The sequence below is a fragment of the Coffea arabica genome, chromosome 3e, assembly GCF_036785885.1.
Source record: "Coffea arabica cultivar ET-39 chromosome 3e, Coffea Arabica ET-39 HiFi, whole genome shotgun sequence".
Classification (NCBI taxonomy): domain Eukaryota; kingdom Viridiplantae; phylum Streptophyta; class Magnoliopsida; order Gentianales; family Rubiaceae; genus Coffea; species Coffea arabica.
The window spans coordinates 20,568,643-20,640,731 of record NC_092315.1 but is presented as its reverse complement, the minus strand read 5'-3'; the positions used below and the strand labels follow the sequence as shown (position 1 = coordinate 20,640,731).

The following is a 72,089-nucleotide window of genomic DNA, read 5'->3' as shown; positions in this document are numbered from 1 at the left end:
AATTGATATATGTATGTGCAAAATATTGCAATATTACGATTTGTTTCTCTTATCTCATATTTTCTATATGGCAATCAAGTATTTGAGATATTTTACCAATTTTCCATAGATAAATGAGACCTATGAACACCTTGAAGATTTACTCATATTATATTATTGCAGCCCAAGTAAACAAGTGGTTGACATTTCAAGAGAGCATCGACTCGTTAGGGGCCTTCCCAAATTATGCTCCAATGGAGCTGTCAGCTGTTACCTCTGCAATAAGTGGTTAAGAAAGGGATATTAAATTCAGGTTTGTTTGGATAGTGAAATTATCCCAAATTATATTTTGCTTGCATCATAAACACATTTTTCAACCCACCATTTTATATTTCCAACCACCTTTTTATCTCACATATATCACATCACAAAAAGTACTACAGTAATTATTCCAAATAATAACATATCCAAACTCGTTAGGGGCCTTCCCAAATTATAGTTTGGATATTAATATTATTTCAAATATTATTTTACTTGCTTTATAATACATTACAAAAAAAAATGTTAGGGTTAATTACATTTAATTACATTGACGTTTGGCCAAACTACCGATCAATCCCTGAGGTTTTGCCAAATAACAAAATGAACCTTCAAACTCAAAAAATTATAACACCCCCTCATCGTTAGTCAACAAAGTTTTCACTGCTAGTCTTGATGATGTCAACCAAAAATATGTCATAAAAGCCCCAGAATACCCACTCTTAAAAACCAGTACTTCATCTTCCATTTCCCAACTTTTTTTAGAAAAATTTAATTTCCTATTCCATTTTCCTTTTATTTTCTGCCTTCTTCACGAGCTTTTAAGGGCACCAGTCATGACAGCCGGCAGGTTAAAGACGGTCACCCACGGTACCAATGTCCACCTCCTTTACAATCAAGTAGCGAAAATTTACAAAATTACACTCCTAAACTCGTCTTCTTGCATAGAACACTGTTTAGGCATCAGATGCAACTAGAAACTATTGGAGAACACTAATATAAATTGAAAACAGTGGTTGCTCCTCCTTGTATCACTCAAATAGCAACCAATCTTTTGAAATTTATACCGAATTTGATCCTTAGGATGAGAAGAAGATAGATATAGCAAAAAATCAGCCCAAACTACTGAAACATTACAAGATAAAATCACAATTCAAAGCCACATAAAACCCAGCTTTTCAATATGAACAAGTGGGGTTCAAAAATAGGCTAACCGCTGCAGGAATCAATCCTTGGTCAAACAGACTTCGATTATTTTCTTCTTTGGCTCCATTCTTCTATTTTTTCGTCCAGTTTCCTGTCCTTATCATAATTCTTTTTTTATAGATAAGAATATTCTCCCTTCTTTATCTTTTATCTTGTTTTCATTTATATCTTTTATTATTTTTCTTTTGCAATCCATAACAGTAGGATATCAATATGGTTACTGACAAGAGATTTAGATATAATTTGGCTAAATGTCAAGGATTGATTGATAGTTTGGCCAAACCTGAATGGAGGTAAATGTAATTAACCCAAAATGTAATTTTGTAAGGACCAAAATAGAGAATTTGATTTGCAGCTAGGAAGTAAAGGGGCAGAAAAGAGAATTTATTTTGCAAGGAACAAAATAGAGAATTTGATACTCTGTATCAAGCATTGGATCTTATGTATGTTTGGCACTACTTTTATTATTGTCATTAGAGGGAAAATTATACCCAATCAACTACTCAAACTTATTAGGTGGTTGTTATAAAACTAATAAAATGAACTACTATAATAGGAATTGAAATAATAGAGAAAAAAGTAGAGCAATGGAGACTGATTTTTTTTATTATTCCAACTAATCAAAAAGTATATCCAAAAGGTGCCAAGGTACCTCTATATATAGGTACTACAAAATTAAAGGGACATCAATTCTATTAAACATTCATGACTACAAGAACATGAATAGCTATATGAAACGGTTTATCCAATACATGAATAGCTCTTATAAATTGAAACCGTTCATCCAATGTAATTCTTTTATATAATGTAACAATGAATTATGAATTAATCCTCTTGGGAGCAGTGAATTATGAATTGATTCTCTTGAAAATACAAATGGACATCCACACTTTTAGTTGTTTCATAACACTCCCCTTAGATGTCTATTACACAAAGAATATGCCTCATTAAAACCTTACTAGGGAAAAATCCATCGGGACAAAAACCCTAGTAAAGGAAAAAGAGTACACTATTCCTGTGTATTAATTTCTCCTTCTAATGCAAACATTATTTGAGATCTTTTAATTTTCGCATTCCAATATTCTTCACCAATTTTTCAAATGTTGCAGTCGACAATGCCTTGGTAAATAAATGTGCTAAATTATTATTTGATCGGATTTGTTGTACATCAATTTCACCATTCTTTTGTAAATCATGAGTAAAAAAGAATTTTGGTGAAATATGTTTCGTCCTATATCCTTTAATATATCATCCTTTCAATTGAACTATACAAGCTGGATTTTCTTCATATAATATAGTTGGAGGATTTTCTTTTTCGGAGGATAACCCACAACTCTTCCTGATATAGTGGGTCATTGATCTTAACCAAACACATTTTCGACTAGCCTCATGAATTGCTATTATTTTAGCATGATTCGACGAAGTCGCTGCTAATGATTGCTTTATAGATCGCCAAGAAATGGTTGTACCTCCATATGTAAATAGATAACCAGTCTGAGATCTTGCTTTATGCGGGTCAAATAAATATCCAACATCAGTATAACCAAACAATTCAGGTTTGGATTTATTTGAATAAAATAAACCAAAATCAATTGTTCCTTGGAGATAGTGAAAATGTGTTTAATACCATTCCAATGTCGTCTTGTGGGCGAGGAACTAAATCTTGCTAATAAATTCACTGCAAATGATATATCAGGTCTTGTACAATTAGCAAGATACATTAATGCACCAATTGCACTGAGATATGGTACTTCAGAACCAAGTGTCTCTTTATCTTCCTCTCGTGGCCTAAAAGGATCCTTATTAGGATGACCGTTGGGATACTTAATGTATGTGTCTTATCTATATAAAATCGCTTAATACCTTCCGAGTATAAGCAATTTGGTGGACAAAAATTCCACCTTTCAAATGCTCAATTTGTAAACCAAGGCAAAATTTTGTCTTTCCCAAATTTTTTATTTCAAATTCTTTTTTCAAATATTCAACACTATTTTGAATCTTTTCAGGAGTTCTAATCAGATTTAGATCATCAATATATATAGCAATTATCACAAAATTTCACCCATTTTTCTTGATAAAGACACATGGACATATTGGATCATTGGTATAAACTTCTTTGGTTAAATATTCATTGAGGCGGTTGTACCAAATACGTCCAGATTGTTTAAACTCATACAAAGAATTTTGTAATTTAATAGAATAAATATCTTTAACATTTGATTCGCATGCTTCAGGTATGTCGGACATTCTCATATAAATATTATTTCAAAAATTTCATATAAATATGCAGTAACGACGTCCATTAGACGCATATTTAATTTTTCATGTAATGCAAAAATCGCAAGATATCTAAATGTGATAGCATCCACTATAGGTAAATACGTTTCATCATAATCAAATCCAGTCCTTTGTGAAAAATTCTTAGGCCACAAGTCTTGTTTTATACCTCACAATTTTATTTTTCTCGTTTTTTTCCCTCAGAAATACCCATTTATATCCTACTGGCTTTACACCTTCAGGTGTTTGGATTACAGGTCTAAAAACTTTTCTTTTAGCCAGTGAATCCAATTTAGATTGGATCACATCTTTTCACTTTAGCCAATCATTTCTACGTCTACATTCATTAATCGATCTAGACTCGTGATTCTCGTCCTCTACCATAATATCAAGTGCTACATTATATGCAAAAATATTATTAATAATTATTTTTTTGGTTCTAACTTTTTCCTGAAGTGACAAAATTTATTGAATTTTCTATAATTTTATTTTCTTCAAGAATTGGCTCTTTAGGAGTGACCTCTTCAGGAGGTTGAATTTTGTCACTAATTATTGATTCATCTATTTCTCTTTCCTTTCGAGAATTTTTAATTTTTGAACCAAGAGGTCTCCCACACTTCAGGCGCGCTTTAGACTCATTAGCACTTGTAATTTGTCCTTCAAGGACATTAATTTTAATCGGAGCATTTTTAGCAGGAATATACGATTTAGTAACTCTTCTGGAGTCATTAAATGGATCCAGTAATTGATTTGTAATTTTTTGTACATGTATAATCCTTTGAACTTCTAGTTCACATTCTTTAGCACGAGAATCGAGAAAATTCAATGATTTTTTTAAGTGATTTCCTTTTTCGATTGATTTTTATCTCCCCCTAATGTCAAAAAATGTGGTTCATCAAATTGATAATCTGCAAATCTCATAATAAATAAATCACCTGTCAATGGTTCAATATACTTAATAATTGAAAGTGATTCATACCCGACATATATCCCCAATCTTTTTTGGGGGTCCAATTTACGACGTTGGGGCAGTATAATTGGAACATAAATCGCACAACCAAATATTCGTAAATGAGAAATATTGGACTCATAACCGAAAGTTAATTGTAAGGGAGAATATGTGACGGCCCCACCTCTCCCTAAGGCGAACCAAAGGGTTCGGCGGACCGCCTGCCCAACTCTCGCCGGGACTCAGTCATTCACTACAGTCCTCAAATAAATTACAATATAAATCTCAAATATACATCAAATGTTCCACAAATTTACATACACTACAAACTAAAACCTCAAGAGATACAGGAAATACTAATTTTCCGAATAAGACAAAGGTCCTCAGTTCTCACATAAGTACAAGTCCAATCGCAGTCTCAAATGTTACACAAGATAAAACTAAAACTCCAACTGTACAGGAAATCATCCATCCGTTCACACGGAGAACTTTAATACAAATGCTTCCTTCGCCTCGAGCCCTGTGGAGGGGAAATAAAATAGTTTTTGAGGTGAGTTAGAAGCTCAGCGAGAAACTAGTAAAATCAGTAATCAAATCAGTTTCACAATAGTCCATTTCAATGATGTCATGAATCAATAATCAAATGTACGTTTATTACTCTCGTGAGCCAGTGAAATCATTGTACTTAGTATCCAACGCTCAAATTGATCAGTTAACAGTGGAACAATGATAGGGAGCCATTGGTGCTCCAGATAAACAGTAAACAGTGGTGGAGACGTTGGTTTTAAGCACAAAACTTTCCAAGAACTCATTGAAGCCAAATCATGTCATGAACACACATGCAAGCACACATGATATGCAATCAAGTCAATAATGCAAGAAACGGTTCATAAGTAGCTTTGGAAATAGTTTAGGGTCACTCACCAACCACGGCTCATAATCCTCTTCCATTATAGATGGATCGAACTCAAGCCCTTCAACTCAAATTCAAAGCAACCAAACACTCTCAAAGAGCGGATAGCATTTCCCCTTAAATTCTTCATTTCCATCCTACAATAATAACATCAAATTACATTTTACCAACCACAATTGCACATACGGTTCGTAAACAATAAAACACGTCCAATTAGGGCCACAATACCCTTCAATCAAAACCAATTAGAAGCTTAAGAGCTAACCATAAGAAAATCCCCAAATTAAACCCTAAAACCGGAAATTTCCGCACAAACCAGAAGTTTTCTGTAAACAATCGCAATTAACGTATACAAGCTCCATTTTATACCACAACAAGCTATCATTCCATGACCAACATACCATAATCATATAAAATCAGAAAATTCCCCAATAAATCAGAAATTGGACCAACTCTACTTAAAATCATAAAATCATCCACAATACAACATATTTAACCATTATAAACCACTAATATACCATTATTAAAACAAAAAGGAAACTTTCTTATCAACTCACCTTATAACTCAAGAAAGATAGCACCTTAAAACTTCCCTTTCCAAGACAACTCCACCAACCTCTTTAAACCTCCTTAGTACACACTTGTATGGAGTATTTTCCAAAACCATCGGTGAAATCTCAAGATTCGAGCAAAGATTGAAGTTAAGAAAATAAGGAACTTTCTCTCTTCTCTCTATGATGCACGGCTGAGCAAGGGGAAGAAATGAAGATATTTTGGGCCAAAAGCAATATAAGCAGGAAGAAAATCAGCTGATCAAAGTTGATGGCCGACATGCCACGTCACAATCCGACCGGAATCTGGTCAGATTTCCGGGTGGATTCTTGGCCGGATTCAAGGCAGTGGCAAAAATCATTTTTTTTTCAAAATTCCAAGGTAATCCTACCAGGTATCCGGCCAAAAACTGACCGGATTTTCGGCCGGATTCGCCAAAAACAAAGCGAACCAGAATTTTTTTCTTTTTCTTCTTCCGAGCGTCACAGAATAAGTATGATAACTTATCGGCTTAATTCTCACAAGTGTTGTTACATATAATATAACATGTCCCCAAACAGATGAAGGAAGTTTAGACCTCATTAACAATGGTCTAGCAATTAATTGTAACCATTTTATAAATGATTCGGTTAGACCATTTTGTGTGTGAACATAAATTACAAGATATTCAACAGTTATTCTAATGGACATACAATAATTGTCAAAAGCATGTGACGAATATTCACCAGCATTATTTAGATGAATTTGCTTTATTGAATAATCTAGAAATTGTGTTTGCAATTTAATTATTTGAGCAAGTAATCTTGCAAACGTCAGGTTGCGAGTCGATAATATACATACATGTGACCATCTAGTTGATGCATCAATGAGCATCATAAAATATCGAAATGGTCCACATGGTAGATCTACAGGTCCATATATATCACCATGAATTCGTTCTAGAAATGTAGGGAATTCAGTCCCAACTTTACTTGGTGATGGTTTAATAATTAATTTTTCTTGGAAACAAACAACACAAGAGAATTCATTTGTTTTTAATATCTTTTGATTTTTCAATGAGTGACCATGTGAATTCTCGATTATTCGTCTCATCATTATAGATTCAAGATGTCTGAGACGATCATGCCAAATCATAAAATTATTAGGATGAGTAGACTTCTGGTCTACTAGGTGATAAATTTCAACTGCACTAATTTGTACATAATATAGGCAAGAAGAAAAAGAGGGTAATTTTTCTACTTCGCATTTCTGCCCAGAAATGATACTTGTGATTAATAAAAATTCTTCATTTGTCTCAGGCATTGTTTTGATATGATATCCATTTTCATGAATATCTTTAAAACTCAATAAATTTCTTCGAGACTTGGGAGAAAATAGTGCATTATTTACGATAATTTTAGTTCTTTCAGGGAGAAATAGAGTGGCTCTTCCAGAATTTTCAATCAATTTTGCAGTACCACTAATGGTATTAACATTTGTCTCTCCCATTTTCAAATAAAAAAAATATTTTTTAGTTTTCAATATAGTGTGCATAGTAACACTATCAATGAGACAAATATCATTATCAAAATTATTTAATCCCAAATATTTAACATCCATTTCTTCTTCAAGAAGAAAATTTCAAACCAAAATAAATATTAATAAAAATATAAAAATAAATATTAAATAGAAAGAAAATTACATGAAAAATATAAAACATCATAAAATATCTAAATAATCATGGGGTATTTGTTGACATCTACAGGATGCTCAAAAAAATCAGCTGCATCGAGGTGTGTCGTATCAGTATCATTACCATCATCATAATCATTCTTTTGATCAATGAAATTTATCTCAACACCTTTGTTTTTCTTTTCCAATAACTCTTGATAGAAGTCAACAAGATGATCAGCCATCAACAGGTATGGGACCAATGACCTTCCATACCACACCAGTAGCATTTTTCTTCATAAACTTTCTTTTCTCCAATTTTCTGATCGTAGTTATTATTCCTCTTTTCGGAAATATTTTATTGTTTGTCATTGTTATAATTTTCACGATGCACAAATCTACTACGATCGCGTTTACGGCCATGGACACGTCGACAACCACCTCTACTGCCACGTCCACGACCTCGACCAGAATTTTGAAATTGAGTTGCATTCGCTTCAGGGAATGGACTTGCACCAGTTCATCGGGGCTCATGATTTTTCAGCAATAATTCATTATTTTGTTCAGCCAAGAGAAGATATGCAATAAGGTCAGAATATTTTTTAAATTCCTTCTCTCGATATTGCTGCTGTAGGAGTATGTTAGAGACATGAAAAGTAGAAAATATTTTCTCTAACATATCTTCATTGGTGACTTTTTCACCACATAAGGATAATTGAGAAGTAATTCTGAATATGGCTGAATTATATTCATTGACAGATTTAAAATCTTGTAGTCGTAAGTGAAGCCAATCATATCGGGCTTTTGGAAGAACGACCAACTTCAGGTGGTTGAATTTTTCTTTCAAATCTCTCCAAAGGACAAGATGATCTTTGACAGTAAGATACTTTATTTTTAATCCTTTATCAAAATGATGACGAAGGAAAATCATAGTTTGGCACAGTCTTGGTTTGAAGATTCATTCTTTTCAACAATAGTATTACCAAAATCCATTGCCTCAAGATGAATTTCAACATCCAACACCCATGATAAATATTTTTTTTCAAAAATATCAGGAAGTACGAAGTCTTGTTTTGTAAGGTTAGTCATAAGGAATTAAAATAAGTTTGTGGGTTATAAATTTTACCACAATAAGTAGACAGAAGTTGTCAAAAAAAAAAAACACGGGCAGGATTTCGGCAGAATCTCGTATTTCACTTTTACTCAAGGTAGAGGCTCGGTTTTCACTTTTTTGCTCAAAAGTAGAAACTCGTGCTGATAACGTGTTATAAAACTAATAAAATGAACTACTATAATAGGAATTGAAATATTAGAGAAAAAAGTAGAGAAATGGAGAATGATTTTCTTATTATTCCAACTAATCAAAAAGTACACCCAAAAGGTGCCAAGGTACCTCTATATATAGGTACTATAAAATTAAAGGTACATCAATTCTATTAAACACTCATTACTACAAGAACATGAATAGTTATGTGAAATGGTTCATCCAATACATGAATAACTCTTATGGATTGAAACCGTTCATCCAATGTCATTCCTTTATATAATGTAGTAATGAATTATGAATTTATCCTCTTGGGAGCGATGAATTATGAATTGATTCTCTTGATAATACAAATGGACATCCACACACTTTTAGTTGTTTCATAACAGTGGTATTAATGTGTCCTTTATGACCTTTTTCTTGCAAATAGTTTTACCTCATTAACATCTAATTGAAGATTGGGCATATGACCAACACACCAACCTTGGATTGATCAACATAGGAGACAAAATAAGGGTGCTTCAAGGGCAAATAATTTTATTATTTCATCTAATTTTAACCTTGAAATAATAGATGAGTGGTCAAAAATTAACGATTGGAATAATTTAGAAGCTTCTTTGGTAATTTACTCTGTTATATTATTATAAGCTATGAATATATTGTTTATATCAAAATAAGAATGTTCTTTGTTCTAACCTACCCAAGAAAAAAACACAAATTTCTCGTATAATGAAACTAGTGTTGCAAATAAACATCATCTAAAACATTTCCCATTGTTAGAGGGGTAAAATGGAGTTTCAATTCTAGTAGATAAACTTACTATATTGGTTTCAGAACCTCATTTCTTGCCTTAAAAAGGATAGGTCAAATGCTACAGCACAAAATATAAAAATTTAATAGGTTTTTAAATTGGTCAAAACAAGACAAAATGGAAGTTGAGAGATTAAGTGCAATTTATTCTAATAGAAAAACTTGTCCCAAATGCATAACCACTAAAGTGGAAGGTTTTTACTTATAAAGTTGCAAATTGATTTTAAACTCTATGGCTATTCTTTGTTCTCCTGGTTTTCTTCTACTCGCATTCAGGGGGGCCACTTGTTTTTCCCCTGCTCTTTGTTTGAATTTTTCAATGAGTAAGCTATTTCTTCAAGCTTCAATGGCATTTGGGGGTCCTGGGGCTAGTCAGATAAGTAATATTCAGCCATGTTCTAAATGAAAATTTGAGGTTGTGATTTCAACGAAATGCCTAACAGGATCAAACAATTGGAAAGAAATACTGTTTAAAACAATAAAAATTTAATATCAAGATTTAGCATAGTAAAAAGCCTGGATATGAAAAACAAAAATGAACAGGCCGCACATTAGGATTTAAAAAAATTCCAATGAAGACATGTTGCTTGGAAAAGACATAAAGTCAAAACGTCCAAAAAAAATAAAAACAACAAAAAGGAGGATCAATAAAAAGTGGATGGATACTTGGATAATCACCATTTAATTAAGGCAAAGTGATGATTTGGAGCAGTCAGATCAATATCAAATAATAGTTAACCCTTTTTTATTTTTTTTCTCCTTCTATTTGTGTTTTTCTATTTAGTCTCTTAGTAAGCAAACATTTCGTTCATTTTTAGGCAGTGTGCATTGGCATTTTCATAGGCACTGTGAATTTAGACTACGTATTTGTATTTATTTGCATATTGTTTATATATCGCAAATCTATAGTTTCCAAGATGACATAGGCATTTCAATATTGTTAATAATAATTAATGATATACCAGCATTTCTTTACGTCATCCTTATATATATATATATATATATATATATATATATATATATATATATATATATATATTTTATGAACAATGAACCAATGGAATAGTTTTTTTTTTTATAATTACATTGTTTATTTTGAGTTCCATCATATAAAAGATAAAAAATTGGATACACCACCAAATAATTGACTACATTAATATATGAGTATCTAATCACTTTTACTAATGAGTTCTTGGTCTTAGCTGTCGAGATCTCAAGATTTAGAAGCCTTGGGTTAAAAAAAAATGTATTTAATCACTTTTCTGAAGACATGTCAACAATAATAATTAAACAGTACTTTTTTTTAGGCCAATTATAGACCCAAACATGAAATCTAAATCCAAGGGCCATTCTAGCAGACTTGTCAACTGAGCCTTATGATTGTAATTTACAAACCCAGACAAAACAAATATTAAAATCAGAGGGTTGCACTTAATAGGTCCATTTACATTCTACACTGACGAAATCACAGGCCTCAGAATAGGAAATATACCAACCCAATTTGCGGATCATTAGTGCCTGACATACATGACAACAAAAACTAATAAAAATAGAACTTTACAATTTGTTTCCCCAGAACTTTTATGATATATTGACGTAAATAATATTTGTATATCTATAATAGGCACTACTAGTAATGGAACTTAATCAGTCAAGTAGCTTTAATCTATATTCTAGATTTCATATCTAGCAAATTAGTAATATTAAATCCAATATCCACAAACTTTACATCTAACGCGCAATATATGCACTTCAATATTTTCATATTTTGCCCCCGATAGTTTTAACTCTCAGTTAATGTGAAGCAGTGCTATATTTTTTTTATACGTTAACAATTAGACTTTTGTTATAAAGTGAAAATTAGTCTATTTAAAGTAGTAATCGTTCCCACCAAAATAGTGTTATTGCCACTTAAGTTTTTGATGAAGGATAAATTGGTCAATTCATCAATTATTTAGATGAAATTAATTTTCATGTTATTTTTAAGTTCACTAAGGGTGTAAAGTGCTTATTAAAATACTTTAGGTTGTAAAGTGTAATTAGTGTAATAATTCGTGGAGGTTTTCTGCATTTATTCCTATCCCTTTCAAGCAATCAATTATTCCAAGTCGATTCACACTTCGCAGGAAAAGTGTTAATGTAGCCAAATATCAATTAAAAATCGCAAACGTATGGATGCAATGAAATATAAATCACTATCCACCAATCTTTTCAAAATCTTCAACACTTGCTTGATGGAAAATAAAAGGACTACCCAATGGGTTTGGATTTTGAACCAAATTACCAATCTTGCTTGGTTGTTATCGCTTCTATGAGTTGTCACCTCGTGAAATTGGCTCAATCTCAAAGAATAACCAACATCAGTTACATCACAGGACAACGACTTGACTCAAGAGTCATGAAATTTTTCTTTTGAGAAATTAAAAGGAACCATCCAACAACGAGTTCGGACCAAATTGTCTATCTACCAGGGTTCACACCTTCATTTGAAATATTAAATGTTGTCGTTTAACAGCCAATCGTGTAGCACATTTTCGTGCATGCCTACTACAATAATTGAGGAGACAACTATGCACCAGGACATGCATGCTTACGAATTTTTTTGCAACAAAACAAGAAAAAAAAAGTGATTCGATTATACTTTTTTTAATGTAAGTGAAAGGTTTCGAACTCAAGATCTCTCATTTATATTTTCTTCTCTCATACCATCCGATTAATCCCTAACTTTAATTATTAATGTCAATTATAATTATTTTTTGCTTCTTTTATTTCAAAAGTGAACTCACTTGTAATTTACATTGGTCAGATGCCTTAGATGATTTGCATATTTGTTTGGCCATAAAGTGACAAAATTAAGAAGCAGAAGAAGAAACGGGAAAAACGATTGAAAGAATGATTCAATCGAGGTCAAAAACTCCGTTAAGTTTCTAAAGATAAGCTACAATGCTTTATTTGATGCAATCATATCATAAATGAAGATTGAGCTTTTCTGATTACCCCAAGCATCAATCTATGCAAAATGCAAGTTAAATATTCTTTGAGCCAAAAAAAATTAAGAGACATTTTGAGATGTTTATTCAGATGTACTTCTAAAATTTTTAGATTGATTGGTAACTGATAATATTTTACTAAGTTGAACTAGAAAATATATTGAGAAGGTCATTGGTAACTGGTGATCAACCTTTCCAACAATTGACTCTCAACTCATTGTTCCCTTATTGTCGTATGTAGAGCTTGTCTAATTACATTGAAAAATGGAATTTTGATATTAACTGAATGGAACTATGACCTTAAGGTTTGTATCACTTGTTTAGAAAAAAGTTTAGGCACTATGTTATCATTTTTACAGTAAAATCTGATGCAAGATTTTCCTATTTTAAAGATACTTTATTTTCATGCAATTGGAGGAATTTCAGCACAGAACAGGAAAAGAGAGAATACAGTTTGTAGGAAGTGGGAAAAAAGTTCAGGGCGGCTGCAGTGATAAAAGGGCAGCAATCATGCAACTTTTGAACCACGTTTCCCACGAAACATTGAACCTATAAGTAGAGAGGCTTTCTGATTTTTGCTCAATGCACATAAAACTTTTCATGAATCTTGAGTGAAAGCATCCCCCTCCCCCCACACCCCCAAAAAAAAAAAGAAGAAACCATCTCTGACGATCGAGTCTGTTAGCTAGTAACAACATAATCAAATTCACTCCATTCATTGTGCTATGGTTCACAATTGGTTTCGATTTCCATGTAAGAGCATATTCAAATGTAAACTGTTTTGAGAGCGAGCAAAAATCTCTCCACGAATTTAAGGAAGGTCTAATTGACAAATCAAATCATTTGACATCCTGGACAGGGGAAAATTGTTGCTCATGGGAAGGAGTTGGATGCAACAGGAACATTTGGCATGTGGTGAAACTTGATCTGCGTAATAATGCTACTTTTGATTCCAATCGATTTTGGTATGGGGACATGCAAAATTATGTCTCTATCTATGGTAAAACTTGTTTAGGAGCCCAGATAAGTCATTCGTTAGTGAAGTTGCAGCATTGGCATTACTTGGATTTAAGTTCAAATAATTTTGCAGGAATTCGGATCCCAGTATTTATAGGATCATTGAAAAACTTGAGATATCTCAACCTTTCTAGCGCAGGTTTCAATGGGACAATTCCTCCCCAATTTGGAAATCTCTCAGCCTTAGGCTATCTCGATCTTCGTAAAAAATTTGAAAGTTTTAGTGAAGAGGTAAATCATTATTATTTGTCCACGAAGAGTCTCTGGTGGATCACTAGCCTTTCTTCCTTGAAACATTTGGACCTCTCTAAAATGGATCTAGGAGAGGCTCGAGACTGGTTGCGAGCACTTAACAAACTTTACATCTCTTACCTCACTTGACCTCGAAGGCAATGAATTTAACTCCACAATCCCTCTCTAGTTGTTTAATTTAACTTCACTTGTTCATCTCAACCTTAATTTCAACCCTTTTTTTTTATTCAATAGTTCCTAATAACCTTCAGCATTGGACTTCACTAAGCTACCTTGATCTTAGCTACAATCAATTCAATATTTCACTGCCTGATCCACTTTTCACTTTGAACAATCTTGTCTATATGGACATCACTTTTAACCAAATCCAAGGCCCACTCCCCTTCGGCCTAGGCAACCTAACTTCTCTTTCCATACTGCATATGTGATGACCCCACCTCTCTCTAGGGCGTACCCAAGGTTTGGTGGACCGTCTGCCCAACTCTTATCAGAAGTCACTCACGTGCCACGAAATTTACAAGAAAATAACCTTAATATTAAGAGGGATAACAATTACAATCTGCAATGTATACACTCCTGGACCTCAAATGCCCATACAATCGATAAATACAGCCAAGTAATCAACCCAAGCAAGCCAGCTAGAAACCTACGGAGTGCTCATGCAAGCAACTAACAAAACTTAGACAAAATCGATGCCTTCTCCAATTTTGACTCTCATGTTCTCACCCTGTAAGGAAAACAAATTCATGGAATGAGCTAGAAGCCCAGTAAGGTTCCAAGAAAACAGGCAAGCGAACTAGCATACATGATACTATGCATAGGATATCAGGAAACAAGTCAAACTCAAGCAGACCGGGATATAAGGTATAGTAAAGCAAGTAGGTAGATCGGTCATGCAATAGTGTAAGGTTAAAAAAAAACACATTTATGCCAAAAGGATATAGGCTGCTCTGAGGAGCAAGTTCCACCGTAGCTTGTCTGGGATCCGTTGACTCTCCGTCAACCATGGCATTATAATATCCGTAGATCACCACTAAACGTCAATCTCTGTCTACCGATTATCCCCCTGCCAGGCCCAAACGCCAATCAAGTACCCATGGTTCGTTAGTCTCTCGACCAATCCCTTTACCAGCTCGATTCGACCAACTAGCCATGGGGTTGGGCTTATAGCCCCAAGTTTCAAGAATCAAGTATTCATGATATGGGTTAAAACTCCAAGTATTCAAGAATTCACGAGTGGAGTCATTGGTTATTATCCAACACTCACGTAGGTAATGATTGGAGCCGTTAGCTGTCACCTAACGCTTCGTATCAAGCAAGTCATGAGTTCAAGTCACGAGTTCAAGTCACGAGTAAATAGGTTAGGAAATTCTTCCTTTACCTCAAGGTTGCTCAACTTACCCGACTGCTCTAGGGCTGGTCTCGAGCAAGAGGTCCAACGAGGGCTCAGTTCAGCCGTTACCGACCTACATTCATGCATACGCATGAGTAACCCAAGTTCCAACTTACCCGACGTCTCGGATAAGTGTCCAAGGGCCCAGTTCAACTGCTGCAAGAAGAGATGCAGTCGGCCTACAAACATGCACAGGTACATGCAAGTCCGCATGCAAGAGTCAAGTATTTCAAGTTCACGGAGTCGAGTGTAATTAAGGACACACTTGCCTAGACAAGATTAAGTCACATGTCACATGTATATCAAATTACTTGTTCATGCATAAACAAGATGTCAAGTGTTTAGTTAAGTTAGGTCGAGTGCGATAAAGTACACACTCACCTATGGAGTAACAATTCAAGTGCCGAGCAATTTCTAGCAACAAGTCATATTTAGTTAGGCAACATGGAACATGCAATTGGAACACTCACCACGGCAACAAGCTTAAGTGTTTGCCTTAAGAGCACTTCCGGCCTTACCTTCAAGTCCTAAAATCAAGTATGTTAAGTGCCATGAGATCCACTACTCCAAGCTACAATATTCAAAGGAAAACACTTCCAAACCAACCAAGTTATCTCAACTCCAATCATAAAACCAAGCTCAGCTTTTGAAGAACAGAATTTTCTCTAGTTTTACGCGATGCTATTTGAAAAATCATATCTCAGGCTTCTTGAATTCAAAATTTATAAACTTTATACCGTTGGAAAATAGACTCAAAGGATTACAATTTTCCAGAAGGTACATTTGTAAGATTCTGTCCACAAATCAGTCAAATTCCAGTCTCAAGTTGCTACTTCGTTCGGTAGAAAAAAACAACAGGTGTGAAAATTCAGTCAACTTTGGAAAATCGTAGATATTCATAGGAATTGAGAACAATTCTGAAATTTTTGTGGTGTAAAGTATTCTGAATCTAGTTTCAAACACAATAAGCAGAACTCAAATTGGATTTTTCTATACGAAGTTATAGCAATTTTCCCAAAACTACGCAGAGCTCTCTGCGGAAATTTCCAGCAAGCCAAAGAATGTTTTTTCCAAACTCTCCTCTAGCCAAACTCCCCAACTTTCTTTCATGTTTATATAACAAATCCACAAATTAAACTAACCAACATGTTATAAGGCATATAGCGTTAATTTCTAACAGAGAAATCGCTTACAAAACTAACTATGTCAAGGCTGGAAATTTTTGCCCTAAGCTAGAATTACAACCAAAGTTGGAAAATTCTATAGCAAAGCTAAAAATTCATACTAAAGCTGGAAATTCCCATGTCAAGACCTAAAAGGCATACAAAGCTGAAAATTACATTCCAAGGCCGAAAATTAGCATAACAAGGCTGAAAATTGACTGCTAGAGCTGGACATTCGTATAACAAAGCTAAAAATGCATCTCCAACAAGATATCCAAACCCACAAGTCATATCAAAGCTAGAAGTTTTCATCTCAAGGCTGAAAAATTATAACTCAAAGCTGAAAAATTCAATCAACCTCACAAAACCATGAAATTTTTCTCAAACCTTCCATATTCAAGTCATATATCCATCAGAAAAGAAAGAAAAGAAAGAAAAGAAGGTTTCTTAACTTGATGCCTGCAAACCCTAGGAAGAAATGCAACCAAGAGCTTCCTTTTTCCCCAAATCTCTCCACAAGAGCCTTTCTTCCTTCCTTGTTACAACTTTCTATGGATTGAAATAAGATTCTAGGATAAATTTTTCAAGGATTCAAGCAAGGGACCAAGTTGAAATTTTGGAGTTTTTCCCTCTCTTTTCTTGCTAGGAAGTTCGGCCAAGAAGTAGAAAGAAAGGAAGGGAATTTTGACCAAACTTCTAAGAGAAAGTTTAAGAGAAGTCTTGGTCAAAGTTCCATAGATGAGTAACACTTGGCAAGACAAGAAAGTGACACTTGGCAATGCAATGATTATTGTCTAATTAATGACCGAATTATCTTGGTTGGATAAGAAGCAAATTTGGTCTTAGTCAAAGTTAAGATTCTATGGTTTTATGACAAATGGTAAACCAAGAACTAATCCTTATCTAATTATCTTTCAAGTACTAGAATATCTAGCCAACTTCTAATTATCTCTTGACTCCTTATAAATAATATCCCTTTGCATCTAGCTCCTCCTAATCTTTCAAATTTATCAAGCACACTTACTAGTGGGTCCCACTTTCATAAATACACTAACTTATAGAAGACAAATAATAAAATCTTGTCTCACTTATAAAGTATCCAAGAAATAAAGGCAAATAAAATAAAGTAAAAGAAAATGTATCCAAGAAAATAAGATACAATAATATAAAATAAGTTTTCCAGTCCTCACAGCAGATGGGAACTAACGAGTTTGAAGGCAAAATCCCAAGTACGATTGGGCAACTTCGAGAACTCACCGAACTCAATCTCAATTTGAATGGGTTCAATGGTACCATTCCATCCTCTCTTTGGAGGCTGAGTGAGTTGAAATCCTTGGATCTATCTTATAATCCACTGAGTGGGGAGTTGCGTGACATTCACTTTGCCAAACTCACACAACTGAAAGAATTACGCTTATCCTCCACTCTACTTGCTCTGAATGTGAGTTCCTCATGGGTCCCACCATTCCAACTTCAATCTATGGGAATGGGTTCCATCAAGATAGGGCCCAAATTTCCAATCTGGTTTCAAACTCAGAAAACAAAATCTAGACATATAAAATGCAAGCATCTCAGATACTATTCCAGATTGGCTTGAGAGAGTGTGTCATGATATAAAAAATTTGGATTTCTCCAACTATCCCAAATATCGCAAAGTATTTTCTTCGGAGTCCAACAAATTCGAGGGGCCTTTGCAATTCTTACCAACAGGCATTTCTGAATTGCATCTTAAAAATAACTCATTGCAAGGGATTATTCTGCAGCCCGACATTAACAAGACATTGGATATTCTTCGAATAGTAGATCTCAGTGATAACCACTTCAACGGCAGCATCCCTGATTCTTTGTGCAGCTTACAAATGCTTGTTCTCCTGGATCTTTCTAACAACGAGCTCTCCGGAAGGATCCCTTCATGCATTGGTAAGCTTAAAACGTTGGGTGTGCTAAATCTAGCAAACAACAGTCTCTATAGGCACATTCCAATTTCATTGGGACATCTTAATGATCTCCAATCTTTGCACTTGAACCGAAACAAATTTACAGGGATGGTCCCAATCTCGTGCAGACATCTGAAAAATTTGTAGTATCTTGATCTTGGAAACAATGAGTTGGGAGCATTATACCAGCATGGATTGGCGAAGAACTACCCCTTCTGAAGATGTGACGCCCTATTTCTCCCTAAGACGAACCAAAGGATATCGGCGGAACGCCTGCCCAACTCTCGTCAGGACTCACTATGAGACAATTCAAACTTATGGATAACATTCAACAATAAGAGTCGAAACTACAAAGAAAAGGGTGCTTCTTTAATAAGTATTCAATTCTTACATTTCAAGATACCAAGTACATCACTTTCCCCAAAATATACAACTTTCAAAAGTCATCTAATCAATTACATTCAAAACCCTAATCAAAAGTACATCAAGTCGGCTCCTCCATAATTCCTTCCATTTTGGCTCTCGTTAAGGAAAACAAATCTAATGGGATGAGTTAATACTCAGTGAAGCCAAGAAAAGCATGCAAAACACATAGTCAAATAACAATAGCACTGATACGAGAATTAAAGCTATAACATTCAAGTAGTTCACAATTAACAATAAAACACACATGATAAGGATACGGGAGCTCTCAGGAGCTATATTCCACTTGCTCTGCCAATGCTCGATCCAATACCTCCATGAGTTGATACTCCATCAACTGGGTAGGTTATAAGTCCGTAGAACTCCACTTACTTCGCATTCCCGATTACCGTTACAGCCCCTGCTCCGGGCCTGCACTTCTTTTATATAAGGCGATACTACTCGAGTATGCCAATCGAGATCTCTCCAATAGATCAAGCTTATACAATTTTCTCATGGCTCACCAAGCTTCACAACCAAGCCCATGCCGGCTCGAGTCGTAAGGTCGGCCGATGAGTTTAGGCGTCCCCCACTATTATAAATTTAAGTCGAGGAGATTCACTCCAATCGACATTGATCCACCATAGTATAATTCACTATTGCAACACTTCACTTTATTCACTTAGCAATTCACTTCATACAATTCAAATATAATTCACTTAAGAGAGAGTGAGTGCGATAAGTATACACTCGACTCAACACTTTCAAAACACTCAATTAATGAGAACAATTAAGCACGTAGCAACACTTCATACACTTGACACTCACCAAGTCAAAAAGTGAGTAATTGAGCAAGTAAGCTTTTAGGCGTCCACTTTGAGATTCTCTTGAAAATCCCCTTGAGCGCCTGAGCAAATAACGAGTAACTTTTACTCACAACCATGCATCAATCAAGAAAGAATGTACACGGGTTTAGAATAAGTCAATGTCTTAAAAGTGAACTTTAATTGTTCAAAATAGAGATTCAAAACTGAGAACTCAAAGTCTCAAGAGAAACTTGCCTCTCCCTTGAAATCGGGTTTAAAACAGTTTATCAATACTGAGAGAGGGTGACAAGTTCTCAAAAATTGATTCCCTAAGAAATCATGAATTTTCAACTTTGCACGATAAACTTGGAAAAATTAAATATTGAGTTTGACACGTCTAAAAATGGAAAACTCTACACCGTTGGAAACTAGGTTCAGAGTACTTAAAGTTCCTAGAAGACACTTTTCTAAGATTTTACATGGAAAGCACTCATTTTTCCACTCAAAATTTCAGTTCCAATAGGACAGGTTTGAACCAGTCTTGGTTTTCCAGCAATCTTTGGAAATTCGGCATAATTCACAAAAAGTGAATCAGCCCTTGAAATTCGTAGCACAATAAGAGTTCCAAACAAGGTTTCAAACACGGTAAATGGAACTAAATTCGGAGTTTTGAGTATCAAGATATAGCAGTTCAAAGTCGGTCAATTTTCACTACTAGAACAGTGAATTTCCAGATTTGAAAAGCAATCTTTGGAGCATCATTTGGATATCGAAATGGCCTTGAAATTACACCAAATTTGGTACACTTAAACTTCCATATGTGGAATACCTCTACATTAAATTTTACACAAAAAATCACGTGGGAAGGCAGTTAACAAAACTACCAAAGTTTAGGAAATTCTCAAGGCTAATCTGTCACTTGCCCCTTTCTTTCCTTTCAAAAGTTTGGCACAATGAAATCAACCCCAATTCAATCCATTTTTTAAACCAAGGTCCTATAAACATTTAATAAGAAATTGATAAGCAATTGACATCAAAATATTTGAAACAAAACATCCCAAAACAACTCTGACTATTCGGCTAGCAAGAAAGGGAAAACTTTCCAGTTTTCCAGCTTTTTGCACTTTCAAAATCAGACCACATCTCAGTCAACACAAACTCAAATTGGGAATGGTTGGTGGCATTGGAAACTAGGTTCAAAATGCCACATTTCATCAGAAAGAGTCATTTCCAAAATCAGTTCACAAGTAAGAGAAAATCAAGCCACAAGATGCAGCTTCTCCATTCCTCTCGGACAGGTAGTCACAACAGGGCAGTCAATTTTGTCGAATCACTACGGATGACTCAAAATGAACTAGCGGGTAATTTTATACCGTTGGAAAGATATGAATGTCTAGTTTTGAATGCCGCTAACGGCACTCAATTTTGACTGTACAACAGCACTCAATTTTGACTTTTGTACAAAGAGATACGTTCAAACAAAGAGGTATTGTTCGGCTGCCCAGATTACCATTTCCAGATTTCTTTCAATTTCAAAAACCCTAGTTTTGAGCAACCAATGGAAACGATTTTTGGTAGACACCTTGTACACACAATATACAACATATATCACTCAATTTCACAGCCAAACAACCAACAAAAATTTGAAATACAAGCAAGATAACCACAGGACAGTTTCGGCCAGCTCTCATGCACAGCTTGTCCTCGATTTTTCCTTCACTTTCTAACCGTATTCATCTCAAATAACACATAAACAACCTCAATCAACTAATTACACCTCAAGTCAGCTACCTATAATCTACCTCAAGACCGCTAGCCTAAAGATTAAAGCAAGATAAAATGGGTTTCCTCAAGTCCTCTACCTATTTCTTGTTTAGGGTTGTAAACCCATGCATTCTAAGCTTGATTCTTGAAGAAAAATGGAGAGATTGCAAGAGTTGAAGTTTACCTCTTGAACCCTAGATGGCACCAGAAATTTCCACCAAAACTCCCCAAGAAATTCCACGAGATGATGTCTTTCTCCAACCTAGAGTTGATCTCCAAGAGATTTTGAAGTTGGGTGCAAATTTGGAAGTGAAATGGAACAAGATAAAGTAAGATGAAGTGAAGCTTTCTTCCTCCCTTTCCTTGGGTGTTCGGCCGAGACTATGGAGAAGAGAGAGAGTGTGTTTTGTGGTTTGAATGTTGGTGGATGAAGTGTGTTAAGGAAGCTAAGTTCAAGGTGCAATAAGTCGACTTTGAATAGTGCTCAAATAGAGAGGTGCACTACCACTTTTCTCTCTTGTTTATTGCACTACTGCACTAATCCTCCAATATAACTCCTTTAACACTATAATTATTCACTCTTAGTAGTCTAGTATAAATTTCTCAAATCTCCACTTAGCCGTTTTGACGCGAAATATGCGAACTTTCGATTCACGCACGATAAAGCGAAATTTAAAAGAAATTCATATAACGATAATATAATTAACTAATACTAGGGTAAATAATTATAAAAATAACTATTTTAAGAATAAAAACATGAGTCCTCACAGAAGAACCTTGTGCTTGTGCTTGAATCTAATAATTTCCATGGTGACATTTCCATGTGCCTCTGCAAATTATCATTCCTTCAGGTTTTCAATTTGAAAGACAACAACTTAACTGGCCATATACCTCGCTGTTTTAACAACTTTACAGCTACGACATTGACAGAATTGGACTCTATAGGTATTTACGTCCTGAATTCAAGTTATTTTGCAGTTGACGACAGTGAAGAACTCTCACTTTTCATCAAAGGTGGAATGTTGAACTACACATCAAGCAATGTGCCATATGTTAGATTCATGGGGCTCTCGGGAAATAAACTAAGTGGGGAAATACCTGTCGAGTTAATGTCTCTTGTTGGATTGCTGGGTTTGGATTTATCTAGAAACCATCTAAGTGGAAGAATCCCAGAAAACATTGGGAACTTGAACCAACTTGAGTCTCTAGATTTATCCAAAAATGACCTTTCTGGTCCAATTCCTCAAAGTTTGTCGGAACTTAAATTCTCTGGGCTGGCTGAACTTGTCGTTCAACAAGCTAACCGGTCGAATTCCATCCGGACGTCATCTGCAGACATTAGACGACCCAACCATTTACATGGGAAACAGTGGACTTTGTGGTGAACCGCTAGACAAAAGCTGCCCCGATGAATCTGATGGTAAATCAAATGCCGGAGAATCGAGTGATCATGAGGATGGCAAGGAGTCTTATTTTTATTGGTTTTATGCTGGTTTGGGACCTGGTTTTGGTGTTGGACTCTTGGGATTCTTCAGTGTCCTATGTTTTAAAAAGTCATGGCGCTATGCATACTTCGGATTTCTGGAGAACTTGTTCAATAAAGTGTGGGTAGATATTGCATTGCTTATTGAGTGATTTTACGTGTATCATCAATTATAGTTGTAATGTCGTGGTACTTCATCTTATTGTAAAATAATAAAGTATAAATAAGACCTTTCTGACATCCCTTCAGGTCATGATTGAAGCATAACATGTCGGTCATTTAGTTATCATTTCTCTCCACAATTAGAACTACGCATTGGAGTGAAAGTAGAGTGAAATTTTCATAATTACAACTGACCATTGAAGGGAAAGTTCAATACCACATAATGTTCATGTAGACCTTTTGAGTTCTGCTGTAAGTATTGTATAAATAAATTTGCACTAGTTATTCTAAATTACGGTCCTAATATATTAGTGTTGTCAGGAAAGAAACATACATGCACAGTAGAAATTCAAAATATTATTTATCTCAATTTTTTGTGCATTTCTACATGGAGATCATAACTTTTGGTGCAAAATCCTTTTCCATTTAAAATTATCAAAATATCTAGCATTTGCTGGTGATCTACACAACCTCTTCATAAGATTTTATTATGATAAAATCATTAAATTTGATAAATACTAGCTCTCCCCATGAGTAAAGCTCACAAGTTAATGAAATAGGAGGGATGAGAGATGACTTCCTTAGGGAGAGAGATGAATTTCTCTCTATGTTGGCCGAATTCTCCACCTTGTTTTTTTTTCTTGATTTTCACAAAATCTCTCTAAAAATTAATTGAAAATTATGTCTTGCAAAGTTGGTCTAAGAGGTCTTTATATTGGCAATAAATAAATCCAATTCCTATGGGATCCACTTGAGTGGTTTCCTTAAGAAGTAGGATTCCTATCTTCCAGATATCCTAAAAGACTTTCATATTTGTACAATAACTCCTTCATATTTAAGTTATACTACTCTTGAAATCTTTTAGATAACTCTTTTCTTAGAAGATTACCTTATTTGCATAGAAGCAGTGTTGTTAGACCCGGACTAGACCGGTCCGTTCGATCTGTCCGACTGTGAACCAGCTTCTTTTCGAATTGGTTTATAGTATAAAATCGTTTTAGTCAAAAATCAGTCAAAACCATAAAAAACTGGCTAAACCAGTGACTCGATTCGACTAGTTGACCCAATTCTCAAACTTTTCTTTCTTCTTTTCCCCAAACATAATTTGAGTTACCTAAATTGTAACACTTTCATTTATTAATAGGAATAAGAAAATGTCAACTATTTAGTGTAAATATCAAAATCACTCGCTTTTCTAAATGATCTCTAAATCAAGATGTTTTTATCACTATGATCTCATTAATTTAGCATCAGTGATTCAAACTTGTATTAATTTGTTTTAATTTAGTTTTTCATGTAGTTTTGGAGAATGGACATATTTTAACCATAAATTTACATTTTTATGTATAATTATTAGGTGTATATTTGATTGCAAGTCTAATATTTTTGGAACATTTTTCATGATTGGTCAAATATAACCAAGAACTTAATTTTAATATTTCTGAAACTTATAAAAATATAAAATAATTATAACATCATGCTAACGTTAGTGTATTTTTTAGAACGGTTCTACCGATCCGACTAGTTGACCCCTGACTGAATAGTTTAACCGAGTCACCATTTGGTTCGAGTTTAACAACATTGCATCGAAGTTCCTTACAAATTAAACTATAGGCAATACATTCTTATATTCATGTCCTACTTCAATTCCTTTTAATCCTATGAATGAAAATCTTAGTGTGAGTGACCCATTAGACTCCCAAATATGATTACAACATAACAAGTATTTGTTATAATTTTAAATAATTACGAGCCAAATAGTTTAAATACTTTTAATTTATCATTAATTGAAATAGTCAGCTAACTCATTCTTATAGATCGAGATTGCTATCTAGCAACAATCAAGTGATGAGAAGAGCCAAGTAGTTGACTTCATCTTTCCATGCACGTTTTCCATGTAACTATTATTACTCACCAAACTTATCTCTTAGTACTTTAGAATATAGAATACATTCCAACTCTGATATAACTATAACAATTTTTTACCAAAATTTTCCCATGAAGAAAACTTAAGACAACTTTCCAAAACCTTTTCACTTAGCACTAAGATTCTTTGAACCATACTTTAATGAGCAGCCACGAATAAGATAACTCCTCTATTATTAAGATAATATATTCTTATAAATTACTCACTATTCTTTCATGCTTACTACTCTTCCCAATCTCTAATAATATGAGTAGATCATTTATGAGTAATCCAACTAAGATGTTGTGGTACTCTTAAATTTAAGGATCACTTGTACTGCCGGCACTTAGACATTAAGCTATTGACACTCACAAAGTTATTTATATTATTTGGATCAAATTAATGAATTTGATCAACTAGCTAGTGAACTTGATTAAATATCAAGCATGCACACAGTAATTTAGATGTCGCCACGTTATTGTCTAAAGTAGTATTTTAAAAGGCATTATCGGGATTCGCTTTAGGGCATGTACACTTAAAACGCCTTAGAGCAATCAAGGGAGGCGGTAGTTTCGTTGTGGTATTGCCTGAACGATGCCTCCAAGACTCGGGCTTGCATGCCTAAATGGTCCATATAAAGTGGAAAATTTTGAGATTTGACATAAACCCTGTTTAGTAGAACAAGGAGAATAGAAGAAAAAGTGATCAAAAAACCTCGCCAACAATAGAATGGAGCTCTCCAGTGCTTCATTGTTTATTACCCCCTATATATACTATATTATTTTCGAAGCCCACTTAAAGAAGCACCGTTTCATGCTTCTTGCAATCATAATTTACCGTTAACATGTTTTGGATATCTACATTCTGAAATAGTCATATTATTGCTTAATGTTATATAGTTAGTTGATATTTTACCATTTTAATAATACTGCATATTTCTAGCATTTTATTAATTTCTAAATTATTAAAATTAAAATTCATGGGGCTTATGGCCTCAGGACTTTCACCACACCCGAAACAACTAGAAATCCCTGGCCAGCACCTCCACTTTTCGAAATTTTGGTCTAAAGAAATAGTTCCTAATTGTCAAGTTTAATCCTTGGCTTCTATATGGGATTTGAGACTGCTTATTCTTATTGTCATGGCAATAAGTAATCAAATATTTGGTATAACTTGGGTACGTTGCCTACAGTTAGGACCATCTTTACTGGTCTTGGGAATTAAATTCTAAACTAATTAGAATAGCATTTCATGATCAGCCTGGTGACAGTAAGGTAAATGAATCAAATTCTGATTCGGGTTCTCATTTTGATGTCATATAATTTACTAAATGGTTGACTTGTGATAATTTTAAAGTGCTAATCGGTTTGGTTGCGCAGAACAATCTGATATTGGTCTGGTTATGCAAATAGAAAGCCTCACAAGTTATTTGTTGGACTTGATTCATAAACAAATCAATATTGGTGGGCAATTAGGCTCTTTCCTTATGTATTGTAAAATACGATATGATCATTCCTTGTTTTGTTCTAGATGAACTATTATTGTGTAATTTGGCATCATTGTTTCAATTAAAAGGACACATGCAGTGGTTGCTTAACTTCGTTTTTGTTGGAACGTGTGCTTTATTCTGTCATTTTTCCTTTTTTTGTAGGAACCATTGGGGGCTGATCGCAAATGCATTTGAAGAAGTTGAATATCATGATTGACTTGTGAATTAAAGGTGGATGCCAGTGGTATGGGCACATCATTTTTTGCAAAAATCACTTGGTAACTCTGTGTATTTCTATTTCAAATGAGGGAATCATTAGGGTTTGTTGGTGGCCAGGGAGGGGTCTGAGGGTCTTATCCGCTATTAGGTTCAGAGTTCGAATCCTTTACCTAGCTATTAGGGAAGGCTGTGGAGAGAGATGGGAGAGTAAAGAAAAAAAAATGAAGAAATCTGATTTTGGTCTCTAATGTTTAGATTGTGTGCAAACTAGTCCCGAATATTTTGACCAAAACAAATATGATTCCAAAGATAAAATTTAGAACCATTGATAAAAATTCAATAATGGCTAAGAGTTAAAGTCAGATTGTTGTTAGTCAATAGTTTTATATTTATATTTTTAGTCGCTAATTTTTTGAGATTGAATTGATACAGCCCCTAAGGCCCTAAGTTACAGAAAGTGATATTTTGGGTTTTAGGATGAAATGGGAAAATTAAATCAAAATATTTTTCAAATGTGTGCCAGAAATTCCAATAATAAAAAAATGACAAAGTTAATAATACTTCTTTTTTTATTTTTTTCTCTTTTTCATTTCATTTATTCATGCTACTAATTAGTCCTTTTTTTTCATTTCGTTTGCATAGTTGGTCCCAAATTTGGCATAATATATGTATGTGTTATTTTGCACTATATTGTATTAAAAAAGAGTTGTACATCATTCTTTCATTACAATCAAATGCTCAATTAAATATCGTTACAAATATAAGAAATATATACAATATGTAATTTATGTGTCATCCATTTTCCTTTTGTTTTGGCATTTCAGTCAACTAAGTTTCAAATTAAACATTCACTTACAAAATTATTTGAATTATTCAATAAAATTATCATTGTACAGAGCATTAAAATTAAACCTATAAATCTTTACTATTGGAACATTAGATTTGAAATTTTGAATAAGAAGGGAAGACAACATAATCCAAAAGGAAGTTTTTTCAAATATTCTTAAAAGCGCTTTATATTGGTACTTACTTGCACTAATTGTAATCACTAATTACAACTCCCAGCTATAGCCATTTAAAGCTTACCTCGATAAGTCATGCAAAAATTTATCTAATTGGAGCTACGATCAAGTCATATAAAGAAACTAGAATTTTCAACTTCTTCCACTAATTTATGTTTTATGTATTATATATGTTTTGTTGTTCAATTGTGACTAATTTAATAAAGAGAAATTCTTCAGCTAAATAACACTTTTGTGCCAATGTGAAGCTAATTAATATTTTCTATTAATTGTTTTAAATTGCCTAAAATCACAAATTTGAGGATCACATTTTTCCTTGTCAAAATATTAGGAACAAAATTTACAAATAAACCAAAAAATTAGAGACCAAAACAACACTGCTGAGATCACTTTGTTGCTGAATGCTGATTTGGACTTTTGTTTAAGACTCCTGCTAAAGTGATCATTGACTCAAAAGTTTATGAAGGGAAGATTTGGTTATTCTATTCTTCATCTATGTCAATTTGATCTTCCTCATGGTCAACCACTATCTTGAAACTTGGGATTATTACAGTTCTCACTCCTTTTTGCCCAGTTCATGTTCCTCGCCATTTCTTTCCTGCAAACCACCCTCTCAGATCTATGGACAATTTAATGGAATAAGTTCTCTTCTAATGTTGCATGTAAGGAGTCTTCTTTTGGGCATCATCTATAGATAGTATACTGGCATTCTAGACACAGAAGCACAAAAAGAACAGAAACCGAAGAAAATACAGCATTAAAGCTCCAAAGGTAAAAACGAAACAGAAACTCAGAAATATGAAGATGTGAACCTTGTAATCGATGACTGATTAGACATACACATTAGGAAACAGCAAAATGACAGTATGTTTTAGAATTACAATCCAAATGGCTTGTGCAGTTTGGACTTCAAGAAGATTAGAAACAAAATTTGATATACAAGGAAACATCCCTCTCTCTCTTGCGAACAAAAACTTTGCCGGTCTCTTCATTTTCGTTGAGCGAAACTATCATCTAAACGCCTTGAACAATACTGTACAGCTAAAGAAACTAAATATTCTTTATATAAGCAAAACTGAGGGCAGAAAATTGTTTCCTGATTTTCTTTCCCTCTGATGGCTTTAACTTTCTACTGTTCTGTATATGAAACAGTACTCTGTAACAAAACAGACAAAAAAAGAGGTGAATTTCGTACTCAAGGAGATCTACCTTTTTGTACATTAATTAAAATTTTTTGTTAATAATGTTAGCGATGTCTGTTTATCTTTCCTCAAACAAACAATAATGATGTTTCCATGGAGAAGAAACAGATATACAAGTCTGCACATAAAAGCGGAGGGATTGGGCTAGTCCACAATCACAAAATCAAATTTCCGAAAAAAACACCTAAATCCTTTGATGGAAACTTCTGACCATGGGACATGACAAAGTATGATTAAAGTTATCATCGAACGTGCAACATAAAAATATTTGGCATCTGAAACTCTTTTAATTCTGAAAGGAAAAAAATTCGCACAAGTTCAGAGCTCAATTCCAAAAATGAGATTTGATTCATAAATGGAACTAAATGTGAATTTTCAAAGGAATTCTCCACCATCACTTGTCCCCCCTCTCAGCATGATGTAGGAACTCCATCTACTACATGTGTGAATCTTTCACCTCATCGTGGTGGAAATAAACATACCCAGTTAACCTAACGTACAATGATAGATTCCCAATCTGCTAGAAGATGTTCTATCGACTTGTCCATTTTGACTGAAATGCAGCTCTAATTAGAGTTAAAACTTAAAAATACAATGCATTGACTTCTAAAACAGCAAATGAGATGAGAATGGAACAGTCCAGATTAAATATCAGTAAATTATTCCCATCCTTCCGCATTAAATGGTCCAATTGGAATTCTTGGGTCTGAATGAAATTTTCTAAGAGTTCTATCTTCTATTGGTTTATTAAGCGGTTTTTGATGTGTATAAACAGGGGGAAAAAAGGAATAATAAGAAAGAAGATATATACAAATGTATTGGTACATGAACTATGCAGTATCTCTCAGTGGAATTGTTCAAGGCATCTACTTTTTGATAAACTCTGCAAGCCATCAATACTATTAAAGTATAGAATAAATACGATTCCTTTCAGAAAGACTGTTCAATTGAATTTTTCATTCATATGCATTAATGAAGGTGTGCTCCTATTCTCAGTTCTATTGTGCAAAAAAAAAAGGTTATGTGACGATATTGAAACTGAAACGCTTTAAAGTTTGTAAAAAAGCAAGCAAAAGCTCCAATAGGATTTGGGAAATCACTAGATGTTCAAACGTAAACTAACATGTCAGAAAGGCCATTTGTTCTTTCTTTTTATTTTCTTTTTCTCTCTTCTCCATGCCCTTATTTTAACCTATGATAGACAGCTTTCCCAGGAACAACATGGAGTAACAAACACATGGCTTGAAATGTTATGCTGCAGGAACTTAGGTTTCTAAAATAATGGCAAACATCTTGCAAACTTTATTGTACGAAAGAACTACGAACACTATGAAGTGGCTTTAAAAACCTGGTAGCAATGAGTTCAAGTAATCTGTTCTAGTTCCAGATGGATGGGTTTTTAAATTGAGTTGCCATTGCCTCAGAGAGAAACTTGACAAGTTCTTCTCTCGGAACTTCCTTCTCCTTCTTCAGCTCAAGATGCCGCACCTAGTAACAGAACCAAACGCTAAGCAACTTTTAAAGGACAATCCAAACTGGAAAAAAAAAAAAATATGAGGTGCTCTTCTCCTGGAATAAAGCATTTGAATGCGGGCTCTAGATTATGGCGCATGGGTGCTGCTAAAGGAGTCAAAAGTTGTAACACAAAAGCTCTAAATGGCTAATACTTACCCATAATAGATACATATAGTTGATTTAAAATGGTAAACATAATCTCAGAAAAGCTTTTAACTCCAACTATTCTTTTAAGGAATCTGGTAGTCTTAGTTTGGGCATTTCCTAGTCAGTATTTTATTCCAGTGGAGGTATTGTAGCACACTAAACGAGCTTAAATAACAGTGCAGTATGTCAATGTTAAGATTGTGTGAAACTAAGAAGAAATAATAACACCACTGGAAACCACAACAAAGATGGCTACTTTCCATTACAAGTTAAAAAATCCAGCTAATTGTGATTACTTCTCAAAGTTTGTACCGACTATGGGAAAGGATCAAGTTAACCAAGTAGATAAGTTGTCCTACCTTAACTGAATCTGTTTGGGATACACCACTGTCAGTGATGATCACAAGACATTTGATATCATGCTCGTTGGCATATTCATACTGTTCTGTGAGGCTTGGATCACATATGGGGACGAACTGAGTCTGATGTACAAGTATTTTTGAAGCCTGTTTCAGATTCTTAGATTCAAAGCACAATTCTTCTAATAAATCTCATTACTGACCTTGATATTCTGCTGCCATAGCTCAGCCACTAGTTCCATGCGCTCTACTAGTAAACCACCTCCTCCTCTTGAGCAAACAAGAACCTCGATACCAACATCATGTCTGCAAAATTTGGTAGATCAACATCAGATAATTAGTAGAAACAGAAACCAGTTATTTACTCCCTCTTGTCCATCTTTCAGCTTCCAACTCCATTAGAGAACTTTAGATGATGAAGTATATTACAATTATCTACTTGGAGTCAACAAAACTAGCATTGAAAACTTATAGAACATTCTACATTACCTCTTAATAAGATAGATGTGCATTTGAGCTAAAGAAATCAATCTTATATTTCAGGTATTTCTAGTGTTCAACATTTTGGGAAGTTAAATGAGAAGGAGAAAATGACAAGGGTTGGAGATAAATAGTGATTTTGTTAATCATCAAATATCATGGTCAATTTTCTCAAATCCCACTAAGAAGAAGAGAGCAAAAACACTACCTATAAATTTTCGTATCCATCATAGTACTATGCAACAAAATTGTCTCCAAAGCAAGACTAGTCCCAACTGCACCTGGAGGATTTGATTTCTGGGAACATTGAGACAGAAAGTCAAAAACACAAAACAGACTACAAAATATTGTATTTGAAGTGTAGTAACATATCTCTATCAATAATGGCAAACATATTTTACGATTATTACAATTATTTGATCTTTGTGATAAAAATGAAAAGCATAAGCCAAATGACATACACCACACTAATCAACAGAAATCAACTTATGCATCTTATCCGATCTTGAATGTATACTCTGATACAGACAGGAAAAGAAAGACAAACTCCCAGAAGCCCTTTCACTAATCTTAGCGACTGGAATTTAGATTACCACACAGACTAGCATTATGTAATAGTAAAATCAATTTGGCCATTGAAATATTTTTGCACAAAATATATGTTACCATAATTTTAAAGGAAACCAATGTACTTGTGAGAATCAATCAGGTTACCTATGAAAACCTAACAATTTCACCTTATCAGGTAGAACAGATGGTCTGGTAAAAAACTACACGCAACACGCACCTAATTGATCAGAAAAATCTTCCTCAGCAAAAGTACAATAAGCACTTCTGAACCATACTCCATTTCCTGATTATCGATCACTTTTCACAGATCAAAATTTCTATATTCTTTAACTTTATCTCCCAACATAATTTACACACAATTACTTTCTGGTGACAATTTATAGATGCTGATGCAGTAAACAGATGGCATAAGCAAGAAAAATTTCTCTAATTACTAAACTAAAACGTAAAGAGAACGAAATAATCCCATTTCAATCTCTTTGGACATCTGTCTTGTAATTCTCTGAAAAATACCACACATCAAATTCCTAGGACAATGGAGGAAAATAAAATCCTCTAAAAGACACAGCAGCCAATATAAATCCAAAAGATGTACCAAACCAAGCACATTGCTATCAAATTTTTATCCTTGCTGCTAAATCCCAAGATCAAATTTTGACAGAACCCGAGCAGGAACTGACAAGATCTCCTTAGCCGTGACCAATCATCTCTCTAAAATCTATTCCTTCACTTAAAAAGTTTAATCTCACGTCTTAAAGTGTTAGCCTTGAAATTGGTTTAACCAAAGAAAAAAGAAAAACAAAAGGTCAATTTAACCCCCAAAAAAAAAGCTTTAAATAGAAAAGAAGGTTTATAGCCTAATCACAATGCTAGAATATGATCGTTCAGGAAGAGAAGAATCAAGGAAATACAAGAAAACCTGTGACTTTGTCTAGCTCTACCTGTAACATTATTTGTGTGTCATACTTATTCCCAAAGATTTTAACACACTAAGTAGTTTGACACCTCCAAGAAACATATGCAAGAATATTCTTTCTATGAGATGTTTTAGGTACCAAATCTGAGAGACGAAACCTTGTCTAGACTTGCACTTCCTTACAACATCTCAACTGATTTCACTGGTAATTTTCATAGTCCATGTCCAGTCTCCTGACCATGAGATGTGTCCCACAATTCATTCAATCGTCTCAGTCACAGAACAGGGATTTCATACAAAGATTAATTAGTATTCAAAAAGGCGAGACCCTCTTTATGTGATTAAGACACAATATGCACCATGATTGTCATTCAATTGTTTTACTTTTCTTGCAGAATTGTCTATAGCAACAAAGTCCAGTATCAATTTAAACGCCTCAGTGTCACATCTGTCAACATGACTAACATTTGCACATGCCAACGGCGTGAAATTCATGCTACCCTACAAACATTTGAGACATTCATTCACTAGAAAATGGTGAGTTGCATAGCTAGGGAAACACCAACAGGTTTACCGGTATGACTCCCAAATGAGTAACAACCTCCAGCTGCTCTCCCAAGTGTAAACCTTAATTACTCAAACCTCCAACTGAGACTAGAAAAACCTGTCTGAAAACATCCTATAAATATCCATTTCTGGATCCCATAGTCAAAAAAGGAATTGCCAGCGAATGATGACTAGTCAGCATTGGCTAATGAATGAAGGACAAACAGAGAGATGGCAAGAGACTGGCGTGTAATATACATAATATCCAGTCCCTCATTTTCCAAAGGTAGGATACAACATATTCATCTGAGACCCTCAATCTGATTTCGAAGGCAGAAAAATCTTAACATCATTCCCAATCGGAACAAATACATATATGGTCTCATACTTAGGTTCTTCCACCAATTATTTAGCAATAATAAAATCTGGAGATCTTTTCCATTCCCTTTCACTTCGCTTTAGAAACTGGCAGGAGGGAATTGTGATATTTGTATTTTCATAACTTAAGAAAAGTAGAACTTCAACAACTCTTGTAGGCATGGAAAAATTGTTCAGGCAGAACATATAGTTAGAGAGATGGTTCATGCTTTTTTGAAATGATGTAAGAAGATGCAGAGAAGATAGGCAACTATTTGCAAAATGACCACCAAAGGCAGTATTTAATACTTGGACCACAGGCAAACCCAACAAGGTAAAGAAGCAGGGGGTAAGAGACCAGTACCCAAAAACCATTCAAAAGAGGTCTCTATACATAGATGATGTGTGCTTTTAGACTGCAGAAATTAGGCATGCCATTAAATTAGAAAACAATCATGGTTGGATTTACAGTTTTGAAAAATTCTAAGGATCATTATACAATATCAGAAAAGTTTGGAGTGTCACAGCTATCAAACAACCAAAATCAGTCGCTTCTTCTATTTCTTCTCCTCTTCTCTGGACAAAATTTCCTTTTTTCCTATCGTCTATTTCTTCTCCACTCCAGTTGCTAGTTCTTCAATTTCTCTCCTTTTCTCCGATCACTGTTTTCTTTCCTCATGCAAGACACACACAAAACATTGTCTGTTTTCTTTAGTGTCTTCCTATTATCTTCCCGACTAATACTGCTTTTCCTTTCTCTTCTCCTTTTGATTTCAGGCATTCCAAGTTTCAAAAGGCAACAGGCATCAGCCACAGAATCTCACAAAAAGAGACGTCAAATTTAGAAGAGAAAAGAAAACCAGAAAACTCAGTTATATCCAATTTCCACGCTTCCCCGATTACTGGTTTCTTGCCAAACATTTTTTGGTGCATACTTAGACCGAACGGTCAACAGGTTCCAGGTTAAATTGGTCCAAGTGGCCTGTCTAATTCGAGTTTTAAAATACTGACCAAAGGATACTAACAGCACTTTGATGAATCAAGGACCACCCAATGAGCTTTCTTGTAACATTCACTGCTCAGAATTTTGCAGCCTATAACTCCAATTTTGCTTACCAGAGAGGGGAGGCGTACAAGATATATGAAGATATCACAATATGCATCAGAAAACTATGTCAAGCACCACCTAAAACATCACCGCATATAATTTTGCTCAAGCAAATTAGAAGTCCATAACTCAAAAAAAAAATTGTTATAAGTCCATAGTGAAATCTATCTGAAAGCATAAGCAAAGTAAAACTTTATTGCAAGTGTCCTGATCACTTAACAATTACAAAGATGAAATAAGGAACAACAAAGCAAAATAAGTCACATACATATTCAAAATCGCCTGTATGATGAAGCAAGTAATCATAACGACCACCGACAGCAAGCAAGGTTCCTTCCACTAAAGATCCAAGACTCTTCCTCATATATATCTGCAACATGAAAATGATTGCTAGTCTTTTGGACCTTCCATAGAAAATGCTTCACATCCTCAGTAAATTCAAAATGTTGATATGTTCATAGAGGTTAGGCAAAAACAGAGGATGGAAACTAAAACCTGAATAAAAAGCATTCAAGGTTTTCTTAACATAAAATACTCCTTGTTAAAAAAAAAAATACTGCACTTGAAATGTATGTCATTTTGAAGCATGTAAGCAGTTGTTTGCACAGGCTTGACATGTCAGACTAAACATGAAGAATGCGCATATGATATGCATATCATAATCTACAGAGCTCTTATTTCTCCACCCAGGGTAGCCACTCAGACCAGACCAAAACATAACTATATCTGGGACAAGATCGAAGTCAAAGCACAGGTCAGTGGCTAGGTGCGGTGGCGGTTAGCATCTTGAATCCTACCAAGGTGCATACTGTAAGGATATGCTTTTGTCTTGCTGACATCTTGAATAAGTATTATAGCAGATTCAATAAATCAATACCACGTATTAAAAATTGGATCTAGCTCCATTTTTTCTCAAACCAAAATGGTCTTTGGAATTGAAGGTGCATAGTGTAAGGATATGCTTTGGTCTTGCTGACATCTTGAATAAGCATAATAGCAGATTCAATAAATCAATACCACGTATTAAAATTTGGATCTAGCTCCATTTTTTCTCAAATCAAAATGGTTTTTGACCATTTCCCAGTTGATTCTATTCCACTATAAATTTCCCAAAAAAAAAAATGCTAGTCTTGCCAATCACATAATGCTGTTTTCCTTCAAAAAAAAATCAAAAGTCACTGACAATTGTAAACATTCAGATTATGCCTGATTCAGTGTTTCATCATTAATTAAAAGTAATGCGTTGAACTAACTTCAGGATTCTAGGTTGAATCACTGATGACAAAGGGGCAAGATGGATGTAAAATAGGTAGCATGAATCCAAGAACTTGGGAATTATATCGGACGGGGCGTCCTACATCACTACAAAAGTGTATATGAAGGTCCTAACATTCTCCTCAGGAAAGAAAATTTTGATTTTGTCCAGTTGTTTGGTGATTCTTCCCAAGTGCAAGCATCATCAAAATTGCTCCACTGTCAGCTATGTATGAAAAACTAAATTTATTTCCAAAGATGATATAATTTTTCAATGAAAGCGCATTGTGAACTCCCTGTTCATGAGTAATAATGAATTTACTCTTGCATGAACTCTCTTTTGCCATTAAAAAAGAAGAGTTTATTGATCTATTGACAATTGTAATTCGATTACATAACAGATGTATTCTTTATTTCAATCCATTGCATTTGTGTTTTTTGGGTCATTGTCAAGATGCAACATGTAGCAATTTAGCAAATAGAGTTTCTAATAAAATCAATTAGGTATCCATTGGATTATTAACATAATAGATATTTCAACAACAGCATTTGAGTTATAACAACACCATTCAACATGTAACATTCTAAGAATAAAATTTGTATCCACTTACTTTTGTCCTACACAAATTTAAACTTCCACAATAGCCTTTGAGAAATAAAAAATATGATACAACTTTCTTTCTTCTATTTCTTCAATTTTTTTCATATTTCTCTTATAACTCAAAAGAACCATGATTTTCTAATTACAAAATCGAAATCCAGGAAAGAATGTGATAATCAGTTGTCATGTTTTCAGCATGCAGGTTCATTCTTTCCAAATGATTAAACACAAGATGATGAAGGTTTTCATGTTGGCACACCAAGGACAAATGTTGAATAACCAAATTTGTTGATGGTAAATGTGAATTTGTTGTCGTTAGTTTGACACAGCTGCTGGGAAATTAATGCTGACTGACGTAACTTCAGAATACAGAAAGAGGTTATGTTTAAATTGGCTATGCAACTAATAAAGCAGTTTGAGACTTCCCACAAAAGGAGTACAACTTGGCCAGAACCTCCCAGAACCTCCATTTGAGTCCAACAGGATGTACCAGTATTCTAGTCAAATCCCACCATTACCACAAAAGGAAAAAAATCCACAATCCTAGATTTTGACATAAAGTTCTATGTTTTAAGAATAATTACTTTTCTTAAACTCACCTATTTACCCAACAGTGAAATGTCTAGTCAAGTATTCCGATTACTCTCCTAAGCCATATTCCTTGGTCAACCAAACAAGGCCTAATAAACCGTATCTGAGACATGCATGATTTGAGTACCTGAAAAAAAATATTTCTGTGATAATTCTCAGTTGGAGGCATAAGTGCATCCACAAAGATATGTCTATCAAGCCTCCAAACCCTTAAATAGTTATAAAGCTCTGACAACTCATCGAGGGCCTTCCTTGTGGACTTACCTGCAACAGGTAAACAACTGGAATAAATGATAGGACTTATATAATCCAAAGTTATTACAGCATAGGAATCACAAACAACATACCAGCAGGAAGGGCACCTCTTAACCTGGGAAGAGCCTGATCTACAAGTCCGCAGAATCTAAGTCCAACAGTCTGCAATCTATTTACAACAGCTTCAGCAAGATTAAGTTCCTGGAAAGAAGGCTAGTGAGAAACTAGTTCAAGCTAAGTAGTGGAGAATGATTCTTGTCTGTATCCTGCCTTGTACATATTACAGCAAAACAATTTCTTCAAGATAGAAATAAGCAGCATGTTTGCACCCTTATAAAGCTAAAACCACAGACAGGCATGATAGCCTGTAGTTTGATATCCAGATCCATGAGAATTTTGCTGGTCTGGTCTAAATTTAAGAATGACCCTCAAGGAGAACTTGGGGTATGTCTACAATCAAGGCCTAGATCCTCATCAAGACCCAAAACATGCCTAAACCTACCATAATCTGAGTATACACATATACACAATTACTTAATCCTCAGTTTATTTACATGTCAGTTAGATAGGTGAAACCCTTCATTTGAAACTTCACTTACTGATACATCTGTTACTGTTAAAAAAAATATCATTTTTTCTCGAGTTAGTTTTCATTAACTAAAGATTTTTTCTTTCAGTAACACATAAATTTAGTTTCCTTGAGCCAAAAAAAAAAAACCGCAGAAAACGATATTCTATTTGAATTGTGAAATAACTTGGGGAAAATGAGGTCCAGAACGTTTCCAATACCTGTTGAAGCTGTCGTCTTATCACCACCCATTTAGATTTTCTTTCAGAAGATTGAGGGCGCAAAGATCCTAATAGAGACAGAAGCTTCACATTGAAAAAAGTAGGCATAATAAGAATATTGCATATCCAACATTATGCAGAAGCCAAATGATGAAAGTCTAATAAAGGCTACTTAAGACCAATACCTCAGCCACTTTCTGTCTATGCTCCGGCTCGATTCCGGCCCAAGACCAAATTGCTTCTAATAGATCTCCATGGTTCAAATGAATATCACATAATTCTGAATGAAAAAACTGACCAATAATGTCCATCGAGGCCTAAAGATTGGAAAAATGATGGAATCTTAAAAATGGGATTGTGGCAATTATAAGACAGACTTCAACAAAAACACTAATGAAAGAGAATATGATCATGCTAAATGCCTTATAAAGACTCCTCTTAGAGCAACATGTTTATATGAGGATAATTCTTTAAATTATAGTTTTTGTAAGCAGGCTCCATTTTACTTTCTGATCGAAGTTCTCATTGTCCTTCCAGTTTTCTTTTTAAGGCTCAATAGACATAAACTTTCCTTCCTGATTGATTATAGTTGATGTGGCTTCATTTAAAAGATGACCCAGGAAAAAATCGAAAGATTACCTATGAAGAAAAGAAAAGGTACAACTTTTAAAGAAAAACACTTCCAAAGATAAAAACAGAGAAGGATGATACTTTCAATGTCTCAACATATTAATGCAGCACCAAGAAGAAAGTGTGAGTTAGATAAAAATTCAGATTCTTAGTTATAATCTTAGGACAATTGAGGACACAAGATAGGAAGACATAAGAATTAAGAGGCAAAAAGAGGAGAGGAGATCACAGCAATTCCCTAATAAGATTCAACTCCAGAGCACAATTTAATCCCTTCCATACACTTCTAGAAAATTGAAGCAACACGTATGCCATATAAATAACATGACAAAAAAGAACAAAAGAGGCAGAGAGTCCTGCTTGATGAAACTAAGTATAGAATCTGAAGGCTGAATATACTGAAGTGAAACGTCTCTAATAGATCGTGCTATGACAAAAGTAGGTGAAAATGAGTGCGAGAAATAGCATGTATGGGAGAAAGTATGTGTTTGTACATGGAAAAGGGAGGCAAAGTGCTGGTAGGTGTCTGAGAGAGAAGGAGAGAGAGAGAGAGAGAGATAATGCAAGTGTGTGAGAAGAGAAGAGTATGTGCAGATGGAAGAAAGTAGCAGTAAAAACCAGTAAAGTTTGTGAGGTCAAAGGAAAAAATCTTAAAATCTATTTTAAGGAGTTGAATTAAGTTATCCCATGCAATCCAAAACAATTTGATACCATAAATTGGAACCCTACAGGATATTTCTACTGCATTGCATGTATTGAAGTATGCAGCAAACTAAGTTTCTAAGATTCTAAAGTTGTATTAAAAGAAAATAAAAATTGTGCTCTGGTGGTGGACTAGGGTTAAGGTGGACTGAAAGAGACAAAGGTCACAATCTTACCTGTATTTTTAAAAAATCACATTAAGTTATCCAATGCATGAATAATTGACAGCTCATAAGATAATCCTATGGCATTGACTATTGAAGTTCCAAAGCATGCTAAATTTCTATTACTCCCAAACTGAAGATTCTAAAAGTCATTAAAGAAACTAACCTAATACGGTGGTCTATAGGAGAATGGTTTCGCTCTACTCAAAAGACTACTGTCCAGGCACTGATGCAACCATGAAGAGCTTACCTTAATGATCTCTGCCTCCGTCAATGCTATCGCACCTCCAACAATGTCAAAGTCCGCCTATAAATAACAAAAGCCATTCAAATAAACCAGCATCCCCGTGCTAGCATAAGATAGGTTATCATATACTTGGTTGACTGGTTATCAGTAGAATGTTAACAAAAGTTATGCAAGGAAAACCTGAAGATACCGATTTGGTGGTGAATGACCAATTGCTCTTCGATATACATACGATATTTCATACCGTTTGAAGAAGGATTTCTGCAGCAGACAATAATTCATATTATTTGCACTAATTGACAACCAAATGCCATAGCAAAGAAATTGTAGTGTTAGTACTTATTTGGGCACCCAAAGGTAGTGAAACAGAATAGCAGTAGAGGCCAGTTTAAAAGTCCCACCAGACAATGAGCAATAAGAACTATTAAAATTTTAAAAAAATGAATTTTCTAAAATCAGAAAAGCTAAAACTTCAAGCAGTCATTTTCAAAAATTATTTCAGTAATTTTGACAGATAGCAAATTCCATTACTGAACTGGCTCATAGTCCATCAAACATAACAATCTGGCAAGATGGAAACATAATATGTGGATTGCAGTTACTTAGCACAACAAAATTCAGAACAATAGTCAGAAGATTCGTCAACTCACATCTAAAATACTTCAACTCAATTTCTTAGAACTATTATGAATGCTACTTACTAAAAACAGGAGAAAGAAAAGAATAATAGCCCTCATATAAAAAGAATTATCGAAAACCACGGTCAATAAATATGAAAACCCAAGAGCCCAACAGAGAATCCCAAATAGACCCCCCATTCCCCTTGGAAGATGTATGTTCAGCTGACAACTTTCATCTCACCGGCACCACATAAAAGAATTGACCAAAGACCTCTACGTGTTGAGATATCACAACATTATTCTTATCTTCAGGAAACCATTAATCAATATGCATATATAGTAAACAAACAGGCAATGCAACATGCTGACCAAAAAACTGATTAGTAAAAGAAAGAGTTCAACATGTAGAAAAAAAGCAGCACATAAGCCACTGGCAAAAGAAGTTGGAAAGCAAATCATATACCTGATTGGCAATTATCCAGTTGGCAAAAGGTAAGCGAAGCTCATGACAAAGCTCAACCATGTCTCCTCCATTGGTCAAAAGTTTCACAGTATTCCTTTCCAAGTCAAGAATAACTAAATTATCAAAAAAAAAAAAAAAACAAAAAAGCAGCAGAACATGCAAAATGAGATAATTTTGGGAACAATAACAAAATAAGATACAAAGACTGGACAAGGGGAAACCTATTTAGCTGTCGAGAATCAGCCAACATGTGCATTGGTATAACCTCTAGATGCTTTGCACAATGTTGTCTAAACACTCCAGCAGCCACCTCCAATACATGATCACGGTTACTGGTATCAACATCCGAAAATAGGACAGATGAGATATCACCTCCAAGCAATTTCAATCTCTCAACACTCTCATGTTCCTTTGTGCTCAAAAGCTCCTCATCAAAAATAGCATTTACAATTTTGTCATACACACCAGTGTCTTCAGAGGTATGAATTGTTCGGAGAATATCTGCATTTGAAGAGATGAATATCCTTAATTTAATCATGATATACAATAGATTAAGGAAGCAAAGCTTTAGGAAATGATTTTTAGCTTCCTCATACGTTTAAAACAATACAAAAATAAATAATCAGGCCAAAGTTGAACTATTTACTTTTTAAAACTAACATACGTATGGAGAGGGGGGGGGGAGGGGGAGAGAGAGAGAGAACCATCAAACAAAACCAGGTTAAAAAAATGTACAATAACTAAACCAAAAGGTTTTCCAAAAAGGAAAATGCAGACCAGGTAATCTAAATGCCGAAATCAGTAAATACATCATAAATGAGAGAAGTCGGAACACTACTTCACCACTATATGGGCCATAGGCTTTCATCAAGCACATCATCCTAAAGTAACAGGGCAGGACAAGGGCTTGAAATCTTTTGACCTAAAATCTGAAGTAAACACTCAATCAGCAATTAATCAGTCACAATCCATAAAACTAAGATGACATGGACCAAGAGAGACTGCTAGACAACCATGTTGAGAGTAAAAGCCATCAATTCAACTCATACTCCCCATAGTCGAAGCAAAAGAAAGGCAGCAGCAAAGAAGCACAAAAGCCTAAAGTTTGACTTAAATGTGATGCAGAATATGAGTAGCTTCTAATTTGACTTTCCAAACACAGAAAAAAATTGCTTCAGAATGACTCAGTTTGTGACATAATAATATGAGTAAGTTTGTGACATAATAATATGAGTAACTCAGATTGAGACTTTCTAAGCTTCCCACCTTAATCTGAACTATTACATGTCTAAATCTTAAAAAACTACTAAACATTCTTTTACTTCAACGGGGACAACTAATGTATGGGCATCAACATTTATGCACATATTAGTTCTCGTAATTGATTCCACATGCTACATGGAAGTATCAAACATTGTCAAGGACTCACTATCCAAAAGCTCATATTCCATTCGGGGAGGAAAAGCGTGCTGAAGAAGTTCTGCAGCTGACGGACGTTCAGATGGACTTGGTGACATCAGAAGTCTTAACAAAGACGCCTGTTCTGGGAAATCAGCTAGCCAAGCAGAAGGAAGCTCTCCCTTCTGTTTCAAATCAGAAAGGACAATGTGCCTTTCCATTGCTGTGTCAAAAGGGTGCCAGAGCTCGAAAAATACAACTCCTAGACTATACATGTCAGCCTGCAGAAACAAGGTAATTGAGCGAGGAATCTACAGGAGTAGTAGTTACTGCTACAAAATTAAACTTGTTCAAAAACCAAAAATACCTTCTCATTTATCTTTGGCCACCCTTGCTCTATTTCAGGTGCAGTGTAGAAATATGTGCCAACTTGGCCAGTACCATCAACTGAAACTCCAACTGTTTCTGTGGCATCAACATCCTGCTCCACTTGCTCCAACTTCAAGAACTTGGCTGAAATGGAAAAGAATACAGCGATATGTGCCTTTTATTGTCTCCCTCTTGATAGCAAATAAATTTCTGTACTGATAATTTTAGCCACAAATCAAGCAGGAAACATCCATACAGAGTATGGTAATCCTACAAATGCCCCACCAATCCACCAAATGCCCCACCAATATTAAGTATATCCTAGATATTCGCGTATCCCAGCGTATAGTAATCCTACAAACGCCCCACCAAAAATCAAAGTATATCCTAAATATTTGCATATCCCAGACTATGACATTCACAATCCCATCATTTCCTAAGGACTGGAGTATCCCTAAGAAAATGCCAAAAAAATAAAAATAGAAAAGATGACAGTTCAAAGGATAGATCTAACCCGAAAAAAGAAAAAAGAGTAAATGTCTAGTTCACAGCAATTATCTGCGGCATGCACAAACCTCTCACTAGCAAGAGGGAACAGATAATCTAGACAAGATACAAGCCTAGTCATAAATATTTCATAACTTGTAATCTTGATGGAACATCAATGCGAATCAAGATACAAAGGTATATTTAGTAATCTCATCCATTGAAACAACCAATTGTGTGACTTGATGAAATTACCAATCATAAGCCAAAAAGTACTATTTACATTTTTTCTGTGCAAGTATTAAGAGTACTATGAACATTCAATCCCCTAGCATTTTTGGTGCATATTCCACTTGCATGCAATGAACTACGATCAACATAATTTTAGATTCTCCCATTCAGCAAAAAGAATCCAGGAAGCCTTTAAGAAGAAAAAAATGAATCCAACACTGCAAAAAGTGGACATTTCATTTTGGGGTACTTGATGCTAAAGCAAAGACAAGTAACTCATGTGCATAAAAATAAGTTCAATCTAGTAGAAACTAGAGAAGTTTCTCACCAAGACCAAAATCTCCAATTTTAATGTCATTGCGAGCATCAGAAAAGATGTTATTAGGAGTCAAGTCACGATGAATTATTCCTTGGGCATGTATGTGTGCCAGGCCTTCAACAATTTGGCGAAACAGATGCCAGGCAAGCTCCTTATCAAATTGATTATATTGATTATAAGATTCGAACATTTGGCGCAGTGTCCTGTAAAACATGGACATTAAATTAGTTACGTGAAACCATTTAAAAGAAAAGAATAAAAATGTCATTAATTATGCAACTGCAAAATATATCTACAACCAAAGATGGTTGTTTGACATTGTTGAGGATGCATAACACAGAAGCAATATAATTATCAATAACTATCAATAGCTAAAGAAATACGTGAGACGGAAGCATAAAACTAAAGAATTCTATAATGGCATCATAGTTAAAGAAAACTTAAGAAGTTACAGCACCTCAAAATAAAGGAGAAACTATTTGGACAGTTACCCTTTATCTACATAATTTCTTCAAAGCTCCCTGTACTATAACTAAATCTAGTCAAGAAAAGCGCAAAAAGAAAAAAGACTTCATGAAAGTATATATGAAAAGATATCTTCGACTCTGAGCAGTTGTATTTTTCAAATGTAAGCAGATCCACTTATTTCCTTTTACAATTCATTCTTGGGATAGAACATCTGTAAGGTAAAGGTGATATGTTGTGCAAGCATCATATTGTTGATGATAAAATTCTAATAGTCTTAGATAGAATGTGACAAGCACCCAGTGCCCCCACCAACGTAACTGTAATCATTTTCCTTTGAAAGCCTCATATTAGGCAATCAATAACAGTGAAAATCGGCTATTATAGAACAAGAACATGGAAAGCTTATGAGGTTCAATTAAATAATGATTTCATGTGTTTACTTTCTTTTTCTGATCGACCTACATAAAGGTTCTTTGCTTCATAAAGATCCATAAAACTCGAGACTTTTTTCCTCATAGGTTGACGATATGCCTTCAGGCTTCTCCTGATCCACTTTGTCTGAAATGAACTTAGAATTTACAATACCTCAAGCAAAGGAGCTATGTCAACTAAAACTTGCAAGAAAACTCCTAAATTACATTTTAAAAAAAATGACCTGCTAGATTTTTCACCCAAAAAATAAATAAATATAAAAAAAGAAAGGAAGTTACTATTAAGAGAGAGCAAAAAATTTTTTATTCATAAGTGAAGGGGAGATTAGTATGACAGAAGCCAGATTTTAGATTCATGATTCCACCCCCTCCCCCTCCTCCTCCCCCAATTCCAGAAGGAATAAAAAAGAAAAGAATACTTTGCTCCTGTCAGTGATAGCACTGATTGATTGCCCCTAAGCATGTGTTGATGTGCTATCCCCTTCATTTCCTTTTCCTAAATTTACAGGTAAAACGGAAGAGAAGCATAACCTGGGGCAGTATTCCATTTGAATGTACAAGTAAGTCGAATCAAGCTTAGTTTCCAGCCCAAAAATATCAGATGAGCTTCCATCCATGTAGCTGAAAGTGGAGCTCATGGTGGCTTTTGAGCCCTGGGTTGCATCACCAAAAGAACCAGCAATTCCTGTTTCAAACCATGCCTGAAATATTTTAATTAATTTTTAATCACCACTAGAACAATCAAATACAATGAAGATCTTTTAGAACTTGATAACTTGTTCAATTAAATAAAAGTTTCCAAAACCATATACTATAGACTCCTACAAATCACAGAATAAAACACCTCTCATGAATAGATAAGGAGATAAAAAAAAGTTCAAACTGCAAAAGTACCTGGTAGTAACGCACAACATGGTGATGCTGCAACCGTGACAGAGTAGCAACTTCCCTGAAGTTTTAAGAATATTTAATAAGAGAAAAACAAATGGTTGCACCAGACAACATAAGCAGCATACTCATTTAGTAAGAAAACCACAAGGTACACCCACAGTACGATTATTAAATCTACATCCAACAAAGGATTGGATCACAAAGAATATAAAAAAGCAAATGGGAGATCCCATGCACTTTTTACCAAAAAATAAAAACAATATACAACAACTCCAAGTAGAAAAAGTGTCAAGACAGTTGATCAAAAGCACAAGATTGAGGCAATAAATGCTAACCAAATGGCTTCAAAATGTAACCTTAAGTTAGAATACCAGCATCATGACTCTAAGCTTATGCAGACCAATATGATATCAAAAAGAAACTTATCATCCTTACTTTTGCTCCCTAGCAAAGTTCTTTATTTCTTTTTTCTCCTTTTTCTGGTCAGCAATCTAAAGATGATGAAGACAATCTGGGTCAGCATAAAACGTTGCTTCAACACAGCAGAAATTCACAGATTCTGCCATTAAACACCCATTTACTTTTTCTTTCCAAGTAAATCGTCGAAAGTTAAAGCAGGCACGGAAAAAATCAAAGGTCACTTATCTACATTCCTGCTTTGCATCGTAGTCCACCTTTATTTGATGTAAAATTTCAAATAGTAAACAAAATTTACAGGAACCAACTCCATTATATGTTTTGAATATCAACTATAATGTATTATATCCCATAGGGATACAAGCTTTAGATGCAAAATCTCCAGAATCTTCTATGCAAGTGGAGAACAAAAATCAAATCTAAAACAAACAATGACATGAAAACAAGGGCTGTAGTGCATGAAACCTATGGAAGCCATTGGCTCCTTTGAATCATAGCACGCATTATAACATTTTTAAAGCACTTCAAATATTTATTCTAAGGCATGAAATATTAGGATACTCCTTTCAATACATTACATTCTTTTGGTGTACTAGTACACCATGGGAGCTCTAGTTTTCTGTTAGAATTCATGCCATTAATAGGATTACACCTTACATCTATGCCAATTTTCAAGAACTGAAACAGGGGTCTTCGGATGCAAAAAAAAAAAAAAAGTTTGGCAAAATTGTTGTTCAACAGCAGCAGAAAATAAACAGTTTCAGGGTTGCTCGATACGCAATTCAGGTGAGATTCAAGGAATCCTGAGGCTGCTTTCAATAGCCAAAAGAAGATCAAAACATTAATTGGTTGCACTAAAATCAAGAAAATAATTCAGCCTCTAGAAGTTCCATAGGCTACACAGACATAGACTTGAAGGCTCCCAAGAGCTGATTCTGCTACTAAAAAACTTCGCTTTATCAGAAACCATAACAAATGCCTAAGAAACCAATTATAAGTAACCTAACCAGCCACAAACCATAAGTTTATTCTAACACTCATAAAAAAAATGCTTTTTTGAAACTAAAAGAATATATCATAAAATCACCAAAAGGACCACTGACCATAAAAACAAACAAACTAATATGTACTGGATTGTTACTCAAGCCTGAACTATGACATTGACCATGACTATAAGCTATTCAAAAGCTTCTATAAAGGCTTTAATCATATACATTAGAATGCACATATTTGTTCATCCCAAAACAAAATTCAATTTGCAGAGGAACCAATATTTTTACTGAAAATTCATTACTTGCCAACTTCTGTATTTTCAGGGTTACACTTAGGTAGCAAAGACTAAGAATAGAGAAGTGAGGACATAAAAGTGATCCTTTCAACCTCCAGAAGTGGATAGAAACTTTGTCACAGAAGGTAGAACATTAACAAAGGAATAAGAGTGTTTAATACCATCTGATGATTTTGAGCAACAGGAAAATAAAAATATACAGGAGCAGATGGTAACCTCAATATGCGATCATTTATAGGCAGGCTCTTGTCCTTCAAGCGTATTTTCTTGACAGCATATTGCCTGCCATCTATCTTATTTTTACACAGCACAACATGACCAAATCCTCCATGACCTGCTAGGAAAAGGAGATATGGTCAAAGAAATACCAAGATGCCACATTAGAGAACTGAGAAAGACAAGGGTGCAAATGCAAATCAGACAAGTCCTAGCAATGAATGCCACAGATAAAGAACTGGGGGTTCATATGTTTTTCTTCCCAAAAGAAATACAAAAAGGCCTCGTAAAGCAACAGCATAAGCGAGAGAAATGGAACATTACTAGTGAATCATGTTGCCAATGCTGAATCTTTACTCAATAAAAATGTCCAATTAGATGAGCAAGTCAGGATTTAAACAGATACATCGTACTGAACAGCTTTACAACGGGATGCAATGGGGCTGACATGAGAACAAGAACAACTGGTCATAGGATATTCACAAATTCATCACCCTTTCGCCCTGAGGCTATATGGGTTCTTCTCACCAACCTAAGGGTCTGTTCTTGTTCACTCAGAGCTTCTCTCGAAGCTATGCCCAAAGTATATACTGACAAAATTATTTTTAAAAAAAATTCTTGGAGAAACGGCATACATCAAGAGGCACCAGAGTGCAATCGCAAACAATATGAAACTCAAAGATAAAAGCATCCAATCGAAATTCAACAAACCGAAGAGCATATTTTCTTGTCAAAGTTTTAAAAGAAAACCTATTCAGACAAAAGCGTCCAAACGAATGCTTTGCAAGATAATTAGTAAAAATCAAAAGTGAAACCAGGTAAGGTCAACTTGTTCTTTTACAGTAGAGTAGATCATAAACGTTAAATATTTTATTGCCACTTTAAAGCTAAGATGAATAGGCTCCACTTTTACCAAACACAAACCAAGTGCCACTTTCATTTGACTCAATTAAATACCACAACAAAATGAACACAAGGCACTGTAGCAAACCTTCCAATCCTGGATTGCAACAATCTAAATACCTTTACCATTTCCATTTTAAAAGGCTCAACAAAATATCAATGTACCAGGAAGTAAATTAAATAGCCTACTCTCTCCTAAGGAACAAAGACCATGTTGCAATGAGAATGTTGGTCAACACATTCCTTTAACTTATTCAGATATCCATCACTGTGGATTGAGTAAAGTAAGATGGATGCACACCAAGGGGCTGGAGTTCCTCAAAATCACTTAGATAACGGGAACTTGACGTGGATGAAGAATTCTGTCCTTCAAAATCAGAAGCAGTTCTCCAAAACTGAGAGATCTTTGATGAGACCTATAGCAAGGAATTTGGCAAGGTATAAGTCAATAACATGGAATTCAGCTTCTGTTAGTATAAGATGGACATCAAAAGAGTAGTTTACTAACCCTATGCTGAGCGAAAACATGATTAAAAGCCTTCTCAAAAACTGGAGATGGTTCAATTGTCAGATCACGCACATGCTCAGATACGATCTAAAACAGCACAAGATGGCCATTATGAGATAAACAGATAGTCCCTAGTTAAGGTAAATTAATTAACACATAGACAAAGAGCAACCTCATTATCAGCTCAGCAGAAGAACGAATACATACCCCTAGGTTGTACAGCTCTGATGTGATTTGCACCAAAGCATCACCTAGAGGCCCTTTGGGTGCGCAAACAAGGCGAAGTAGGTGAACCTAACGGAGAATGAGTTTAATGCACAAGTACAATTGAACTTCACAGGCAGCACAGTGAGAATTAGAAAGAAGCCCACCATAATTAAATCTGTTCTCATAGTCTGAGATAATTGGTGATTGATAACAGATTTTGAAGACACTGAATCTGAAGGTTCTATTAATTGATCTTCATCAGTTGTTTCTGTTAGATTCTCCTCCACAAAAATATCCTGTAACATAAGAAAACAACATATCCAGATAAATGTGTATTTAATGTATCTAGTGCTATATTATACAGAAAGGAAAGATAAAGTTCAGATCAGGAAAAAAAAAGGAAAAAAAAAAGACAGAAAAAATTATATGGCAGAACAAAACCTAACATGTATTTGGCATCCATCTTGAAGGAAAAGATATTCACCAATACCTTTATGTTACCAACACTACCACTTTTGACTGTTCCACAAGATAGAGTTGTACTTGAATCAGTACTCTTGATCTCATCCTCACTCTCCTCTTTAACAGTGACTAGTTTCAATGCAGGGTTTTGCGCAAATTCTTGCTTAGCACCCTGAAGTTCCACTGACTTCTTCCCAATTTTGTTATCTGCATTCTGATGTCCAACTTTGGAATGCTCGAAGGTATTAGAAGATACTTTAGTTTTTAGACCAGAGTTTTGTTCCATTCCCAGGCTCCAATGCCATGATTCCCCACAACCACTAAAAAGATCTATATAACCATATACAAAAGGTCCTTTACAAGAGTACATCATGATTCTGGAAACTGCCAAATCCTTGCGAGATAGCAAGGTACTCCTGTCCGTGGCTTGGGATATAGCCTGAAAAGAAGCCAAAGCACATAAGAGTCAACCATGCATTATGTCAGACAGACTTTGCAATGATAAAGCAGCTTTCTGCAAACATCATAATACATCTTTCTGACAAAAACATGGTGAACATGCAGTGGATACATCAAGGCAGCAAATTAAGTGACCACGAAGGAAGCATTCTAGCAATAGCCCTTATACAATATCTCCATGCATTAAGTAGACTTTACCGGTCCTACTCAGAGACAAAATCAGGTAAAGGAATCTATTACCAAGGAAAGAACTCAAACATCCCACTCTTTATCGGGCTAGTGGATTTTGAAGGAAAGGTGTTATCTGACCATATGCAACAAAGCTAGTGCAAACATGCTGAATTATACATAACATCAGGCTTTAGACTAAATGATGCATATGCCATGTAGCTTTTACCAGTATGAAATTGAGCATGGCATAATTGGACTGCAATACTTAAATGTGGATCCCGACTCCCTTCTCCTCTCCTTTTCAAATAAAAGGGACCTAAGAGGCAAGAGACATAAGGTATGGTAACCTAGATGGTGAGGACCTTGAATGAGCAAAGAGAGAAATAGAAATAATAATTATTCTTTCTACATTTCCTAGCACATGCCATTACCTGCACTAAGAAAACATTCCATGTAGAAAAGCTAATCATCTAGTACTCAGAGGATGGCCCCAAACAAAAAAAAAAAAAATCTTACACAGTTGAATCCTACATCTATTTCACAATGAATAAGAAATATTTGAATCCCTAAAGATCTCCTTCGAAGTTCATAAGATTAAAAGTTATATTTAGGAAGAATACAAATCTTCAATTATTATCTTTCGACTGTTATAAGAAAATTAATGAATTCATTGCAAAACAGGATCATTAAAGGCCTCTTTTCTCTATTGCTAGTTCCTCGAATAACCAACATAATGTCTTCTCCACCATTCAGGAGTCTGATACATAGCAGAGTAACGTTATTGAGCTTGCCACAAGACACGAATACCTTCCTATGTCTTTTTAAATCTAAATTCAGGAAGTCATGCATTTCTCGTGCTTTATGATAGCTGCAAATTGATCAATGCTAAGGCTTACAGATTCACGTGATTCTGCTTGAGGAACAACTTCAGACAAAAATTCTTGAGCAGCCTCCACCAAATTGTAAATCATTACACGCCCTTCACGAGCATTAGAATTTGCCTGGGAATATTGTAAATTCACGGAATGAAAAGAACATAAAATGACATTAATAATAACAGAACCAATGTTTAATGATAGCAACGCTTTTATAACAATATAATTGAAATAACAATCACTGGATCAAGTACATAAATTAACAGCATGTCATAGCCAAAGACTTGTTAACAAAAAGTAGAAAGAAAGCAAAACTTTACTGGAGAGCATCACAGCATCAAAAACTGTGGCACCAGCTAAAACATGCTATTCTAGAACAATCTCATAAACCATTTCCAGTGCTTAGAAAAATTATTCAGGAGAAAGAAAGTATAAGCCGTGATGTTTTGGGATGTTACATAAATATCCTAACATATCTGGCTAGAATAAAACTTCAATGGCCCAGAGCATGAGAGAACAATAGTAAGATTTTCCTACTTTTCAAAGATGAGGGGATACAGGGAAACCACTTCTTTGAATATTCCCTCCCCCCCCCCTCTCTCTCTCTCTCTCAAAAGTTAAGAACAGGAGTAAAAAATCCAACAGAATTTTCCCACATTAAGGATGATGATTCATTACTTGAACAGAAAAAAAGCTGATTTTGATCAACCATATGTCTCAGCAAAAAGGATTCACAATACTACATGCAGAATGACTTAAAAAAATTCCTCCAAACAACACCTATCATGAATCGTGAAAGGAATGCTTCTGAACAGGTATGCATCTTACTTGATCATGAAGCAAGGACAGAAGATTGTCCGCATCTACCACTGATAATCCTTTCTCAGGAATTATACGCAACTTTGGGCATTTGTTGGGGTAGCCAGATAAAAACCTTATAAATGGATGACGAGTCATTAGTGAAGAGAGATTATGTTTTCTGCTTTTCATCTTTTCTTTCAATTGTGTTTTTGTGAATTTCTGTTTGGTAGTGAATATAAAAGAACCAATGCTATATCATAACCTAGTGCATGAGCTGACTAACCTTACAGAAAGAAGAGCAGAAATATCTGATTCATCATATCCTGTATCCTTTGAGTATGGCCTGTCATTTGAATCCACAATCACTTCATGCAAAAGACAGTGAAGATGCCAAACACAAGTACGATAGATATTCTTCATATACATAACCTGAGCTTAATCTGAATTTGTGGTGGTGATCCGGAAACAACTTCACACTCATCTTGAAATATAGCACACCTTGTCAGTCCATGAAACAGTCACTCAAACTGATGTAGAAACTTTAAGCATAAAATTCTTCTAAAAGGTTGTCATGCATCAGTTGTCAGATAGCTGCCAGAGGTCACACCTCCAAGAATTCTAGTGAAAAAGACACATCTCCATGCGCATACTTACAACACACCTGACTGGTATGGAGATTAAAAACTTACTGCCACTAAACTGCTTCAGCCATAGGCAACTTATGTCACAAACAATTGAAGTACCATACATTTGTTGCTGTAAATATGTTTCTAAGAACCTGAAAGGTTAGGATTAATGGAACATGGCTGCATGTCAATCCTAGTTGGTTGTGCTTATTTGCGTTTAAAAATCACAATCTTCTTAAAAAAGTACTAGCTATAGCTATGCATAAAGAGTTTCTATTAGGTATAACAACCGCTTTTGCATTCAACTTCCACAATTAAGCACCAAATATGATCATTGTCAAAGGTTAATAGTATGCTATTATTCAGGTTACAACAATTATTCCAGATACTAAAAGTAATTTTGGATTTCGGACAACCAAGATAACTAATCCAAATCACTTATTTACCATGTTCCAGAAGTAAAATTCCTGTTGTGATTCACTAGGGTGTAAACTGTTACTGGTAATTATTCTACCTCGTAAGGGTTTCATCATGCCACTAGCATGAAAGCGAGAAAACTGTGAGCAGCAACGACAATGGCACCAGGCCTTACCTTACCATACTACTTGTGCAAACTATAAGCCGGCAAGTTTGCACAAAGTACGTAGACAGTAATCTTCAACTAGTACTCCAAGAACTCCAAAATTACATGCATACATTACTTTCCTAATATCCTAGACATTCTACCTCTAACAAGAAAAGCAGCAATTAATCCAGCAATTATAAAAACCTGAAATCCTCAATTGAATAACCAACAAGTTTCTCAATTTCTACTGGAAATGAACCCGAATATATCAAATATTACTACTACAAAAGTCGTCGCAAAATAAAAATTTTAAAAACCCAAAAAATCAAAAAGAATCATACAAGAGGCACATAAAGAAATGAATTGACATACAATGCGGTGATTTCTTCACCAATAAGCTCGGAATTATCAGCAGCAAGAGAATTGTGATCCTTTGATGGAGCCCTTCGGGCGCCTCCGCGCTTCTTCTTTTTCTTCGAACTATGCCCCATTTCTTCTTCTTCAGTTATCAGCCAGTCTATTATTCATCACAAGCGCAGCAGCAAATTCTTTACTGTATTTACCATTTTTCGGTGTTGTGAGTTTGATTGATGATGAATTTGATGAAGACAAGGTCGCGGAGGTGGTATGGCGGTGGACGGCTTCTGGCGGGCGCTACGGTTTCAGGCCTTTTGCCGAGAGTGACGTAGTTGAGCAAAATACTGAGGAAATTAAATAGTTCCGATATATTAAATACTGAGGAAATTATCCAAGGGAAGGCCCTAAGTGCGCATATGCTGAGTTGCGCAAAGGTAATGACATGACCTCCTGCAGTAACAGTAGACTAAGTTCGGAGCCTAGCTTCAAGGCCAGAGTGGAAAATGGGCATGTAATTGAACCGGGACTCGCTAAGAATAACGGGCCTGTTTGGAGCCTGAGGGCCTGTTTGGAATCTTGATTTTTTATCAAATTTGTATAAAACTAGTTTTTTAATAACTTTTGCTACAGAAACCCCAAAAAACTTATCAAAATTTTTAACCTACACACCCATCTAATACACAAAAAATTTCCTTCAACTTTTCTTCTTTTCCCTCCCTCACCCAACCCACCATGTCCTCCGGCACTAGCCACCGCTTCCACCACCGCTCCCGGCGCAGGTCAACAATTCCGGCACTGCTTTCCTCTTTTTTTTTTTTTCTCTCCCTCTCCCTCACCCCCTCTCCTTCTCTCGTCTTCCCCTCCCCTCTTCCCCTCTCCCACCCCCTCCCGCGACCAGATTTGGTCCCGCGACCAGATCGTAAAAGTGGAGGGGGAGGGGGAGGGGGAGGAGGGCTGCGATCTGGTTGCGCTACCAGATCGCAACTAAGGAAGGGGGAGGGTGACGGGGGAGAGGGGAGGAGAAGGGGTGATGGGCAAAAACTAAAAAAAAAAAATCCATGGCTTCCATTACTTTAGCATGTGGCTGCTGAGGGCGACAGGGATGGGGGAGAAAAAGGGGTGGCCGGCAGAGGGGGTGGCGGGGCAGAGGGAGAAGAGGGGCGGCAGGGGAGAAGGGAGGAGAAGGGGTGACGGGTAGAGGAGGTGGCGGGGAAGGAGAAGAGGAGTGGCGGGGAAAGAAAGGGAAAGTGGTAGAAGGGTGACGGGAGAGGGAGGGGGAGGGGGAGGGGTGGCGGGGGAGAGGGGAGGAAAAGGGGTGGCAGGCAGAGGGTGGTGGCGCGGGAGAGAGAAGAGGAGTCGCAGGGGAAGGAAGGGGAATCGCAGGGGAAGGAAGGGGAAGGGGAAGGAAGGAAAAGAAAAAAGAAAGAAAGAAAAAAAAAGAAAAAAGAAAAGAAAATGAAAGAAAGAAAAAAAAAGTTTTTCATCTCACAAAAGTTTTTTTACAACTTCTACAGTGATCTACAGTAAAATTTTATACAAACATTCAAAAACTCACATTCCAAACAGGCCCTAGTTTTTTAGGAGTTTGTCTCAAACTTTACTGTAGTGCACTGTAGAAGTTTTTGAAAAAATTTTGTAGAAGTTTTTGTAAGGTGAAAAATTTTGTAGAAATTTTTGTAAGGTGAAAAACTTTTTTTTCCTTTTCTTCTTCCCCTCCCCCTTCCCCGTTACCTCCGCCACCCCCAGCAGCAACTCCACCAATGCCACCTCCCGCCACCCCTCTCCTCCCTTTCCCCTTCTCCTCCCCTCCCCCCGCCACCCCCCTCTGCACCTTATCCCTCTGCCCCGCCACCCCTTCCCCCCGCCACCCCCTTTGCCCGCCACTACCTCTGCCCCGCCACCCCCTACCTCCCCTGTTCCCTTTCCCGCATCTCCCCATCTTTCTTTTCTTTCTTTTTTTTTCATAGAGAGGTAGGAGGAAATGGGGAAGACGCTGAGAGAAAAAAAAAAAGACAAGAGGGGAGGATGGCAGGGGAGGAAGAGGGGGAGAGGGAAAAAAAGGGGAAAAAAAAAAAGAAAACCGGCACTGGCACAGGCACCAGAAACCGACGTCGGAGCCAGCGACGAAGGTGGTGGTGGGAGAAGAAGAAGAAGAAAAGGGGAAGGGAATTTATTTTTTTTTTTGTATTTTGGATATTTTAAGTGTATAGGTTAAAAATTTTGATAAATTTTTGGGGTTCCTGTAGCACAAGTTTTTAAAAAACTAGTATAATAAAAACTTGGTAAAAAACAGGTCTTCCAAACAGACTCAAAGTTCGAGTCGAATTCGAACAGCTCAATCGCTTGAGTAAAGTCTAGTTCGAGTGTCTAATAATAAGACTCAAAGGTTCGTTGAGTCTTATTAATTTTTTTATTTTTTTATATTATATTATTATGAAATTACCTTTATGCCCACAAAAGTAGTTGAATTTACGAAATATTACTTTTTGTATGAAATTTTTTTTGAAAGGCAGTAAAGTATTTTCGCTCCAAAAATTGTCATGAAAAATGAAATTCCCAAATCAAGCATAGGTCATTCGTGGGGTGATTGCAAATTCCAATTCTCTATTCAATTGAATCAATTCTCTATTTCCAATTCTCTAATCTCCATCTCCAATTAGGGCTTCCAAGAACTACAATATTATCCATTCTCCATGCCTGATTGAATCAAAATCCCCAATTCCTCTCCATTCTCAGAACCTACTAGTTATAGAGAGAGAGAGAGAGAGAGAGGGGGACAAAGCTAAACTCGATGCGAAAGTTTACTACCGGAGTTGGTTTGAGAGCTTACTATCGGAGCTTGCTATGAAGTAGCGTGAAGAACTTGCGGCTGGAGTTGGAATTTTAGGTGGTTTGTCATCTGTCGATGAAGAAGCGAAGAACAGAGCCTCAAACTGTGAGAACATTAGCTGAAAAATGAAGTCTGAGGTATATACAATCTCGTCAAAATTAACCAAAAATGCTATTGATAAGGGAAAGATTTCTATTGATGTGGCTTGTATTATAGTTTGTGCAATTTAATTGAAAATGGGTATTAGAATTTGGGGGATGTTATTGGCTTTTTTGGGTAAAACATTTGTTTGCTTCAAATATTTGACAAAAATTTGAAAAATTAATGAAAGAATTAGTTACAGATCGATGTGAGATGTAAACGGAATATGCATAAAGTTCTAAAACTTTTCTTGCATAGGCAAAAGAATGTTGTGAGAGATTTGGTATGACATTTAAACCAATGAAATCAATTGCATACACATCCCCATACGTAAATATATTAAAAATGACAAAATGTTATTGATACAGTACCATTTTGGGAGTTTAACAACCAAGCAACTAAAATCTAGACTAGAGCAAACTAGCACCCTAGCACTTTTTAACTCATCAAATTTTAGTTTAGTGTCATCTCTATTTTGTATCATTGAAAGTCATTACCATTTAGTTTGATTCAATAATATAATTTGTCATAAATCTACAGTGTGTACATAAATAATGTCGAAGTGTATTATACAAAAATGAGACTTCTAAAGAAGTTACAGGGATAAGATGAAAATTATTGAAATTTGAAGAGGTCAAAATGAGCATGTATTATGGAAAGCATGTAAGTCAAATAATGTTGGTCTTAGACTCTTAGTTACTGCTTCTAGAATCTAGATATTAGTTATTAAGAGTTTTTATATTGATGGATAATGTTGTAGGAAACTGCAAGGAGGAACAGAGGTAGTCAAATAAAGTTGCATAAGGCATTTGGATTGTGGATAGGAACTTGTGTTGCAGGAATCCATATAGCTTGAGGAAGGTGTGAATACCAATCGAAAAAAAAATGGAAAATACCTCGACTCCTTCGACAAGCATTTCAATATTAGGTACCACAGCTGCAAGAGGAGGTAAGTTAACCTTAAACCACTATTTTTGAAGTCTTATGTCTCCATTAGTGCTTACATCAATTGAGAAATGCGTCTTGTATTAGTTTTACTTTTCAACCAAGAGAAGTATTGGTCTAAGTGTTTATAACCAATGAGGCAAATTTCCATTTTTTTCCTTTTTTATTTCTTCTTCTTCCCTGGTGTAGAGCATTTAAAATAGCAGCAATGAAACTAAAACTGAACTACACTAAATATCTTACTAATATATAGTCAAAATGTTGTCTTTCTAATATACAGTTAAAAGTTAAAACTAGAAACTAAAACTAGTTAAAGCTAGAAACTAAAACTAGAATGACAATGATGCTCCATATAATTAAAACTAGAAACTAAAACCTATATGGCTCCATTCAACAGTTAAGTGAGCATTCATTGAATTTCCTTCATTGCTATCACAGCCATAGGTATCGGAATCAGTCCACTTGATGTATTATCCATCCCACGTGTTTGTTTGCAAGCTACTGATTCTGCCAGTCCACTACAACTAGATAACCCAATTTTTGTGAGTACTGAGAATGAGGGAGCTGTGGGAGCTGAGACAGATGCTTTGAGTGACGAGGGAGCATTTGTGGGAGATAGGAGAGCTGAAAATAATTCATAATCAATGACCTAATTGAAGGAGATGATGAATTTCGCATTCCCAAAAGAACCAAGACATTTGAGGCCTAGGACGACTACAAGGAATTCGACGAAAATGATCATTATTATGTCATTTCCTCACATTGCAACAAGAAATTATCTCGAGACAAAACTAAACAAACCACGAGTAAGTGGAGGCATCGGAGCTCTTGCCTAACTAGAAAAGCAAAGATTAGAGAAGAGCAACAAGCAAAGTTAAATTTTCAGCCTTCTAATTCTAATTTACAAGCAGTTCCACCCTTGCATTTGGGTAAAGTGGACATGGAAAAAATGTTGGAAATAGTTGCCCACTGGATTCTGATGCATGAGCATCCCTTCAACATTTTAGAGGAAAAGGGATTCAACCTAATGATGAAACAAGCAATGCCTGAGTGGATTAAGATCTCATGAGTTCCAGGAAAGAATAATTGTGTCCAAGTTTACGAGTTGGAGAAAAAGAAGTTGAAGAACCACTTGATATGTGTTGGCAAAATGAGCTTCACAGCAGATATGTGAAAGTCTAAATACTAGAAGATCGAGTACATGGTGCTCACTAGCCACTAGATTAATCAAAATTGGAAGCTGGAAAAATGAGTTCTTAGCTTTGTCCACATACTTCCACCAAGAAGAGGAATTCAAATCTCGACTGCAATTTTTAAATGTGTCAAGGACTAGAGGATTGAAAACAAGATTTATGCAATCTCTATGGATCATACAACTGCCAATGATGTAACTGCAAGGCATTTCAGAGATGACTTCTCAAGGTCAAGAAAGCTAGTTTGTAGAGGTAGATTATTCCATATTCGTTGTTGTGCTCATATAGTGAATTTGATCGTTCAAGACAACCTAAGTGAGATTGTCGATATAACTAAAAATATTAGAAAAAGTGTTGATTTCATCAATCGATCTGATAGAAGGATGTTAGTATTTGGCGAGACAGTTATGTAATTGCAGATATAGTTGAAGGTTTTAATCCATAACTGTAGGACTGGGTGGAACTCGACCTATGAAATGCTAAACTGTGCTATCAAGTTCAAGGAGGTCTTTCCACATTTTCAAGACAGAGAACCGAGTTATGATTGTTGTTCATCTACAGAAGATTGGAAAAAAGTAGAGAAAGTGTGCATTATTCTAGAGTTGTTCTGGACAGCCACACATGTAATCTCTTATAGTGACTATCCCACAAGCAACTTATTCCTCCAAGAGGTTGTCAAGGTGAAAAGACTCTTGGATTCAAGAGTTTTTTGATGAACATGATTTCTTCTAGGCAATGATTTAGAAAATGAAGGCCAAATTCGACAAATATTGGGATGAATGCAACTTATTGATGGAAATTGGTGCCATTTTGGATCTAAGGCAAAAATATGCCTTATAGAGTTTTCCGTCCCCAAGGTTTATTCACCTTTTGAGTTAGAAGAATACCTCACCAAGGTCTGGAAAGCACTCTTTGACGTGTATGAGGAATATGTTGCTGCAACTAATAGTTCTAGTGCCGGTATAATTGAGTCCCAAGGTGGTGCATCTAATGGCTAGGGTTCAAGGCAGCAAAAGTCTTCAAGTTGGGATGATTTTACTAAATATATTGTGGAAGTACAGACGTCGGCCCTCCACAAATCCAAATTGTTAGATTATCTGGATAAACCTTGTCATCCAATTGGCTCAGATCCCAATTCATGTGACTACTTAGAGTGGTGGAAAGTCAACAGTATCACATACCTGATTTTATCTAAGATGGCCTGCGATATCTTGGCTATTCTGATAACTAGACCACGTTTAGTGTCGAAACTAGAGTGATTGATTCATATCGAGCTGCACTAGCTCCAGAAACGGTCCAAGTGTTGTTGTGCGCTGGAGATTGGTGTATAAATATGTATGGGATCAAAAAGAAGACAAAGGTGAGTTTTAGATGGCTAATTTTTACCATTTGTTGATAAGTTGACTACTTCATTTCTAGATTTCATATTTTTTAAGTTATATATATCATATATGTATGTTGCTTTGGTGTACGCAGCAAATGAGGACAATGAAGGAAATTGAGCTTCCATAGATTTGATTGCCAATTCAAATGTGATTCAAGAATTAAAGATCAGGTCATTATTACTGTAATTGTATTTATTTATTAATTTAATTTGGTCCTACTTTGAATGATTAAAAATTGATATTATTTTGTCTTTGGCATTAGGACTTGCTCATGGTGCAAATGGATGGTTTGGATTGTTGGAGAATGGAGAACTTTGTTTCTGACTTATTGCGTGCATTTTCCTCTGTTTGATTTGTAAATTTGGATTGTGACTACTCATTGAACTTGTTCTAGACTGGTTGTATTTGGTTAGTCAACTAGTAGTTGGACTAGTGAGCTTGTTTGAAACCTAGTGAACTTTTAATAGTGATTTGCCCATTGCTGTTGTTCTATACTTGAACTTGGTTAATTGGGCAACCTGGCAGTAGTTTTAGCTTCTTAAGTGTATAATTGTGCCCATCACATCCCATTTCTGTTTCTATTATAGTATATACGTTAATTCTACTTGGCTTCATTGTTGCTAAACTGGATGCCAGGGACATTTTTGTAGGTTTGAACAAGAAATTATAGCAGGCCACAGGATCGAGTTCGAGCATTACTTGAACTCAATAAGACTTGCATTGACTCGAACTCCATGTGAGTCGACCTTGAGTTCTGTGAGCAATACATTGAACTCGAACTCGAGTATCCTTTCTACATGTCAAGTCAAGTTTGAGTATGGTGATATTCAAGTTCAACTCAATTCGATTACATCCTTAGTGGAAATTAATTTGGAAAATGGGGGAAAAGGAGAAAATTTATCGATAATTTTTTAAGGGTTAATTACAATCAATTCCCTTAAATTATACCTCATTTCTCACTTTACCTCTTGACATTTAATTTTTATCACTCAAACCCCAATATGACAAAATTACCCTTCTATTATTTTGACTTTTCTTTTTCTTTTTTGTTTCCCCTCTTTTCTCTCGTTTACTTCTTTTTCTATTTTTTCTTTCTTCTCTCTTCCATCTTCTTAACAGAAAACTTTATCTTGGGATTGTAATTGGGTTTATGGGTGAAACTTTGAAAGGTGTCAAAAACTAATTTCGAGAGAATGGGACTATGGAAGAGACTGGGAGATGGAAGGTCAGTGAAGATTTGGCAAGATAGGTGGATACCTGACACGGAGAATGGAAGAGTTTCAATTGCAAAACCAACAAATTGCCAGATTGAATACATAAATGAACTAATAGAGGGTGGAAGGTGGAAGACAGAATCCCTGCACCAATAGTTTAAAGCAGATGATGTGGAACATATAGCTAACATCCCTCTTAGTTTATATGATAGAAAGGAAAGATTGTTTTGGAAATATAGCAAATCTGGGGTATACACAGTTAAGACAGGATATGTTGTTGCAAAGGGAGAAAGAGACAGCATGAACCGTAGGCTAGCACCTGACTCAGAAACTAGCTGGGAAGTAAGAAAGCATACGGTATGGAAAAAATTGTGGAGTCTTAACATAAAGATGAAACTGAAACATTTTTTATGGAGATGTTTGTAGAATGGACTGGCCACTAGCGAAGCACTTTACAAGAGATTTGGAAAGGGGAGCACTATATGTCAATGTTGTGGGGAGGGAGCTGAAACCATTGAGCACATTTTCTTTTTTTGCCCAAAAGCACAAGTGGTATGGAAGTTGGCCCCTATGAGGTGGGAGGGGCTAGCTAATTTGCAAGGTAATATGTGGAGATGGTGGGATGCCCTGATGCAAGCAGCAAGGGAAACACAAGGGGTGGATAGAATCAGGCTCACGATTAACATCTGATGGCAACTTTGGAAAGCTAGAAACAAAATGACATTCCAGACCGAGCATGTGGATGCAAAGATGATAGTAGACAAAGCTCAACAGGAATGGATCGAGTATGATGCAGCTAATGAGTCAGACACACGAGCAAATGCACCTCTGGAAATGGAAGGACAGATTCAGCAACGGTGGGAGCCACCTAAGGAAGAAATACTGAGGATCAATACAGATGCAGCAATTTCAGCTCAAATGGTCAAACAGGATTGGGGATTATCACGAGGAATTGGCGTGGGGAGATAGTGAAAGCTAAGGGAATCACTGAGAGAAGGAGAGGGGAAGCAGCCACTGAGGAAACACTAGCAATCAGAGGTGCGCTGGAAATGGCTCAAGGTGTAGGATGGACAAACATTGAAGTCCAATCTGACTGTAAAAATGTTGTGAGCCTTATCAATACGAACAATGTTCAGGATTGCACACTACAAACAATCCTGGAAGACATTGATATCCTGAAGAAGAGCTTTGACGGTTGCAATTTCTCTTTTGTGCCCAGAACTACTAATGGTTGCAGCCATGCAATGGCTGAATTGGCAGTCAAGTCAATTAGAAATATAGAGTAGGAAGGTTCATTCCCAACATGGCTATTTGGTTTAGCTAGAAAAGATATGGGGGTAGTTACCCCTTTTTGCAATTAGCTCTTGTACTATCAAGTGTTAATATTTATAAAATATTATCATTTGTTAAAAAAAAATTAAAAACTAATTTCGATCTTTTTGTATGATGCCATGTGTTACAAATTCCAATTAATAATCATTAATCATGTCACAAATTCGTCTTGCGATGTTTTCTTGAAAATAAAATAAGAAATAATTGGAAGGGAAAAAAGTAAAAGAATTGAAAGGTAAAAAATGGTATTGCAAGCTCTTCAGTGGTGTAACTTGTGACTATATTATGAATTATTACTTTCATTACTTTTTCACGTGGGCATTTTTTTTTATGTAACAAAGCAGTTTCTTGTCCTGAATAGCCTGAGTTATGTGGTGGAACAAATACATGTTTGTTCATGTGAGATAGATAGATATTAGCAATTATAAATAATTGTCAATGAATCTGGTTTTGTATGTCAAGTATACCTGATTATCAACCTTTTGCAATTGAGCAGCATTTATGGACAAGGGTCTTTCAATTTCTTCTTCTTAGGCAATAGCATTCATCCGAGTGATCAAATCAGTTATAGTCAGTAAATGCAGGCTCTGTAGATTTAACTCATTGTATTAATAATGAAAGTAATAAATGTACCGTGTTTTGTAAATTTCGTAATGGTTGAACCTATGTGTTTGGTAAATACATTTGCTACTTGCCTTGCGATAGGATTATTTCTGTCTAGCTAGATTGCCACCTCATTCTCCATGTGTTTGTGAAATCATTAGTCTCAATTGAAAATGAAAGCAATGTTGATGTTGAGATACCAATCTTGAAAGCAAGTGTCTTGGAACAATCAATGTTGATATTAAGGTGTCAACTGGTGAATAGAATGGTCGTAATAGAGAAATCAAACTCAGGGTGCATTTGATAAAATTGAAGTTTGAAATCTGAAATATGAAGTTTGAATCCTTTAAATTATTGAATTGTTAAGTATTAAATCTAATACATTTGAGTGCATATCATATTCAGTGATAAGTGAATAGCTTATCACTTAATTTTGGGAACAAGTTTTGCCTAGGAAATTTAGTACTACTTAATTAATTCAGATGTTCAATTTTTTGTTATCAAATGGTTTGAATATGTTAAGATATGAATTAATAAAGTTTAAGTGCTGAATTGGGTTATCAAACAGAGTCTCAATCTTCAAGATTCTACCCATAATTGGAAATAAGCATTCTAGATACTAAAATATACATGGGATCTAGACAATTGATAATTTTTTAAAAAAAATTGAAATTTTGAAGATATTTTTTTTTTGAAAAAATTTTGAAAGTTGCATTCTCCCACCTAGGGGGAAAAGTCTCAGTACTAGAGTAAGAAGGAGTTCTAATAGAGAGAGAAATTCTTTCAATGCTTAATTCATTTCGTGCATTTTTTCTTTGGAAAAATTGCATAAATCATTCCTCAAATATTACAGATGTTAAAATTTAGCCCCCTCAAAATAAAAATAAGTGATTTTAGTGCCTCACACAGAAAAAGCGATTAATTTTGGTCCTCTGATGTCTTTTCTAGCCAATTCTAATTGGAATCAGCCGTGGACCCACCACGTGCTGTCTAAGAGTAAATTTGGCTAATTAGTTATTGTGTTAACTTCAAATGTAATGGACCTATTTTATCCCTATTCTCCAAATCTAGGACTTGACTCCTCCAAAATCACTAGTTGGCTATAATGACCAAAAACTCTTCTAGAGTGAGCTAGTGTCTGCAGGTAATTGTGAGAAAAAGCAGCGATTTTTAAGTCCACCTGCGAACAAGACATAAAAACATGTGGCAAAAACCCATATGCTTATAGACCTAAATCAAACATCCAAACATGCAATACCCAAGAAAAATTTACATGTTTAAAAGAAGGAGGCGAGATGTAGAATAGAGAAAACTAGTAATACTAGACTTATGACACCTCTATTTCTTCAGAATAAAAGTTCATTACGAAGTTGTAAATTGAAAAAATAACAATTATCAGACCTCAACTACATATCCATGTACAAAAAGGTAGAACAGAGAATTCACCAACCGCACCACCATTTTAAGCACATTTTTGGCCTTTTGAATAAAAAATCCACTATCCAGACCTCATTTTTTTGCAAAACCAAAGTGCAAATGGGAGGGGGTCAAAAAAGAATTTGGTCATCAAGAAATAGATAGTACTACTGATACTACTATTACTTGCTAGTGTAGTAATCAGTACTTCAAAATTAATACTTACTAATTAGTAGTACTAATTAAAGAAACTGTAGCTAGCTAGCATGGTAAGTTCAATTATTTCACGATGTACCATTTCGGGTCATGAAGAAGACATAATGTGAAGAAGCATTTGGCGTGGAAATTGAAAGATGGATTTTTGATAGCGTATGATCATCATGATGATCATTGTTATCAAGCCAACATGAAACTTTGTTATCCTTGGAAGGCCATTCATCGAGGAAATGGTGCATACTTTCTTGTTCTGATGATAATCTCTATCACTAATCCACAATATTGCTGCTACTATTGTTGGCTAGCTTGCCTTTGCTATCTAAAAGTACTGTTGTAGTCATAATCATGATTAGGACTTTGAAGCTGCAAGTAAGAAGAGTGGCCTCCATTGCTAGCTGAGTAAGAGAACCCCTGCTTCAAATGGCTACCTAAAGGTGAACTCAATCACAATTTGGAATTGTTTTGGAAAATTGAATTCTTTAGATTTGCTCTGATGCTATAAGGATGAAAATTGGATTGTTACAGTGAAGAAGAAGCCCCAATTTAGAAAATAGGAATGGAATATGCCCTTTACGTTTGAAGTCAATGTAATAATTGATTTGCCAAATTTACCCTTAAAATATGGAGCACGAGAAGGGTCCGTGGTAATTCTGATTAAAATTGACCAAAAAAGGAATCAGAGGACCAAAATCAATCGCTTTTTATGTTTAAGGGACTAAAATCGATCATTTTCATTTTGAGGGACTAAATTTTAATATCAGTAATATGTGAGAAATGATTTATGCAATTTTCTCTATTTCTTTTTGGTTCTAGGACTCTATGGTAATTACATATTTGGATTCTAAGGATGAGAAGGTCAAGATAATCCTCTATATCGAAAGGAAGTATAAATTAATAAATTTCTAAAATTTTTCTTCTTATATTACAACTAACTTAATTGACATTTCTTACTTGTCATTTGCCGAACCTTCTAACTTTTCGACTTGATTTAGTGGTAAAAATAACTAAAGTTATCCAAGAATAAGAGTTCGTAGGTTTCTAATTTATTTTAGTGTTATCCTACTCTAGGTTATTGTCCTTATCCTTCTATTTAGTAAAACTTTCTTAAATCTGCATTAAGGATGACTATACTGTGGATTTACTAATTGAAACTATGGAGTCAAAATCCAAAACTTAAGTAGGTAAATAGCCCTGAGAGAATCTAAGCTAAATAGGCTTCAATTCCAAATGAAGAATTAGAATGTGATTAATAAATAAAATTGCTAGGCTTGTAATTTCATAACTATGTTGACTTGCAATGGAGGCTCCTATAGCTCAGTGGTAGAGCGTCAGTCTTGTAAATTGAAGGTCCATAGTTCGATCCTGCGTGAGGGCAAATGGAGAATTATCTTGTTTTGTTTTTCAAAAAAACTAATAATTTGCCAACAAGGATATTGGAGATTAATTTGCATTTACACTGTAATTTGTTAGACGCTATATATGTATGTTAATCTTAACTTTCTCTTTCTCTCTCTCAGCAGAAATCTATTTATAATGTGTCCAACATCATTTTTTATCACCCCCAATAAAATAAACACAAAAAAGAAAAGAAGAAGAAGAAGAAAAACAATAACAACAACAACAAAACTTCTGAAGTAGTCCTCTGAAAGTGCATTCTTTCAAAATTTGTCTGGGTGTAGTTTTTGCTATTGTTGTACAAAATAATCTCTTATCAGTTAACCAACACCTCAAAAAAGCCATACAAATGCTAGCCTTTTCAATTGAATCAAACATTTGATATTCTATAATTTCATTAATCAAGAGCTTATAATTAATAAATATTGCATTTCTAATGAATCATTGTTTCACTCTTAAGCAAAATAAAGAAATAGAGAAACCACAATAGATTAGTTTTTTGTTAGTTTCTCTACGAATATATTTATGTATCATCATGAATTAATAAACAAAATTCTAATATTGTACATATTCTAGATGATATAGCACATACTACCAAGTTGTAACACTGATTAAAGGTTTGAAATGCAACGATAGTGGATTTTAAGGAAACAAATAGAGACATAACTAAAACAAATTAATTTCCACAAAGGATCATTATTTTCAAGTTTGACACCCCAACCTTGTAACTTCTTTGCGTCAATGTCCGTGAAAAAATGTCTAGAAGGTCCCAAAGCCAACACACAGTTGAGGACAAAGAACCATGTTATGAAATACATCTAAAATCTTTTTTCCCAAACAACTAATATTCAATTTTATTAAAATCCACTTAGTTGTGATTGAATTCACAAAAGCATGTGTTTATAATTTTTTAATTCAAAATGCATCACAAAAGTAAAATAAAAATATGAAACGATGACTCAAATATGTGAAGTGTCACAAGAAGAAAATATAAGTTGGATTATATTAAATTCCTATGTAGTGTGTATAACTTCAATTCAAATAGCATATAAAATTGTTAGATAAGTACATAAGGACAACAATTTAGAAATTTTTTGCATAAGTATAAAGCACATTAATTTAGATCATTAGTTCACCTTTTAAATTTTATGCAATTTTACACCTTCCCACTCATCAGAATTTTGATCATAGATTTGGCCAAAACTTTTTAAACAGTGATGAAATAGGTCATCAATTAGGAAAGATAGGGTTGGGAAGTGGAAGAAGGGCAATCAATAGGATGGAGGAAGTATGCTGAGAGAGAGAATAGATAGGATTACAAGGGTAGGAAGGAGGTGAAATTATTGAGTGAAAGAAGGGGATTGTAGAACTAGCAAACACAGACGATGACTCAGAATGGGATTGTATATTTGATAGTTTTGTGGCATTGCCTAGCATGGTCCGTGGTAATGTTCGACTTGATTGATTAGCACTTCCAAGCTTCCATAGAAGAGCTCGCTAGGATTTCATTATACCTTTAGAATTCTTAGTGTATTTCTTTTTTAAATTTATTAATAAATTGGGGTTGGCATCCCACCCTCATGTACGAGATTTGCCATGAAAAAAAAGTGAAAGAAGGGGGTTATGAGGCTTGCACAGTGAAAGGAAAGAGATGGATTTCAAAGATGAAGGTAGATTTGGTAGATAAGAGGAATACACTAAACAAAGAAAAATAGTATCATGGGAAAGAATGGAGGTAGATTCCCCCACTTCTAATTTAATAAAATATATTATATACCTATCTATAGTATGAGTTGAATAACGTGATATCTTGTTGTGGCAAAAGGATGAATTGTCATTATCAATTCATCATGGTATAATGGTTATTTCTTGTGTTAGTTTACATTTTTTTTTTGGCAAAAGCCCCAAGCGAGGGAAGGGGCGCCACCCCCTAATCTTTTTTCATGAATAGAAGATATAGAGAGAAAATTAAAAAAAAAAAACAATATGTTACGAATTCTAGCCAAAGCCTAGTTGCACCGTTGGACATTCCCTAATGTATAGTGACAAACAACCTCGAACTTCCCTAAGTAGTATATGCTTAGCTTCAAAAACCCGACTTCCTTGCCCACTCATCCTCGTCAAACAATTAGCAACCGTGTTAGCCTCACAGTAGACATGTTCAAATGAACTCGATACCTTGTCCAACAACCAGCGTATCTTCCTCACAACATTCACCAGAGGCCACTTCCCCGTCCTACCCAACTTCACTAAGTGTACCAAAACCAAAGAATCAACCTCCACCATAATTCCATGTAACTCTCTGTCACATCAAATCGTCAACCTCTCTAACAATGCCATCCCCTTCGCCAACACCACATCAAGCTCCCCAAACTCTTTATAAAATGGAAAAACCACTCTGCCCTCCGAACACCTCAACACCCCCTACCCCTTGCCATCCATTAACAACGCTTGCATCGGTATTCAATTTAAACTTCCATTATGGTGGCCTTTTCCATGACACTGCCATAACTCTTACCCTATGATATGTATCAGTTATAAATTGCGCCCAAAAGCAATCCATGTCACCACTGAAATGGAATCTTGAAAATTTCTTGGCATGTCCTAACAATGTCAAAAACGCCTCCACCTCCTTAATCACACCAGATGCCAAGAAAATTAGACCCTCAAACTTGGATTTGTTCCTTCCTTTCTACAAAAATCAACAAATCACCAAAGGAATAAAACACCTAATATGATTCACTGACCTAGGCTCCCGGGAGAGATACCAAGGCATAAAGGTCTTAGCTAAGCCCTCACATAGAATATAGTTAATTCGAAATAAGTGCTCGAAGTATATCTAGACCTCCCTTGCCACGACACCATGAACAAGTAAATGATCCACTGTCTCCTCCTTTGTCAAACAGCAGTCATATCTAGATTCCATAACAATCCCTTGCCAATGTATGAGGGCATCCACTGGAAGATAATTGTGCAATAGCCACCATGCAAAAATTGAAATTTTCAAGGGGATGACATTATTCCATAAAATCCTATGTACCTGTAGCCCATTTGTCTCTGCCTAATCCACTCCCACAGCGAGGACAGTGCAAGCTTTCCAAAGGAAGATTGGGACCATACAATCTCATCCTTACCAAAGGGATCAAAGAACACCTGAGAAACCCATTCAACCACATCCCATTCAACCACATCTTCTAGTAGCCACAGTCTCAACTTACTCATATTCCATCCTTCTTGATCAAAAAACTCCGCAACTAGAAAGTGGGGCTATGGCATGTGGGATGGAACCAACTGACACAGGGGGACCTCCTCATACCAAATGTCCCTCCAAAAATCTACAAATCGACCCTCAAAACTCCATCAAATTTTTGCCTCAGCAATCTCCCGAATGCCCATAAAGAGCTTCCAAGTGCCCGTCAGATTACACGCTTGAACAGCCAACCGATGATGCCCACCTATATATTTTGAGAACATGAAATCTGCCTATGTGGAATCCCGTTGTCACAAACTCCATAATTTGAAAGAAAAAGCTTTCACCTTATCCTCCAGAGCTCTAACACCCAACCCCCCTCCTCAATGGGGAAACATATCCTTTCCCAGGCCATCTAATGTATTCTACTCTCTTTCGTGGATTTATCCCATAGGAAAGCGTTAAAGAATTTTTCTAGAGCCACTATCACTGCCTTTGGCGGCCTAGGAGCTTGTAACAAGTATAAGGGCACAGAATTAAGCACGGGTCTAATTAAAATCAACTTGCCTCCCATAGACAACATCTTCGTGCTCCAATGAAAAATTCTCGCCCGCACCTTAGCTAGAATTCCACAAACAAATTACAAGTTACCCTCCTCACACCTTCAGTTCCCCAAGATAAGTAAATGGTAACCACTTGTGTTAGTTTGCTTAATTTTTTGACTTATTATATGTTTTTTTATAAGAAACAATAGCAATTAGTTTAGATTTTTTGTTATACCAAATATGGAGAAATGGATTCAAAAGATCAAAGCAATTTTAACATTATTTCATATTCAATTTCTTTTACTAAAATTAAAAGAATTTAAGTTAGTAAAGGTGCGTAAATTATAAAGTGCATGAATACTATTACTTGATAAGAAATTTAAACAACTTTGGTCTGAAATTTTGTTTGGATTCTCCATCCTACAATACCAATTATATGAAAAGATTCAATGCATAACACTCTTCTTTAATTTACTTCAAAGTTTGTTAGAAAACAAATAAAATAAAAAAACTCTTCCCCTATTTTGATTTGTCAAGTTCATCTAGAGCAAATATGTTTTTTCCCTTACAAATTTTTCTTCACTAATTTTGTGTCTTCATATTAAAATTCAAGTTTTGACAGAATTTGAAATTTTCAAACACATATTTTTGTAGTGAACAATGGCAGCAAGTAATATTATTGTCTTATAAAGAATTTTGTGTTTTTAATTTTTACTGGTTTTCAATGAGTTTAAGGAACCTGAATGGGTTTTTTTTCATAAGTTTTATATTTTAATTTTGGACTTTATAATGATGTCACATTTGGATTTATAAATAATTTTTTTAACTTTTTATTTGCACTGACGATAAACTCATTACACATATTGTGAAAGTATCTAGATGTTTTTCCAAATAACATAAGTATTTTAAAAAGTACAATAAAATTAAATATATGTATGAGTTTAAATGATTAAAAGTACATTTGAATGGTTGTTGTTTTCAGGAGGGGCTTTAAAAAAATATTTACTACAAATATTTTTTTAGATAACCAACTTTTAATGGCTATTTATAGAAAAACACTAAAGATAGTAGAATTACATAAAATTTACATTTTTCTTTCAAGGTTGCAATTCCAAGTTTTTATTTGTCCAAAAATGTCTACAAGGTGATGAAACAAATCGTGAACACTGAAAAAATGTGGAAAAGGGAACTATGAAGTTGAAGGATGGAAATTTGTGGTTGAGGGAGATTTAAGGTTGCGAGATGAATAGTTGTATTTTTTTTTGCTTTTTTAGTCTACATTATGTGATTAACATAAAATATTTCAATATAAATTAAATTAAAATTACACTCTCCATGACTTCCTTACAAAAAGACAATCTCGAAAAGGAAAGAGACTATTCTTGAAACTTTCTTTTGAATTGCCCAAGAAAACTAAGGAAATAATCTCTCTTAACAAATAGAATCCCCATTCTTTTTCATTCTAGAATTTTTGAATTTTTTAATTCCAAAAATTTTTTATGCCTTTTGATTGATTGGTTTAAAAGATGCCTATTTATTACTTCTCATTATTTCCAAACCTTGATTTTTTATTCAATTAAATTTGAAAGGCCAAGATATCATACCAAAAGTAAAATAAATACATGTATGCTAAAAATTAACTATTAATAAGGAAACAAATAAATACTCCATTAATGGGAGAGGGATAGGTTGGGTGGTACAAGAGGAGAGAGTGTAACACTAAAACAAATAATTAAATAAATAAAGTCCTTTCCATGCTATATGGTTTAGAAGGTATTTATGAGTTGCAATTATTCACCATTAAAATGCACATATGAAATTCAATAAAGATAAAAATGAATTAGGATACAAATGAGTCAAGAAATTTTTTTTAGAGATTACAATAAATGGCCTTTAAAATATGAGAGGGGCTTGTTGATTTTATTCCCTATTTAATAAACTTAGATGCAAATTGAATAAGAACACTAATAAGGATAATCAAAGGCCGGGGAGAGTTTATCCATAGCGAGGAGCCCTTTCTCATGTGTATTAAGTCTTTATGTGATAGATATTTATCTATATGAAATTGATGAATCA

At 35.1% G+C, this 72,089-nt stretch overlaps 1 protein-coding gene, 1 long non-coding RNA gene and 1 other non-coding gene across 9 annotated transcripts; 2 read left to right on the top strand and 1 right to left on the bottom strand.

The window, feature by feature from the left end:
- Positions 1–28,443: 28,443 nt before the first annotated feature.
- Positions 28,444–54,104, bottom strand: LOC113737448 (eIF-2-alpha kinase GCN2-like). Of its 6 annotated transcripts, none has more exons than XM_072083305.1 (30): positions 53,624–54,103; positions 52,490–52,558; positions 52,344–52,403; positions 52,088–52,193; positions 51,281–51,385; positions 49,783–50,193; positions 49,457–49,588; positions 49,293–49,379; positions 49,086–49,172; positions 48,879–48,993; positions 47,675–47,792; positions 45,757–45,811; positions 45,394–45,563; positions 43,973–44,166; positions 42,926–43,071; positions 42,590–42,839; positions 41,382–41,661; positions 41,161–41,254; positions 40,258–40,338; positions 40,081–40,137; positions 38,520–38,651; positions 38,335–38,418; positions 37,638–37,746; positions 37,418–37,554; positions 35,113–35,214; positions 31,556–31,644; positions 31,071–31,173; positions 30,868–30,990; positions 30,195–30,334; positions 28,444–28,800 (listed from the first exon to the last, which is right to left on the bottom strand). In XM_072083305.1, the coding sequence occupies exons 1-29, from the start codon at positions 53,740–53,742 to the stop codon at positions 30,224–30,226; spliced, it is 3,726 nt and encodes a 1,241-aa protein (XP_071939406.1). In that variant the 5' UTR covers positions 53,743–54,103; the 3' UTR covers positions 28,444–28,800; positions 30,195–30,223. The 6 variants fall into 6 exon arrangements, with proteins under 6 accessions (XP_071939406.1, XP_071939409.1, XP_071939405.1 ...); XM_072083308.1 differs by having other exon boundaries at positions 52,490–52,541; positions 53,624–54,102; XM_072083304.1 differs by having other exon boundaries at positions 28,444–30,334.
- Positions 54,105–56,151: 2,047 nt separating this feature from the next.
- Positions 56,152–60,716, top strand: LOC140038234 (uncharacterized). Of its 2 annotated transcripts, XR_011842046.1 has the most exons (5): positions 56,152–56,575; positions 57,340–57,528; positions 57,963–60,077; positions 60,194–60,272; positions 60,365–60,716. It is a non-coding gene; the product is annotated as an uncharacterized lncRNA (long non-coding RNA). The 2 variants fall into 2 exon arrangements; XR_011842045.1 differs by having other exon boundaries at positions 57,340–60,077.
- A 5,470-nt stretch (positions 60,717–66,186) lies between these two features.
- On the top strand, positions 66,187–66,258 carry TRNAT-UGU (transfer RNA threonine (anticodon UGU)). Its single transcript has one exon. It is a non-coding gene; the product is annotated as a tRNA-Thr (tRNA).
- Positions 66,259–72,089: the final 5,831 nt, after the last annotated feature.

Coding starts and splice junctions, on each gene's coding strand:
- LOC113737448 (XM_072083304.1), bottom strand. CDS start 53,742: ATGGGGCATAGTTCGAAGAAAAAGAAGAAGCGCGGAGGCGCCCGAAGG. Junction 38,652..40,080: donor CGGAGGCAGAGATCATTAAG/GTAAGCTCTTCA, acceptor TCCAATCTTTAG/GCCTCGATGGACATTATTGG. Junction 35,215..37,417: donor ACAGAAATATTTTTTTTCAG/GTACTCAAATCA, acceptor TTCATGTTGCAG/ATATATATGAGGAAGAGTCT.